This window comes from Bombus flavifrons, chromosome 18 (genome assembly GCF_040668555.2).
Source record: "Bombus flavifrons isolate JBK064 chromosome 18, iyBomFlav1_principal, whole genome shotgun sequence".
Taxonomy (NCBI): domain Eukaryota; kingdom Metazoa; phylum Arthropoda; class Insecta; order Hymenoptera; family Apidae; genus Bombus; species Bombus flavifrons.
Window position 1 is genome coordinate 220874 of NC_138459.1, and position 72089 is coordinate 292962.

General features: G+C 37.6%; 1 long non-coding RNA gene across 1 annotated transcript; it reads left to right on the forward strand.

The window, feature by feature from the left end:
• The first annotated feature begins 2551 nt into the window (after positions 1–2551).
• LOC138188978 (uncharacterized) lies at positions 2552–55369 on the forward strand. Its single transcript, XR_011175777.1, has 3 exons — positions 2552–2605; positions 54994–55083; positions 55184–55369. It is a non-coding gene; the product is annotated as an uncharacterized LOC138188978 (long non-coding RNA).
• Positions 55370–72089: the final 16720 nt, after the last annotated feature.

Below are 72089 nucleotides of genomic sequence, written 5' to 3' on the forward strand. Positions count from 1 at the left end.
AATGGGATTTATTTTATCGTTATAAGTATGTATTATTAATAGGTAGAAGTGTCACAAGTGTAGCTTGTTTTCGTATATATATATATGTGTGTGTGTATAAATATGACAATTTATTTTATAAGTCACTTGCATTGTCAATGGAAGTGAGTGTTACAAATATCATCTACTTTAAAACATGCGTGTATATATATTAGTAAACATGAATAAAAATTATATGTATAGTTATTAATGTTGTTTGTTTACAGGTGGATTTAAGTATTTCCTTTCGTGCACAGCACACAAGTACGTTATATTTCGGTGGTGCGGAGTATCCTTCCTTGAACTAAAAATTCTCTTTCAAGGTGAGTCAGATTATAGTAGACCATCATGCATTGGAGGCATGATGTAGCGGGTTGTACGTCTGCTATGTTTATACCGCACATGGTGCAGCGTGATATTTGTGTTCTTAAAGGTACTCCGCATAGAAAATGGATGGGCGGCTCTTCACACAGGTCCTGGTCGTCCGGATCCAGGCCGTCGAAACAGTCTTGGCAAAAATAGCCGGTATCATAATTGTTAACGGGACATAACAACTGAACACAGAGGCAGGACTCAACCTCCTCTGTCACTTCCAGATCGAATGCGAGCTCGGGTCCGTCTGGATTTTCTATGTCAGAATTGATGAGTTCGCCACTCGTTCTGTACATACATACAAAAACAATTAATATATATATTTTTATTATATTTTTTTTTTATTTATTTTATTTTTATTTTTATATGTTTCGTTCGGATCCGTCCCTTTATATGAATATTGTATCCCTGTATATAATATAATATATATGTAATATGTTATGAATATGTTAGTTATTATTTATTATTTCCCCTTTTTTTTTCTCTCTTTTTTTTTTTTTTTTTTTTTTTTTTTTTTACTCTCCTCTCTTCTTTTTTTTTTATTTAGTACCTAACATAACTATCATGATCCTACATTACATTGTATTGGTTATTATTCGTGTTGAGGTGTGTGTGTGTGGGGTGTGCGCGACGTATTTTTTTTTTTTTTCAACATGGTCGCTCGCGTGTATCTTTGGTATGGTGTTGTTTTAATGTCAACAGTAATGTATTATTGAAATAACTGGTTATGATTTTATTTAGTAGTGTTTTGTAATGTTGTTTTGTGTTTCATGGTATTGTGCGTGTAGATACCGCGTGTTACTTTAATGTAATAACATGGGTTATATTGTTGTCGAATTTCAATGGTCATCGTTTTGGTTATACGTGACTTGCGTTTATATAAGTCTCGTTTAATTTAGTTAGTATTTTGTGTATTGTGTTACCAGTCGCTTTCATGTACTATAACTTTATTCCTTGGTACTAAGTTCAGTCATGACTTGTTAATATTTAGTTAGTCTATCGTGATTAGTTTCTAACCTATTTCTGTGTTTATTAACCTTTCTTATTTCCCTATTAATTTTATTATTGCTTATGTTTGCTATTGTTATTATTTTATGTTTGATATGAATTAGTTCCTTTATTAGTGATTAAGTCGTATTTGTTAGATTAACATTGTTTGTAAAAAAAAAAAAAATTTCTTTTTAGATTTTTGATGCTGCGTTGCTTACCTGGATCATTCTCACATCATCATCAGATTCTTCGGTATTACCTTGGATACTTACTATGGTTGCCTTCAATCATCCTATGTCTGCGATCATAAAGGTACTGTTTAATTTATTAATTCAATATGTGTATGATATATTGTGTGAGCGACCGCTATTGTGTATTACAAAATATGCTTCTACATGTTAGATATAATAGTTAATACAATATACTATCCTTTACTCTGGTTCTATCTATTACTAGCTTCCAATTAATCTATCTTAATTATCTTCCTAACCACTTTCTATACTTATCAACTATTTCATTTCTTCTTATTAATTTGTGAAATTCATGCTTGTGCGCTTCTTGTATGGTGTTTGATTGTTCATGAGGTAAGTTGCACCTTCACTGTTTTAAATATTCGTTGAACTATTACTTTTCATATTCAAACAATAATTGGAGCACTTGTAGTAATCTTTCCCCCCTTTTTTTTTTTTTCAGGTTACCTGTTATCTGTGCCATTCGACGAACAGTGTCACGCTTTCATAGTCTTGCTATGACGTTTAGTAGTGTTGCCTCTTGTATTAAGGCGATCGAAGTTAATCCATTTATTTACTTTCAGCTGGCTGTCGTACATGGTGTTCCGCAAACAGGGATCCATGGCCTATTTTGCACGTAAATCTTTTGTATAGCGATTACTTGTTCGCAAGGTGACTTTCACTTTCACTATTTTAGTTATTCATTGAATTAACACATTTTATATTCAGACAATAATCGGAGCACACTTAATAGTTTTCTTTTTCCCTTTTAGGTTTTCACTATCTGTATTATTCGACGAACAGTGTCACTCTTCCTTCTGATTTGATCACAATATTGTTATAACATTTAGTAATATTGTATTTTGCATTGAAACACTTGAAGTTAATTCATTCATTTATTTCAGCTGGCTGTCGTACATTGTATTCCGCAAACAGGGATCCATAACCTATATTTGCACATACACTTTCTTGTATGATGATTACTTGTTCACAATGTAAACTTCACTTTCGCTGTTTTAATTATTCATTGAATTAACACATTTTATATCCAAACAATAATCGGAGCACACTTAATAATTTTCTTTTTCTTTTTAGGTTTCCACTATCTGTATTATTCGACGAACAGAGTCACACTTGCTTTTGTTTTAACCACAATATAATTATGACATTTAGTAATCTTGTATTTTGCACTGAAACAATTGAAACTAATTTATTCACTTATTTTAGGTAGTTGTCGTACATTACGTTCCACAAATAAAGATTCACAACCTATACTTGCACGTACACCTTTCTTGCATGTTGATTACTTATTCACAAGGTAACTTTCACTTTCACTATTTTAATTATTCATTGAATTCACACATTTTATATTCAAACAATAATCGGAGCACACTTAATAATTTTCTTTTTCTTTTTAGGTTTCCACTATCTGTATTATTCGACGAACAGAGTCACACTTGCTTTTGTTTTAATTATGACATTTAGTAATCTTGTATTTTGCACTGAAACAATTGAAACTAATTTATTCACTTATTTTAGGTAGTTGTCGTACATTACGTTCCACAAATAAAGATTCACAACCTATACTTGCACGTACACCTTTCTTGCATGTTGATTACTTATTCACAAGGTAACTTTCACTTTCACTATTTTAATTATTCATTGAATTCACACATTTTATATTCAAACAATAATCGGAGCACACTTAATAATTTTTCTCTCTCTTTTTTTTTTATATATTTTTTTCTCTCTCTCTTTTTTTTTTTTTTTTTTTTTTTTTTTTTTTTTTTTTTTTTTTTTTTTTTTTAGGTTTCCACTATTTGTATTATTCAACGAGCAGCACTACAATATACAGTATTGTACTATTTTGCCCACTGAAATCGTTTTGTCTATTGTTTACTTCGGTTATGCGCTAGTTTTAACTTGTTTAGGTGCACTGTTCGCGGAATCCCTTTTACTTCAATCTTGACGTTTTGGTTTTGCAAGATTTCTAGCACTTTATGTGGTCCAGTATATTGATCGGAGAATTTTCCTTTACTAGGTTCTTTTAATAGATATACTGAATCCCCTACTTTAAAATTTTGAGGGTTGATTCGTCGGTCGTAGTATTCTTTTGATTTTAGTTTAGATTTTATCAAATTTTCCCTTGCTATTCGTTGTACCGTGTTAATTTTATCGAACAGATCTCCGAGGTATTCTGCGTATGTTGGTTCCATGTTCTCTTCGATTATTACTTCACCTGTAGGCTCTCTGGCTAAATGTCCAAAGACTAATTCGTGCGGAGAGAATTTCGTTCCTTCGTGTACAGAAGTATTATAGGAAAACATAGCTAATTCTACCCATTCGTCCCAGTTTTTGGAATTTTCAATGTATAGCTTGAGATATTCAATCAGTACGTGGTGGGATCTTTCGATCGAACCGTTACTTTGTGGATGATATGCCGTCGTGGTATATTGTTTGATGCGGAATCTCTTTGCTACTTTCTTCATTAGCGAGGATGTGAAGTTTGTTCCTTGATCAGTGAGGATAGCTCTCGGTGATCCGAAACGACAAATAAATTGCTTTACGAATGCATCCGCTACCTCGGCTGAAGAGATTCCTCCTATTGAAATCCCGATAGAGTATTTTGTTAATAAATCTTGGATAGTTAAAATATATTCATTCCCCTTTTGAGTTTTTGGCAATGGACCTACAATATCCATACTAATCTTGTCGAACGCTTTACCTGGTGTGTCTGTAAGTACCATCGGTTGTTTTGCTTTTATTCTTGTGAGTTTCTTCAATTGACATTCCTTACATGTGTTTACGTAATCTTGAATTTCCTTTTTCATGTTTTCCCAATAATAATATTGTCGTATTCTTTGATAAGTTTTTGTTATTCCCTTGTGTCCTGCTACACTTGATTCATGTTTTTCTCGTATTATGTTGTTTCGCGCTTCCACAGGCGGGGTAATTACTTCCCCCGTGCAAATAGTGATGGTTAGGGTTTTTTCCATAAATATTTCTTTTAATTTTCTGATTGTATATCGCCAGGGTATTTCCTCCAAATTTCCTTTGCTAATGCTAAAGGAAGTAAATTGTTTTTCATTTACTACATCTAGTAGAGATCGTAGTGAGTTTAATAAATTTTCTGGTGCTATTGGAATATTCCTATTTTCCTTTATTGGTAGAGATACGATGTATTTCCCGGAATCGCAGTTCAATCTTGCTTTTTCCAACATTAAATCTTCGTAACGAGGCAATTTTCCCATCTCTTTCATTTCTAAGGCTCCTTTATCTATCGGGTTGCCATGTACATCTATGAATATTATTTTATGGTCATTTACTCTTGTAATTGAATCTCGGGTTTCTGAAATTTTTTGTTCCGCAATTATTGTAGGTCTCTGGTCCTTTTCTCGTTGTGGAATTAATTCCGGAATTACAGTAGAGAGCTCTTCTTCGCCTGTCGTATCTGTGTCTTCTTTTTCTCGCTTGGTTATTCCTCTATCTATATTTACATCGACTTCTGCCAGTGCCTGATCAGAATATTTTATGGGGGTTTCTTCTATTGTACGATGTTTTCGGGTATAAACCTTTCCTTGATTTTTCGAATCACTGGCTTGAGGCCAGGCGCGTGGTTTAGCTTCGAATATGGGAGAATCTTCGGTTGACGTATCCAATTTGAATCTTTTTGAGACATGCGTATCCCTTTCTCGTTGTCGAGTTAGTTCTGGAGTTTCGGCGGAATACTCCTCTTCGCTTGTTGTACCCATTCTCCTTTTCCCTCGATCAGTTATTTCTTTATTTACATCGAGCTCGGCTAGTGCTTCGTCAAAATATTTTACGGGCGTTTCTTCCAATGCAAGGTACTTCCGAGCACAAACCTTTTCTCGTTTTGCAGGATCAGTGGGTTGAGGCAAGCCGCGTGGTTTAGTTTCGAATATGGGAGAGTCTTCAGACGATGTATCCTTTTCGAATCTTTTTGAGACAGGATAGCGAATTGGTGAGACTTCCTCTCTCCTTCTGATTGGTAGACAAATTTCCGGAGGATTCCTAGATAATGCGTCAGCGTTTGCATTCGCCCTACCTTCCTTGTACACAATATCGAATTCAAAGTCCGATAATTTCAATTTCCATTTCCAAATTCTCGATGTAGGGTCTTTGATAGAATGCATCCAGACTAAGGGTTTATGATCGGTTACGATAGTAAATTTCCTTCCGTAAAGATACGGTCGGAAATGCATCGCGCTGTAAACGATTGCCAGACACTCCTTTTCTATGGTAGAGTAGTTTTGTTCAGCAGAATTCAATAGTCTTGAGGCATACGCAATCGGTAAATCTTTTCCGATTGGCCCTTGACTTAGTACACCGCTTATAGCATACCCTGATGCGTCTGTAGTAAGGTTAAAAGGTTTAGAAAAATCCGGATATTGTAGAATGGGTTTTGTCATTAGTGCTGCCTTTAAATCTTCGAATGCCTTGTCTTGATTTTCCGTCCATTTAAAGGGAGTGTCTTTCTTCAATAGTTGTGTCAATGGTTTTGCGACCTTGGAGAAATCGGGTATAAATCTTCTGTAGTATCCTGCTAATCCCAAAAATTGTTTGATATTTTTCACTCTTTTGGGTCGCGGAAATTTTGATACGGCTTCGATTTTCTTCGGATCGGGTTTTACTCCATCTTCACTAATTATGTGTCCTAAATAATTCACTTCGTGTCGTAAAAATTCGCACTTATCGGGCTGTAATCGTAATTTAGCTGCCCTCAGTCTTTCCATTAACTTATTAAATTTAATTTCATGTTCTTGAAGGGACCTAGAATAGATCACTATATCATCCAGATAGACGAATAGTTCTATTCCTTGTAGACCGGATAACACTGAGTTCATCAAACGTTGAAATGTCGCTGGGGCATTCTTTAGTCCAAAAGGCATTCTTTTGAATTGATAATGTCCATATGGTGTCGAAAATGCAGTTTTGTGGGCGTCTTCTTGTGACATACGGATCTGGTGAAAGCCCGATGCTAAGTCAAACGTGGAAAAATATTTCGCACTTCCTAATTGATCCAATATTTCTGTAATGTTGGGTAGTGGGAAAGCATCGCCGATCGTTTTATCGTTTAATTTCCTATAATCAATAACTAATCTCCAGCGTTTGTTTCCTTGCGAGTCGGATTTTTTGGGTACTATCCATAACGGGGAATTATATGGAGATATCGACGGTTCCACTACATCCGTATCTAGTAATTCTTGAATTTGTCGATTTATTTCTTCTCGATGTACTGGTGGATATCGATACTGTTTAGTATTAACTGGTATATTATCCGTTGTAATTATTTTATGTTCCAAAACTCCAGTTGCTTCAAGTGCATCTCCTGGAATATGAAATCTATCTTGATTATTACGAATCAACCTTTGAACGTTTTCCTTTTCTTCTTCGTTTAAGTGTTCGAGCCGTAGTAACTCAATTATTTGATCGTATCTACTCTCCTTCGATTTTAAAACTGTATTACACGCCGTCCTAGGAAGCGGGGGGGGGTTTTCAAATTCTTTAATTACCATTGTTGGTGTTGTGAATTCGTAATTCCTCGAGGTAGTATTTATTATCCTTATGTAACATTTTCCTCTATAATTCCTCACAACTGCATTACCAAAATAGATTCCCTTGATTGGCTCGATTCTGGGAATAAATCCTTCTTTCATCTCTGGATTTGCGATATTTACTGAACACGTTACTGAGCTTCGCTTAGGTATAATTATCTTTTCTTTAGTATCAAAGGGAATATAAATATTTCCCCATTTGATATGTTTTCCCTCATAGTCCAAACGAGCCTTACATCCTGCAAAAAATTCGGATCCCAGGATTCCGTCTTGATCGATTAGCAATGAATCATCGACTACATGAAAAATAACCGGATGGCCCGCAACCTGTATTACCGTCTGCCCTAGGGAGACCAGGCTCGTTGCCGTAATTCCTCGCACTTCAATTGATTCTTTATCGTCGATGATGGCTGAATCGCGTAAAGCAGTTTTCTTGATAATATTAATCTCCGATCCAGAGTCTAATAATAAACTCGTCTTAGTTTTTAGTTCTGGGGAAACTATTCGCGCAGTTGGTGTCGTTGGGGAATCGTTAAATTTTATTGAAATAATTCGGAGAGGTCGCCTTCCGAATCCGAATCTAACTCCTGGTGATCCTCCTTCGCCGGTTGCTTGTGCTTCACCTTTTCCTTCTTGACTTGAGATTCTGAATTTTCTGTTTGTGACCTCGTTTGGTTGTGGGATGTCTCTCCCACAGTATTTAATACTTGTTCGTTCGTCCTCTCGGTCGGCTTTGCGTTTGCCCTGTTCCTCATTATAGGTGGTGGAGTCGATCTTGCGGGGGCGGCTACCCTTGTTCTGTTCGTTGCCGTCGGCGCCGGTCTCCTGGTTGCTGCTTGCACTCTTGGGCGATTCGGCGTATCGTTCCTTCGAGGCTCGCCCCATTCTCCCGAAGGACGTGTTTGGTTTCCCGATTGTCTCGAAGCATAGGGTACGATTATTCCGGCATCTACACGGGCTTTAAATTTGTAGCAATCTTTTACTAAATGCCCAGGTTTTTTACAATAGTTACATGTGATAATATTTTGTCTCGGAGCATTTGAGTAATTCTGTGATGGAGGTACTGATCTTCGATCTTGGCGGTTATTCCTGACATTGTTGTTAGTGTTCAAAGGACGTACGTTTTCGCGTTTGTAATTGTTCGGAGGTATCGGTCGTTGGGGTCGCGTTCTATCGTTTATTTGTTTTAATTCGTGTGTTGCTTTGACGGCTTGGCGATACGCGTCTTCTAAAGTGTGGTATCCTGCTAGCTTTACTCGCATATATACCTCGTTCGGGAGTCCCTTAACGAAGGCTTCTCTTGTTTCCCAGTCTATTGTATCTTGGATGTCGGGGGATATAATCCCGTAGTCGCCCCTTTCTCCGTCCATTATTGCTAATCTAAGATTTCTAACGCGATCCATATAATCTAATATGTTTTCTCCGGGTCGTTGAAATATCGTCCCTAATTCTCCTTTATATTCGTTAAGAGATTTCTTTGGGCCGAACAGATCCTTTAATTTATTTGCAAAATCGTTTAGGCTTCTTAATTCCGTATCTTCGATGGCGAGGAACGCGTGTCCACGGAGTTTATTGGTTAATAATTTTACTAATTGTGGTTCTTGATACCTAGGAATCATATTTCGCGCGCGCTCGCAAGCTCTTAAAAAGTGAAATACCGATGGTCGATAGCCGTCGAACACTGGTACCGACTCGATCGCGTCTTTTAGTTTAATCGGTTGGACATATCCGCCTGGCTGTATTGTCTCTTGTTGGGTTCCCGGCGGCGATACGGGTGATTCAGGTTCCCTTTTTGATTTGAGTTCATACACGCCATTTTGTACTTCAGCGAGTTTTGTACTCATGTCGCGAAAATTCGCATCCCATGCTTTAAGTTTTTCCGATAACGTCAAGATTAAGTCTTCGTCTAATGATTCTAGCCCGGTCGCCATTATTTCTTAGGTATATAATTTATTGATAAATGTAACAACTTTAATCCTCTGTGGAGCGTATCCCACCGCTGCCACCAAAAATATAACCCTCTAATGTTACGTTCCTGTTTGTTTGAATTGATTTTAAACCGTTGAATTCGCAAGATTTTTTTTTTTTTTATTGTTTTAATTTTAATTAGTTTTTTGTGTTTGTTTTAATTTATTTTGTTTTGTTTAATTTAATTTAATTTAATTTAGTTCGATTTAGTTGAGTTTCGTCAGGAGGGGAAAATTTACACGATATAATTATATTTAAGATATTGAATCAAGGTTTTCGATTAAAATCTATTTCTAAGTTGAAAGTTTATTGTTACGTACTCGTTTAAAGTCAATTCAAACTTTTGATTTTAATTTAATCTGAAGGGAAAGATTTAAATTTAATTGGCTGTATAAGAAATATTTCTCACACGGTAGTTGCTGCCACCAGAAACAGTCTGAGGACTGTTTCGAATAGAAAAATTTCCTTGTACTTATTTTCGAAATAATTCTATTGATAAATTAATTACTTATGGATAGCGTTGACTAGTGTTAGGCTACTGGTAAAATAATTTCCACGTTTTTCGGCTAACCTGCTATGTGCAGGGATACTCGCACGGGAGAGGATTAAAGTTGGATAAAAATAAGTATTCGATTTGTTCGCACGGAATTTATCTAAACTTCAGTATAGAATTATTTAAAATTATATATATATATATATATATGTGTATGTATATATCTGTATGTAGGAATTATTTGAGAGTTCGGTTCAATTTCGTTGTATAGAATTTATTTAAATTTGAATATGGAATTATTCAAGTTGTTATATATATGTATATATATATATATATATATATATAGCGTTTTAGGGACGGTAAAACAAGAGTGTTCGCGTTAATGGATTGGTTAAGATTTCGAATTTTCTTCGTTTGATGCAAATTTTATCTTTACGTTTCCTTCTCCTCCTCTCTTAATTTCGCCAATGAATCTATCATTGAACTGGACCTTAGTTCATTTGTTAGAGTGATTTTTTTTTTTTTTTTTTTTACCGTTTCGATCTTCTTGCCTTCCGAATTGAGTGTTTACGAGAAAGTGATTTCAATGATCCTCTCTGTGTGGGGTTCGTGTGATTTCGCAAACCTTGCCCAAAGATGGGCAGTATTTTGCCAGCAGTGGGAGGAGGAATGCGAAGATCAATAGATGGTTCGATAGTCGAAACACCGTTATCCACAACCCAACACAGCGAATGATCCTTTGGTTAAGATTCAGAAGGGAATTATTCTATTTTATAATCGTATACAACGATGGCAAGAATGAAGATATCGGTCAATTAGATCTAATTTGATAGTCTTCTCTGCGTAAAACTCGTGTGATTTCGCAAGCCTTGCCCAAAGACGGGCAATGTTTTGCCAACAGTGGGAGGAGGAATGCGAAGATCAATGAGTGTTTCAGTAATTGAAGACACCGTTTTCACAAGCCTACGCAGCGAATGACCCTTCGTTTATTCTCAAAATTGAAACGAAATTGAATGTATTAATTGATGACAAGTAAATCGGATTCGGTTCCTGGATGTGGCGAAGTTACTAGAGAAGAAGAAAATTTTATAAAAATTGAGACTCTTACCTTGTTCCGTCAGGGGCCATCGGCTCGTAATAGTCGTCGGTGAAATTTTTTTTTTTATTTGGTTTAGTTATTCGACTCAGGTATAATTATTATTAGAACTGTAGTTTATTTATTTTTGATTAGAAATACACTCTAAATAAGCTTGCGGCTTATTTATTCGGATAAACGTCGCGGGTATAAATATATTTATTTATGAGGATGTTTTTTTTTTTTTTTTTTTTTTTTTAAATCTCGCCAATGAAATGAACACTTAAAAAGATTTCTAACTTAATTTGTGACTTAAACTGAGCAATTAATAAGAGACCGTCGAGGTGCAATGCGCGAATGACGACAATATATTAAAAATCTTCTATGTTCCTGCGCTTATTTATAATAACATCCCCCACGGGGTGGCGGTCAACTGGTGGTTCGCTTCCGTGGGAATCGGGATGCTGCAGTTTTGGGGTTCCTGAACTCGTACGTGAGAGAATGCAAATTCTGTAATCGTTGATGTCTCCTTTGCTTCGTTATCTTGTCTTTTAACTTCCAGATTCCCATCGCGGGTACGTGAGAGAATGCAAAAATCCGTATTTCGACTTAGTTCCCATCGGTTCTATTTTCTGCTGAGGTAGCGTCTAGGAGGCTTGGAGCCTTCCATGCTGGTCTAGTCTTTTTCTTGAGAATCTTTATGTTAGTACTGTGGGAATAATTTTTGTTCTTCGGCGCGTGGAAGGGCCGGTGGCTAGAGTCTCATTATTATATCGACACTTGCCCCGGCAACACGCGCGATCCGCCACTCTCCCGCAGCAAGGATTTCTTTTGGTTTATCTTGGGTAAGTTTGGTTTTGATGAATATTTCCATGTTATGGTTGCTTTTGGGATTTAATTTGATTTTCGATTTTTGCTATTTTCATAAACGTAGATTTCGGTGATTTGGACTTTGACGTTTGGACGATGGTTGCGGAGGCAATTTTATCAGAGGTTCTTATGCAGGCTTCTCGAGTGCGTATTTTGTCTTGTTTTTAGTCCGCTTAATTTATCCCGTTTTGTTCCATTAAGCTCTATTTGTATTATTCTAGCGGAAGAGGAAGAGGGATAGCGAAGAATCCATGAGTGATTCGGGAGGACCCAGCAAACGTATGAGGTATTGTGACCAAGTACGAGAACCAAAGTTGTTGGAGGAGTTGCGTGACATCAGTGCTGATTCCTTGGAATCGAGTTCTGACAATTCTGCTGTTGTTGACGAAAGCTTCTTTGATGCGGAAACCGTCATACTCGAGTGGGATTTTCCTCTATTTGAAGTTGTTGATACTGACCGTTGCGCGAAGGTGCGTTTTCCTGATGAAATCCCTGAAGTAGTTCTGGAGGCACATCTTCGCCATCATGCTTCTGGAGAAAGGGGAATTTCCCCTGTCGTACGTTATTGGTGTATGTGTAAGTTTAGCGAGCTTTATCCTGGAGCTCCTTGTCCTGATTTCGATTTAGTATAGTTGCTCTGTATTTGTAGTTTCGCCGTTTAACAATTTCGGTTTTCTTTTATTTTGGTTGTATGTTAAATATATATATATATATATACATATATATATATGTTTATATACTTGTTTCATAATTTATTTCTTTTTATGTTTGTTAAGTACGTGTGTATACTTTTATATATTTTATTTTGTATTTCTTTTATAATATATATATATATATATATTTTTTTACATTTGTGTTTGATAGTGTAGTTATATATTTGTATTTCTTTTATAATATATATATATATATATTTTTTTTACATTTGTGTTCGATAATGTAGTTACACATAGGATTTATTCAATTTTGAAAAAATGTTAATTAATCTTAACAATGTGTTTTCACGATTGTTCCTTACGGCTGATTAGGTATTAATTATTACTTATTCTTTCCTTATTACGATCTCCCATTTGTACTAAATATTTATTCTCTTCCTTTTTTTTCTCTTTTTTTTTTTCTTTTCTTTCTTTTTTTTTTTTTTATTGATTGAGAATATAATTTATTTGTAAAGCAAGAAGGTTAATACGCATGTGGATTATCCAAAATGGCCGCCTGTGAATGTCCCTAGCATATAGTGACTTTTGTTAATATCGAATCTATTATTTATTTGTTAATTATTAAAACCCCCTTTTTTATGTTTGACGTGTAGTTGAGGCGAGAATAACATTATTTTGCACTTATTTAATGCGTATAACTATTGCATGTGTTCCGATGCACACGTGTAAGAGCTATGACAATCTAAGATGGCTGTTCGTGAATATCTCCAGTATAGTGACGGGTCTTTGCTTTTATTTAATATTGAAATAATTATTTCTCCGCCTTAATTTTCTTTATTCTAGCGCAGTTAGGATAGTATTGTTTGTGTATTTATAATATATATATATATATATATATACATATATATATACTATATTTATATATTGTGTGTTCATATAATAACATGCGAATAGTATTGTTGTTAAATTTTATAACTCATTAATAGCATTGTTTTATTGTTTTGAGTAGAATGTTCGATAACATAAAGTACACACATATATATAAATATACATATATATTTTTTCTCTCTCTTTTTTTTGTGTAGTTTTCATATAAAATTCTCTGAGGTTATCCGAATGTTAGTTAGTTTAAATAATGTTATGTTGTGTGTTCTACTTCTTTTATGTTCATTTAGATTATTAATAATTTGGCTTAAAATATAGATTTTGTATGTATGCGTGCATGTTTCATGAAATTCTTTACTGAAATGTTGGTTAGTTTTAATTATTTATTTTATGTTTACTAGTTAATTTTGATTTAGTAGAGTAGAACACGCATACACACACATAAGTATATATGTATATATTTCTGATAGTGTGACCTTTCTCTTTTTTTTTGTTAAAAAGAATTCTTTAATTGTGTATTTGAGGTTATATGTCAATTATTTGTTTTTATATATATATATATATCTATATGTTTGTAATGTGACAACGTAGTATTGAAAGTTTACCAGATTATTATGTGTTTGATATGGTTTACATATTTATGCTGTACGCAATTCTCCCAATCGAGGCGGTGTTAATTATTTTTAATCGCTGGATTTGCTAACAAGTAGTTAGTCGGTTAGTTTCAATAGTACTGTATGTTCTATATCTTTTATATTCATTTAGATTATTAATAATTTGGTTTAAAATATAGATTTTGTATGTATGCGTGCATGTTTCATGAAATTCTTTACTGAAATGTTGGCTAGTTTTAATTATTTATTTTATGTTTACTAGTTAATTTTGATTTAGTAGAATAGAACACGCATACACACACATAAGTATATATATATATATTTCTGATAGTGTGACCTTTCTTTTTTTTTTTTTTTTTTTTGTTAAAAAATTCTTTAATTGTGTATTTGAGGTTATATGTCAATTATTTGTTTTTATATATATATATACCTATATGTTTTGTAATGTGACAACGTAGTATTGAAAGTTTACCAGATTATTATGTGTTTGATATGGTTTACATATTTATGCTGTACGCAATTCTCCCAGTCGAGGCGGTGTTAATTATTTTTAATCGCTGGATTTGCTAACAAGTAGTTAGTTGGTTAGTTTCAATAGTACTATGTGTATGTTCTATATCTTTTATATTAGATTATTAATAGCTTGGTTTAAAATCTAGGTTTTATATATATATATATAGACATGCATGTTTCGTAGTATAGTTTTCATATGTAGTTCTTTACTAGAATGAGCACGAGTTTTGATTATGTATTTTATGTTTACCAGATTGTTAATTTGATTTAATAGTATAGAATGCGCACACATATACATATTTCCGTCAATGTGATTTTTATATAAGTTTTTTTTTTTTTTTTTTTTTTAATAGTGTAGTATTGTGTATTTTAGGTTAGGTGTTTATTAGACTGTTAACCATTTGATTTCGTATATGCATATATATTTGAAATTTGATAATTTTGGATTTGTTACATAGTATTGAAAGTTTTATTTCTAATATTTACTAAATTGTTATGTGTTTAACATATATGTATATATTTGTGTATAATACTCCAAGTTGCTGCGATGTTAGTTGTTTTGATCATTTGTTTTGTTAATTAAAAAAAATGTATTCCCGCTGTTTCAATTATTTCCCTTCTGTAGTCATTCTTATTTCTTGATTTACTCGTTTGGTTCGCCACTCGTTTAATTCATTAATTAATTTTTATTTACTGATTTAAATTCTTCTTTTGTATTTCACATATTCCGTCTTCGTTGATTGATTGTAGTATATCTTCTTGTTGCTCCTTTGCGAATTTGTCATATATAATCCTACTTATTCTTGTTTTATTTGATCGGTTCGTATCTAGTCCAGTTTATTAATTGACTTTATTTTATACTGATAGTTATCGGTTAGTTTTTCGAATCGTGGTTTATCCTTTGCCAAGTTATCAAGTTCATAGGATATTGGTAGGTTTATTTGATGTTATATACCTATATTTTATTTATTGGTTGATTTATTGAACCATAGGTTTTTAAATATCGTGTCGGTTATTGGTAGATTTATTTAGTGTTATGTGCATATATTTATTTATTGGTTGATTTTATTCTACATATTTTGTGTTTCGTATATATTCATCCCTATAGTTAGTCTATAGTCGCCCTTATTCGTTAATCTTTTATTTTGTTTTGCAGTAGCGTGTGTTCCTTGGTCTATTCAAATTTTACTCGCGCTGATTTCCGTATAGTAGCTTTGTATTTTCGTTACGGCACGTGCGGAGCGCGGGACGTGACACCAGTTTCATCCCCGAAACAGGCGGAACAGCTCGCAAATCTCGATGATTTCGTCGATTTTGACGAAAACTAACCGTCGTTTCCTTCCCGTTTGAAATATTTCGACGTTTAAGAGCTCGTTTTACTCCATTTGACGTGCAGAATGTAATCCACGCCTGTTTCAGCGTCGAAACAAGCGGAACAGCTCGCAAATGTCGATGATTTCGTCGATTTTGACGAAAACTAACCGTCGTTTCCTTCCCGTTTGAGATATTTCGACGCTTAAACGCTCATTTCACTCCTTTTTACGTGCAGAATGCAATGCACAACCGTTTAGCCGTCGAAACAAGCGGAACAGCTCGCAAATCTCGATGATTTCGTCGATTTTGATGAAAACTGACAGTCATTTCCTTCCCGTTTGAGATATTTCGACGTTTAAACGCTCATTTCACTCCTTTTTACGTGCAGAATGCAATGCACAACCGTTTAACCGTCGAAACAAGCGGAACAGCTCGCAAATCTCGATGGTTTCGTCGATTTTGATGAAAACTGACCGTCATTTCCTTCCCGTTTGAGATATTTCGACGTTTAAACGCTCATTTCACTCCTTTTTACGTGCAGAATGCAATGCACAACCGTTTAGCCGTCGAAACAAGCGGAACAGCTCGCAAATCACGATGATTTCGTCGATTTTGATGAAAACTGACAGTCATTTCCTTCCCGTTTGAGATATTTCGACGTTTAAACGCTCCTTTCACTCCTTTTTACGTGCAGAATGCAATGCACAACCGTATAGCCGTCGAAACAAGCGGAACAGCTCGCAAATCTCGATGATCTCGTCGAATTTGATGAAAACTGACCGTCATTTCCTTCCCGTTTGAGATATTTCGACGTTTAAACGCTCATTTCACTCCTTTTTACGTGCAGAATGCAATACACAACCGCTTAACCGTCGAAACAAGCGGAACAGCTCGCAAATCTCGATGATTTCGTCGATTTTGATGAAAACTGACCGTCATTTCCTTCCCGTTTGAGATATTTCGACGTTTAAACGCTCATTTCACTCGTTTTTACGTGCAGAATGCAATGCACAACCGTTTAAACCGTCGAAACAAGCGGAACAGCTCGCAAATCTCGATGATTTCGTCGATTTTGATGAAAACTGACCGTCCTTTCCTTCCCGTTTGAGATATTTCGACGTTTAAGCACTCTTTTTACTCCTTTTTACGTGCAGAATGCAATGCACAACCGTTTAACCGTCGAAACAAGCGGAACAGCTCGCAAATCTCGATGATTTCGTCGATTTTGATGAAAACTGACCGTCATTTCCTTCCCGCTTGAGTTATTTCGACGTTTAAGCGCTCTTTTTACTCCTTTTTACGCGCAGAATGTAATAAACAACCGTTTAAACCGTCGAAACAAGCGGAACAGCTCGCAAATCTCGATGATTTCGTCGATTTGATGAAAACTGACCGTCGTTTCCTTCCCGTTTGAGATATTTCGACGTTTAAACACTCATTTCACTCCTTTCTACGTGCAGAATGCAATGCACAACCGTTTAACCGTCGAAACAAGCGGAACAGCTCGCAAATCTCGATGATTTCATCGATTTTGATGAAAACTGACCGTCGTTTCCTTCCCGTTTGAGATATTTCGACGTTTAAGCGCTCTTTTTACTCCTTTTTACGTGCAGAATGTAATAAACAACCGTTTAACCGTCGAAACAAGCGGAACAGCTCGCAAATCTCGATGATTTCGTCGATTTTGATGAAAACTGACCGTCGTTTCCTTCCCGTTTGAGATATTTCGACGTTTAAGCGCTCTTTTTACTCCTTTTTACGTGCAGAATGTAATAAACAACCGTTTAAACCGTCGAAACAAGCGGAACAGCTCGCAAATCTCGATGATTTCGTCGATTTTGATGAAAACTGACCGTCGTTTCCTTCCCGTTTGAGATATTTCGACGTTTAAACGCTCATTTCACTCCTTTTTACGTGCAGAATGCAATGCACAACCGTTTAACCGTCGAAACAAGCGGAACAGCTCGCAAATCTCGATGATTTCGACGATTTTGATGAAAACACCGTCGTTTCCTTCCCGTTTGAGATATTTCGACGTTTAAACGCTCATTTCACTACTTTTTACGTGCAGAATGTAATAAACAACCGTTTAACCGTCAAAACAAGCGGGACAGCTCGCAAATCTCGATGATTTCGTCGATTTTGACGAAAACTAACCGGCGTTTCCTTCCCGTTTGAGATATTTCGACGTTTAAGAGCTCGTTTTACTCTATTTAACGTGCAGAATGTAATACAAGCCAGTTTCAGCGTCGAAACAAGCGGGAGAGCTCGCAAATCTCGATGATTTCGTCGATTTTGACGAAAACTAACCGTCGTTTCCTTCCCGTTTGAGATATTTCGACGTTTAAACACTCATTTCACTCCTTTCTACGTGCAGAATGCAATGCACAACCGTTTAACCGTCGAAACAAGCGGAACAGCTCGCAAATCTCGATGATTTCGTCGATTTTGATGAAAACTGACCGTCGTTTCCTTCCCGTTTGAGATATTTCGACGTTTAAGCGCTCTTTTTACTCCTTTTTACGTGCAGAATGTAATAAACAACCGTTTAACCGTCGAAACAAGCGGAACAGCTCGCAAATCTCGATGATTTCGACGATTTTGATGAAAACTGCCGTCGTTTCCTTCCCGTTTGAGATATTTCGACGTTTAAACGCTCATTTCACTCCTTTTTTACGTGCAGAATGCAATGCACAACCGTTTAAACCGTCGAAACAAGCGGAACAGCTCGCAAACCTCGATGATTTCGTCGATTTTGATGAAAACTGACCGTCGTTTCCTTCCCGTTTGAGATATTTCGACGTTTAAACGCTCATTTCACTCGTTTTTACGTGCAGAATGCAATGCACAACCGTTTAACCGTCGAAACAAGCGGAACAGCTCGCAAACCTCGATGATTTCGTCGATTTTGACGAAAACTAACCGGCGTTTCCTTCCCGTTTGAGATATTTCGACGTTTAAGAGCTCGTTTTACTCTATTTAACGTGCAGAATGTAATACAAGCCAGTTTCAGCGTCGAAACAAGAGGGAGAGCTCGCAAATCTCGATGATTTCGTCGATTTTGACGAAAACTAACCGTCGTTTCCTTCCCGTTTGAGATATTTCGACGTTTAAACACTCATTTCACTCCTTTCTACGTGCAGAATGTAATAAACAACCGTTTAACCGTCGAAACAAGCGGAACAGCTCGCAAATCTCGATGATTTCGTCGATTTTGACGAAAACTAACCGGCGTTTCCTTCCCGTTTGAGATATTTCGACGTTTAAGAGCTCGTTTTACTCTATTTAACGTGCAGAATGTAATACAAGCCAGTTTCAGCGTCGAAACAAGCGGGAGAGCTCGCAAATCTCGATGATTTCGTCGATTTTGACGAAAACTAACCGTCGTTTCCTTCCCGTTTGAGATATTTCGACGTTTAAAACACTCATTTCACTCCTTTCTACGTGCAGAATGCAATGCACAACCGTTTAACCGTCGAAACAAGCGGAACAGCTCGCAAATCTCGATGATTTCGTCGATTTTGATGAAAACTGACCGTCGTTTCCTTCCCGTTTGAGATATTTCGACGTTTAAGCGCTCTTTTTACTCCTTTTTACGTGCAGAATGTAATAAACAACCGTTTAACCGTCGAAGCAAGCGGAACAGCTCGCAAATCTCGATGATTTCGTCGATTTTGATGAAAACTGACCGTAATTTCCTTCCCGCTTGAGATATTTCGACGTTTAAGCGCTCTTTTTACTCCTTTTTACGCGCAGAATGTAATAAACAACCGTTTAAACCGTCGAAACAAGCGGAACAGCTCGCAAATCTCGTTGATTTCGTCGATTTTGATGAAAACTGACCGTCGTTTCCTTCCCGTTTGAGATATTTCGACGTTTAAACGCTCATTTCACTCGTTTTTACGTGCAGAATGCAATGCACAACCGTTTAAACCGTCGAAACAAGCGGAACAGCTCGCAAATCTCGTTGATTTCGTCGATTTTGATGAAAACTGACCGTCGTTTCCTTCCCGTTTGAGATATTTCGACGTTTAAACGCTCATTTCACTCGTTTTTACGTGCAGAATGCAATGCACAACCGTTTAACCGTCGAAACAAGCGGAACAGCTCGCAAATCTCGATGATTTCGTCGATTTTGATGAAAACTGACCGTCGTTTCCTTCCCGTTTGAGATATTTCGACGTTTAAGCGCTCTTTTTACTCCTTTTTACGTGCAGAATGTAATAAACAACCGTGTAACCGTCGAAACAAGCGGAACAGCTCGCAAATCTCGATGATTTCGTCGATTTTGATGAAACTGACCGTCATTTCCTTCCCGTTTGAGATATTTCGACGTTTAAACGCTCATTTCACTCGTTTTTACGTGCAGAATGCAATGCACAACCGTTTAACCGTCGAAACAAGCGGAACAGCTCGCAAATTTCGATGATTTCGTCGATTTTGATGAAAACTGACCGTCATTTCCTTCCCGCTTGAGATATTTCGACGTTTAAGCGCTCTTTTTACTCCTTTTTACGCGCAGAATGTAATAAACAACCGTTTAACCGTCGAAACAAGCGGAACAGCTCGCAAATCTCGATGATTTCGTCGATTTTGATGAAAACTGACCGTCGTTTCCTTCCCGTTTGAGATATTTCGACGTTTAAGCGCTCTTTTTACTCCTTTTTACGTGCAGAATGTAATAAACAACCGTTTAACCGTCGAAACAAGCGGAACAGCTCGCAAATCTCGATGATTTCGTCGATTTTGATGAAAACTGACCGTCGTTTCCTTCCCGTTTGAGATATTTCGACGTTTAAACGCTCATTTCACTCGTTTTTACGTGCAGAATGCAATGCACAACCGTTTAACCGTCGAAACAAGCGGAACAGCTCGCAAATCTCGATGATTTCGTCGATTTTGATGAAAACTGACTGTCGTTTCCTTCCCGTTTGAGATATTTCGACGTTTAAGCGCTCTTTTTACTCCTTTTTACGTGCAGAATGTAATAAACAACCGTGTAACCGTCGAAACAAGCGGAACAGCTCGCAAATCTCGATGATTTCGTCGGTTTTGACGAAAACTGACCGTCATTTCCTTCCCGTTTGAGATATTTCGACGTTTAAACGCTCATTTCACTCGTTTTTACGTGCAGAATGCAATGCACAACCGTTTAACCGTCGAAACAAGCGGAACAGCTCGCAAATCTCGATGATTTCGTCGATTTTGATGAAAACTGACCGTCATTTCCTTCCCGTTTGAGATATTTCGACGTTTAAGCGCTCTTTTTACTCCTTTTTACGTGCAGAATGTAATAAACAACCGTGTAACCGTCGAAACAAGCGGAACAGCTCGCAAATCTCGATGATTTCGTCGATTTTGATGAAAACTGACCGTCATTTCCTCCCCGCTTGAGATATTTCGACGTTTAAGCGCTCTTTTTACTCCTTTTTACGTGCAGAATGTAATAAACAACCGTTTAACCGTCGAAACAAGCGGAACAGCTCGCAAATCTCGATGATTTCGTCGATTTTGATGAAAACTGACCGTCATTTCCTTCCCGCTTGAGTTATTTCGACGTTTAAGCGCTCTTTTTACTCCTTTTTACGCGCAGAATGTAATAAACAACCGTTTAACCGTCGAAACAAGCGGAACAGCTCGCAAATCTCGATGATTTCGTCGATTTTGATGAAAACTGACCGTCGTTTCCTTCCCGTTTGAGATATTTCGACGTTTAAACACTCATTTCACTCCTTTCTACGTGCAGAATGCAATGCACAACCGTTTAACCGTCGAAACAAGCGGAACAGCTCGCAAATCTCGATGATTTCATCGATTTTGATGAAAACTGACCGTCGTTTCCTTCCCGTTTGAGATATTTCGACGTTTAAGCGCTCTTTTTACTCCTTTTTACGTGCAGAATGTAATAAACAACCGTTTAACCGTCGAAACAAGCGGAACAGCTCGCAAATCTCGATGATTTCGACGATTTTGATGAAAACTGACCGTCGTTTCCTTCCCGTTTGAGATATTTCGACGTTTAAGCGCTCTTTTTACTCCTTTTTACGTGCAGAATGTAATAAACAACCGTTTAACCGTCGAAACAAGCGGAACAGCTCGCAAATCTCGATGATTTCGTCGATTTTGATGAAAACTGACCGTCGTTTCCTTCCCGTTTGAGATATTTCGACGTTTAAACGCTGATTTCACTCCTTTTTACGTGCAGAATGCAATGCACAACCGTTTAACCGTCGAAACAAGCGGAACAGCTCGCAAATCTCGATGATTTCGACGATTTTGATGAAAACACCGTCGTTTCCTTCCCGTTTGAGATATTTCGACGTTTAAACGCTCATTTCACTACTTTTTACGTGCAGAATGTAATAAACAACCGTTTAACCGTCAAAACAAGCGGGACAGCTCGCAAATCTCGATGATTTCGTCGATTTTGACGAAAACTAACCGGCGTTTCCTTCCCGTTTGAGATATTTCGACGTTTAAGAGCTCGTTTTACTCTATTTAACGTGCAGAATGTAATACAAGCCAGTTTCAGCGTCGAAACAAGCGGGAGAGCTCGCAAATCTCGATGATTTCGTCGATTTTGACGAAAACTAACCGTCGTTTCCTTCCCGTTTGAGATATTTCGACGTTTAAACACTCATTTCACTCCTTTCTACGTGCAGAATGCAATGCACAACCGTTTAACCGTCGAAACAAGCGGAACAGCTCGCAAATCTCGATGATTTCGTCGATTTTGATGAAAACTGACCGTCGTTTCCTTCCCGTTTGAGATATTTCGACGTTTAAGCGCTCTTTTTACTCCTTTTTACGTGCAGAATGTAATAAACAACCGTGTAACCGTCGAAACAAGCGGAACAGCTCGCAAATCTCGATGATTTCGTCGATTTTGATGAAAACTGACCGTCATTTCCTCCCCGCTTGAGATATTTCGACGTTTAAGCGCTCTTTTTACTCCTTTTTACGTGCAGAATGTAATAAACAACCGTGTAACCGTCGAAACAAGCGGAACAGCTCGCAAATCTCGATGATTTCGTCGATTTTGATGAAAACTGACCGTCGTTTCCTTCCCGTTTGAGATATTTCGACGTTTAAACGCTCATTTCACTCGTTTTTACGTGCAGAATGCAATGCACAACCGTTTAACCGTCGAAACAAGCGGAACAGCTCGCAAACCTCGATGATTTCGTCGATTTTGACGAAAACTAACCGGCGTTTCCTTCCCGTTTGAGATATTTCGACGTTTAAGAGCTCGTTTTACTCTATTTAACGTGCAGAATGTAATACAAGCCAGTTTCAGCGTCGAAACAAGAGGGAGAGCTCGCAAATCTCGATGATTTCGTCGATTTTGACGAAAACTAACCGTCGTTTCCTTCCCGTTTGAGATATTTCGACGTTTAAACACTCATTTCACTCCTTTCTACGTGCAGAATGTAATAAACAACCGTTTAACCGTCGAAACAAGCGGAACAGCTCGCAAATCTCGATGATTTCGTCGATTTTGACGAAAACTAACCGGCGTTTCCTTCCCGTTTGAGATATTTCGACGTTTAAGAGCTCGTTTTACTCTATTTAACGTGCAGAATGTAATACAAGCCAGTTTCAGCGTCGAAACAAGCGGGAGAGCTCGCAAATCTCGATGATTTCGTCGATTTTGACGAAAACTAACCGTCGTTTCCTTCCCGTTTGAGATATTTCGACGTTTAAACACTCATTTCACTCCTTTCTACGTGCAGAATGCAATGCACAACCGTTTAACCGTCGAAACAAGCGGAACAGCTCGCAAATCTCGATGATTTCGTCGATTTTGATGAAAACTGACCGTCGTTTCCTTCCCGTTTGAGATATTTCGACGTTTAAGCGCTCTTTTTACTCCTTTTTACGTGCAGAATGTAATAAACAACCGTTTAACCGTCGAAGCAAGCGGAACAGCTCGCAAATCTCGATGATTTCGTCGATTTTGATGAAAACTGACCGTAATTTCCTTCCCGCTTGAGATATTTCGACGTTTAAGCGCTCTTTTTACTCCTTTTTACGCGCAGAATGTAATAAACAACCGTTTAACCGTCGAAACAAGCGGAACAGCTCGCAAATCTCGTTGATTTCGTCGATTTTGATGAAAACTGACCGTCGTTTCCTTCCCGTTTGAGATATTTCGACGTTTAAACGCTCATTTCACTCGTTTTTACGTGCAGAATGCAATGCACAACCGTTTAACCGTCGAAACAAGCGGAACAGCTCGCAAATCTCGTTGATTTCGTCGATTTTGATGAAAACTGACCGTCGTTTCCTTCCCGTTTGAGATATTTCGACGTTTAAACGCTCATTTCACTCGTTTTTACGTGCAGAATGCAATGCACAACCGTTTAACCGTCGAAACAAGCGGAACAGCTCGCAAATCTCGATGATTTCGTCGATTTTGATGAAAACTGACCGTCGTTTCCTTCCCGTTTGAGATATTTCGACGTTTAAGCGCTCTTTTTACTCCTTTTTACGTGCAGAATGTAATAAACAACCGTGTAACCGTCGAAACAAGCGGAACAGCTCGCAAATCTCGATGATTTCGTCGATTTTGATGAAAACTGACCGTCATTTCCTTCCCGTTTGAGATATTTCGACGTTTAAACGCTCATTTCACTCGTTTTTACGTGCAGAATGCAATGCACAACCGTTTAACCGTCGAAACAAGCGGAACAGCTCGCAAATTTCGATGATTTCGTCGATTTTGATGAAAACTGACCGTCATTTCCTTCCCGCTTGAGATATTTCGACGTTTAAGCGCTCTTTTTACTCCTTTTTACGCGCAGAATGTAATAAACAACCGTTTAACCGTCGAAACAAGCGGAACAGCTCGCAAATCTCGATGATTTCGTCGATTTTGATGAAAACTGACCGTCGTTTCCTTCCCGTTTGAGATATTTCGACGTTTAAGCGCTCTTTTTACTCCTTTTTACGTGCAGAATGTAATAAACAACCGTTTAACCGTCGAAACAAGCGGAACAGCTCGCAAATCTCGATGATTTCGTCGATTTTGATGAAAACTGACCGTCGTTTCCTTCCCGTTTGAGATATTTCGACGTTTAAGCGCTCCTTTTACTCCTTTTTACGTGCAGAATATAATAAACAACCGTTTAACCGTCGAAACAAGCGGAACAGCTCGCAAATCTCGATGATTTCGTCGATTTTGATGAAAACTGACCGTCGTTTCCTTCCCGTTTGAGATATTTCGACGTTTAAGCGCTCCTTTTACTCCTTTTTACGTGCAGAATGTAATAAACAACCGTTTAACCGTCGAAACAAGCGGAACAGCTCGCAAATCTCGATGATTTCGTCGATTTTGAGGAAAACTGACCGTCGTTTCCTTCCCGTTTGAGATATTTCGACGTTTAAACGCTCATTTCACTCGTTTTTACGTGCAGAATGCAATGCACAACCGTTTAACCGTCGAAACAAGCGGAACAGCTCGCAAATCTCGATGATTTCGTCGATTTTGATGAAAACTGACTGTCGTTTCCTTCCCGTTTGAGATATTTCGACGTTTAAGCGCTCTTTTTACTCCTTTTTACGTGCAGAATGTAATAAACAACCGTGTAACCGTCGAAACAAGCGGAACAGCTCGCAAATCTCGATGATTTCGTCGGTTTTGATGAAAACTGACCGTCATTTCCTTCCCGTTTGAGATATTTCAACGTTTAAACGCTCATTTCACTCGTTTTTACGTGCAGAATGCAATGCACAACCGTTTAACCGTCGAAACAAGCGGAACAGCTCGCAAATCTCGATGATTTCGTCGATTTTGATGAAAACTGACCGTCATTTCCTTCCCGTTTGAGATATTTCGACGTTTAAGCGCTCTTTTTACTCCTTTTTACGTGCAGAATGTAATAAACAACCGTGTAACCGTCGAAACAAGCGGAACAGCTCGCAAATCTCGATGATTTCGTCGATTTTGATGAAAACTGACCGTCATTTCCTCCCCGCTTGAGATATTTCGACGTTTAAGCGCTCTTTTTACTCCTTTTTACGTGCAGAATGTAATAAACAACCGTGTAACCGTCGAAACAAGCGGAACAGCTCGCAAATCTCGATGATTTCGTCGATTTTGATGAAAACTGACCGTCATTTCCTTCCCGTTTGAGATATTTCGACGTTTAAGCGCTCTTTTTACTCCTTTTTACGTGCAAAATGTAACAAACAACCGTTTAACCGTCAAAACAAGCGGAACAGCTCGCAAATTTCGATGATTTCGTCGATTTTGATGAAAACTGACCGTCGTTTCCTTCCCGTTTGAGATATTTCGACGTTTAAACGCTCATTTCACTCCTTTTTACGTGCAGAATGTAATAAACAACCGTTTAACCGTCGAAACAAGCGGGACAGCTCGCAAATCTCGATGATTTCGTCGATTTTGATGAAAACTGACCGTCATTTCCTTCCCGCTTGAGATATTTCGACGTTTAAGCGCTCTTTTTACTCCTTTTTACGCGCAGAATGTAATAAACAACCGTTTAACCGTCGAAACAAGCGGAACAGCTCGAAAATCTCGATGATTTCGTCGATTTTGATGAAAACTGACCGTCGTTTCCTTCCCGTTTGAGATATTTCGACGTTTAAGCGCTCTTTTTACTCCTTTTTACGTGCAGAATGTAATAAACAACCGTTTAAACGTCGAAACAAGCGGAACAGCTCGCAAATCTCGATGATTTCGTCGATTTTGATGAAAACTGACCGTCGTTTCCTTCCCGTTTGAGATATTTCGACGTTTAAACGCTCATTTCACTCGTTTTTACGTGCAGAATGCAATGCACAACCGTTTAACCGTCGAAACAAGCGGAACAGCTCGCAAATCTCGATGATTTCGTCGATTTTGATGAAAACTGACCGTCGTTTCCTTCCCGTTTGAGATATTTCGACGTTTAAGCGCTCTTTTTACTCCTTTTTACGTGCAGAATGTAATAAACAACCGTGTAACCGTCGAAACAAGCGGAACAGCTCGCAAATCTCGATGATTTCGTCGATTTTGATGAAAACTGACCGTCATTTCCTTCCCGTTTGAGATATTTCGACGTTTAAACGCTCATTTCACTCGTTTTTACGTGCAGAATGCAATGCACAACCGTTTAACCGTCGAAACAAGCGGAACAGCTCGCAAATCTCGATGATTTCGTCGATTTTGATGAAAACTGACCGTCATTTCCTTCCCGTTTGAGATATTTCGACGTTTAAGCACTCTTTTTACTCCTTTTGACGTGCAGAATGCAATGCACAACCGTTTAACCGTCGAAACAAGCGGAACAGCTCGCAAATGTCGATGATTTCGTCGATTTTGATGAAAACTGACCGTCGTTTCCTTCCCGTTTGAGATATTTCGACGTTTAAGCGCTCCTTTTACTCCTTTTTACGTGCAGAATGTAATAAACAACCGTTTAACCGTCGAAACAAGCGGAACAGCTCGCAAATCTCGATGATTTCGTCGATTTTGATGAAAACTGACCGTCGTTTCCTTCCCGTTTGAGATATTTCGACGTTTAAACGCTCATTTCACTCGTTTTTACGTGCAGAATGCAATGCACAACCGTTTAACCGTCGAAACAAGCGGAACAGCTCGCAAATCTCGATGATTTCGTCGATTGTAACGAAAACTGACCGTCGTTTCCTTCCCGTTTGAGATATTTCGACGTTTAAGCGCTCTTTTTACTCCTTTTTACGTGCAGAATGTAATAAACAACCGTTTAAACGTCGAAACAAGCGGAACAGCTCGCAAATCTCGATGATTTCGTCGATTTTGATGAAAACTGACCGTCGTTTCCTTCCCGTTTGAGATATTTCGACGTTTAAACGCTCATTTCACTCGTTTTTACGTGCAGAATGCAATGCACAACCGTTTAACCGTCGAAACAAGCGGAACAGCTCGCAAATCTCGATGATTTCGTCGATTTTGATGAAAACTGACCGTCGTTTCCTTCCCGTTTGAGATATTTCGACGTTTAAGCGCTCTTTTTACTCCTTTTTACGTGCAGAATGTAATAAACAACCGTTTAACCGTCGAAACAAGCGGAACAGCTCGCAAATCTCGATGATTTCGTCGATTTTGATGAAAACTGACCGTCGTTTCCTTCCCGTTTGAGATATTTCGACGTTTAAGCGCTCTTTTTACTCCTTTTTACGTGCAGAATGTAATAAACAACCGTTTAACCGTCGAAACAAGCGGAACAGCTCGCAAATCTCGATGATTTCGTCGATTTTGATGAAAACTGACCGTCGTTTCCTTCCCGTTTGAGATATTTCGACGTTTAAGCGCTCCTTTTACTCCTTTTTACGTGCAGAATATAATAAACAACCGTTTAACCGTCGAAACAAGCGGAACAGCTCGCAAATCTCGATGATTTCGTCGATTTTGATGAAAACTGACCGTCGTTTCCTTCCCGTTTGAGATATTTCGACGTTTAAGCGCTCCTTTTACTCCTTTTTACGTGCAGAATGTAATAAACAACCGTTTAACCGTCGAAACAAGCGGAACAGCTCGCAAATCTCGATGATTTCGTCGATTTTGAGGAAAACTGACCGTCGTTTCCTTCCCGTTTGAGATATTTCGACGTTTAAACGCTCATTTCACTCGTTTTTACGTGCAGAATGCAATGCACAACCGTTTAACCGTCGAAACAAGCGGAACAGCTCGCAAATCTCGATGATTTCGTCGATTTTGATGAAAACTGACTGTCGTTTCCTTCCCGTTTGAGATATTTCGACGTTTAAGCGCTCTTTTTACTCCTTTTTACGTGCAGAATGTAATAAACAACCGTGTAACCGTCGAAACAAGCGGAACAGCTCGCAAATCTCGATGATTTCGTCGGTTTTGATGAAAACTGACCGTCATTTCCTTCCCGTTTGAGATATTTCAACGTTTAAACGCTCATTTCACTCGTTTTTACGTGCAGAATGCAATGCACAACCGTTTAACCGTCGAAACAAGCGGAACAGCTCGCAAATCTCGATGATTTCGTCGATTTTGATGAAAACTGACCGTCATTTCCTTCCCGTTTGAGATATTTCGACGTTTAAGCGCTCTTTTTACTCCTTTTTACGTGCAGAATGTAATAAACAACCGTGTAACCGTCGAAACAAGCGGAACAGCTCGCAAATCTCGATGATTTCGTCGATTTTGATGAAAACTGACCGTCATTTCCTCCCCGCTTGAGATATTTCGACGTTTAAGCGCTCTTTTTACTCCTTTTTACGTGCAGAATGTAATAAACAACCGTGTAACCGTCGAAACAAGCGGAACAGCTCGCAAATCTCGATGATTTCGTCGATTTTGATGAAAACTGACCGTCATTTCCTTCCCGTTTGAGATATTTCGACGTTTAAGCGCTCTTTTTACTCCTTTTTACGTGCAAAATGTAACAAACAACCGTTTAACCGTCAAAACAAGCGGAACAGCTCGCAAATTTCGATGATTTCGTCGATTTTGATGAAAACTGACCGTCGTTTCCTTCCCGTTTGAGATATTTCGACGTTTAAACGCTCATTTCACTCCTTTTTACGTGCAGAATGTAATAAACAACCGTTTAACCGTCGAAACAAGCGGGACAGCTCGCAAATCTCGATGATTTCGTCGATTTTGATGAAAACTGACCGTCATTTCCTTCCCGCTTGAGATATTTCGACGTTTAAGCGCTCTTTTTACTCCTTTTTACGCGCAGAATGTAATAAACAACCGTTTAACCGTCGAAACAAGCGGAACAGCTCGAAAATCTCGATGATTTCGTCGATTTTGATGAAAACTGACCGTCGTTTCCTTCCCGTTTGAGATATTTCGACGTTTAAGCGCTCTTTTTACTCCTTTTTACGTGCAGAATGTAATAAACAACCGTTTAAACGTCGAAACAAGCGGAACAGCTCGCAAATCTCGATGATTTCGTCGATTTTGATGAAAACTGACCGTCGTTTCCTTCCCGTTTGAGATATTTCGACGTTTAAACGCTCATTTCACTCGTTTTTACGTGCAGAATGCAATGCACAACCGTTTAACCGTCGAAACAAGCGGAACAGCTCGCAAATCTCGATGATTTCGTCGATTTTGATGAAAACTGACCGTCGTTTCCTTCCCGTTTGAGATATTTCGACGTTTAAGCGCTCTTTTTACTCCTTTTTACGTGCAGAATGTAATAAACAACCGTGTAACCGTCGAAACAAGCGGAACAGCTCGCAAATCTCGATGATTTCGTCGATTTTGATGAAAACTGACCGTCATTTCCTTCCCGTTTGAGATATTTCGACGTTTAAACGCTCATTTCACTCGTTTTTACGTGCAGAATGCAATGCACAACCGTTTAACCGTCGAAACAAGCGGAACAGCTCGCAAATCTCGATGATTTCGTCGATTTTGATGAAAACTGACCGTCATTTCCTTCCCGTTTGAGATATTTCGACGTTTAAGCACTCTTTTTACTCCTTTTGACGTGCAGAATGCAATGCACAACCGTTTAACCGTCGAAACAAGCGGAACAGCTCGCAAATGTCGATGATTTCGTCGATTTTGATGAAAACTGACCGTCGTTTCCTTCCCGTTTGAGATATTTCGACGTTTAAGCGCTCCTTTTACTCCTTTTTACGTGCAGAATGTAATAAACAACCGTTTAACCGTCGAAACAAGCGGAACAGCTCGCAAATCTCGATGATTTCGTCGATTTTGATGAAAACTGACCGTCGTTTCCTTCCCGTTTGAGATATTTCGACGTTTAAACGCTCATTTCACTCGTTTTTACGTGCAGAATGCAATGCACAACCGTTTAACCGTCGAAACAAGCGGAACAGCTCGCAAATCTCGATGATTTCGTCGATTGTAACGAAAACTGACCGTCGTTTCCTTCCCGTTTGAGATATTTCGACGTTTAAGCGCTCTTTTTACTCCTTTTTACGTGCAGAATGTAATAAACAACCGTTTAAACGTCGAAACAAGCGGAACAGCTCGCAAATCTCGATGATTTCGTCGATTTTGATGAAAACTGACCGTCGTTTCCTTCCCGTTTGAGATATTTCGACGTTTAAACGCTCATTTCACTCGTTTTTACGTGCAGAATGCAATGCACAACCGTTTAACCGTCGAAACAAGCGGAACAGCTCGCAAATCTCGATGATTTCGTCGATTTTGATGAAAACTGACCGTCGTTTCCTTCCCGTTTGAGATATTTCGACGTTTAAGCGCTCTTTTTACTCCTTTTTACGTGCAGAATGTAATAAACAACCGTGTAACCGTCGAAACAAGCGGAACAGCTCGCAAATCTCGATGATTTCGTCGATTTTGATGAAAACTGACCGTCATTTCCTTCCCGTTTGAGATATTTCGACGTTTAAACGCTCATTTCACTCGTTTTTACGTGCAGAATGCAATGCACAACCGTTTAACCGTCGAAACAAGCGGAACAGCTCGCAAATCTCGATGATTTCGTCGATTTTGATGAAAACTGACCGTCATTTCCTTCCCGTTTGAGATATTTCGACGTTTAAGCACTCTTTTTACTCCTTTTTACGTGCAGAATGCAATGCACAACCGTTTAACCGTCGAAACAAGCGGAACAGCTCGCAAATCTCGATGATTTCGTCGATTTTGATGAAAACTGACCGTCATTTCCTTCCCGCTTGAGATATTTCGACGTTTAAGCGCTCTTTTTACTCCTTTTTACGCGCAGAATGTAATAAACAACCGTGTAACCGTCGAAACAAGCGGAACAGCTCGCAAATCTCGATGATTTCGTCGATTTTGATGAAAACTGACCGTCATTTCCTTCCCGTTTGAGATATTTCGACGTTTAAGCTCTCTTTTTACTCCTTTTTACGTGCAAAATGTAACAAACAACCGTTTAACCGTCAAAACAAGCGGAACAGCTCGCAAATTTCGATGATTTCGTCGATTTTGATGAAAACTGACCGTCGTTTCCTTCCCGTTTGAGATATTTCGACGTTTAAACGCTCATTTCACTCCTTTTTACGTGCAGAATGTAATAAACAACCGTTTAACCGTCGAAACAAGCGGGACAGCTCGCAAATCTCGATGATTTCGTCGATTTTGATGAAAACTGACCGTCATTTCCTTCCCGCTTGAGATATTTCGACGTTTAAGCGCTCTTTTTACTCCTTTTTACGTGCAGAATGTAATAAACAACCGTTTAACCGTCGAAACAAGCGGAACAGCTCGCAAATCTCGATGATTTCGTCGATTTTGATGAAAACTGACCGTCGTTTCCTTCCCGTTTGAGATATTTCGACGTTTAAGCGCTCTTTTTACTCCTTTTTACGTGCAGAATGTAATAAACAACCGTTTAACCGTCGAAAGAAGCGGAACAGCTCGCAAATCTCGATGATTTCGTCGATTTTGATGAAAACTGACCGTCGTTTCCTTCCCGTTTGAGATATTTCGACGTTTAAGCGCTCCTTTTACTCCTTTTTACGTGCAGAATGTAATAAACAACCGTTTAACCGTCGAAACAAGCGGAACAGCTCGCAAATCTCGATGATTTCGTCGATTTTGATGAAAACTGACCGTCGTTTCCTTCCCGTTTGAGATATTTCGACGTTTAAGCGCTCTTTTTACACCTTTTTACGTGCAGAATGTAATAAACAACCGTTTAACCGTCGAAACAAGCGGAACAGCTCGCAAATCTCGATGATTTCGTCGATTTTGATGAAAACTGACCGTCATTTCCTTCCCGTTTGAGATATTTCGACTTTTAAGCGCTCTTTTTACTCCTTTTTACGTGCAAAATGTAATAAACAACCGTTTAACCGTCAAAACAAGCGGAACAGCTCGCAAGTTTCGATGATTTCGTCGATTTTGATGAAAACTGACCGTCGTTTCCTTCCCGTTTGAGATATTTCGACGTTTAAGCGCTCTTTTTACTCCTTTTTACGTGCAAAATGTAACAAACAACCGTTTAACCGTCAAAACAAGCGGAACAGCTCGCAAATTTCGATGATTTCGTCGATTTTGATGAAAACTGACCGTCGTTTCCTTCCCGTTTGAGATATTTCGACGTTTAAACGCTCATTTCACTCCTTTTTACGTGCAGAATGTAATAAACAACCGTTTAACCGTCGAAACAAGCGGGACAGCTCGCAAATCTCGATGATTTCGTCGATTTTGATGAAAACTGACCGTCATTTCCTTCCCGCTTGAGATATTTCGACGTTTAAGCGCTCTTTTTACTCCTTTTTACGCGCAGAATGTAATAAACAACCGTTTAACCGTCGAAACAAGCGGAACAGCTCGCAAATCTCGATGATTTCGTCGATTTTGATGAAAACTGACCGTCGTTTCCTTCCCGTTTGAGATATTTCGACGTTTAAGCGCTCCTTTTACTCCTTTTTACGTGCAGAATGTAATAAACAACCGTTTAACCGTCGAAACAAGCGGAACAGCTCGCAAATCTCGATGATTTCGTCGATTTTGATGAAAACTGACCGTCATTTCCTTCCCGTTTGAGATATTTCGACGTTTAAGCGCTCCTTTTACTCCTTTTTACGTGCAGAATGTAATAAACAACCGTTTAACCGTCGAAACAAGCGGAACAGCTCGCAAATCTCGATGATTTCGTCGATTTTGATGAAAACTGACCGTCGTTTCCTTCCCGTTTGAGATATTTCGACGTTTAAACGCTCATTTCACTCGTTTTTACGTGCAGAATGCAATGCACAACCGTTTAACCGTCGAAACAAGCGGAACAGCTCGCAAATCTCGATGATTTCGTCGATTTTGATGAAAACTGACCGTCATTTCCTTCCCGTTTGAGATATTTCGACGTTTAAGCGCTCTTTTTACTCCTTTTTACGCGCAGAATGTAATAAACAACCGTTTAACCGTCGAAACAAGCGGAAGAGCTCGCAAATGTCGATGATTTCGTCGATTTTGATGAAAACTGACCGTCGTTTCCTTCCCGTTTGAGATATTTCGACGTTTAAACGCTCATTTCACTCCTTTTTACGTGCAGAATGTAATAAACAACCGTTTAACCGTCGAAACAAGCGGGACAGCTCGCAAATCTCGATGATTTCGTCGATTTTGATGAAAACTGACCGTCGTTTCCTTCCCGTTTGAGATATTTCGACGTTTAAGCGCTCCTTTTACTCCTTTTTACGTGCAGAATGTAATAAACAACCGTTTAACCGTCGAAACAAGCGGAACAGCTCGCAAATCTCGATGATTTCGTCGATTTTGATGAAAACTGACCGTCGTTTCCTTCCCGTTTGAGATATTTCGACGTTTAAGCGCTCCTTTTACTCCTTTTTACGTGCAGAATGTAATAAACAACCGTTTAACCGTCGAAACAAGCGGAACAGCTCGCAAATCTCGATGATTTCGTCGATTTCGATGAAAACTGACCGTCGTTTCCTTCCCGTTTGAGATATTTCGACGTTTAAGCGCTCCTTTTACTCCTTTTTACGTGCAGAATGTAATAAACAACCGTTTAACCGTCGAAACAAGCGGAACAGCTCGCAAATCTCGATGATTTCGTCGATTTTGATGAAAACTGACCGTCATTTCCTTCCCGTTTGAGATATTTCGACGTTTAAGCGCTCTTTTTACTCCTTTTTACGCGCAGAATGTAATAAACAACCGTTTAACCGTCGAAACAAGCGGAACAGCTCGCAAATCTCGATGATTTCGTCGATTTTGATGAAAACTGACCGTCGTTTCCTTCCCGTTTGAGATATTTCGACGTTTAAGCGCTCCTTTTACTCCTTTTTACGTGCAGAATGTAATAAACAACCGTTTAACCGTCGAAACAAGCGGAACAGCTCGCAAATCTCGATGATTTCGTCGATTTTGATGAAAACTGACCGTCATTTCCTTCCCGTTTGAGATATTTCGACGTTTAAGCGCTCCTTTTACTCCTTTTTACGTGCAGAATGTAATAAACAACCGTTTAACCGTCGAAACAAGCGGAACAGCTCGCAAATGTCGATGATTTCGTCGATTTTGATGAAAACTGACCGTCGTTTCCTTCCCGTTTGAGATATTTCGACGTTTAAGCGCTCCTTTTACTCCTTTTTACGTGCAGAATGTAATAAACAACCGTTTAACCGTCGAAACAAGCGGAACAGCTCGCAAATCTCGATGATTTCGTCGATTTTGATGAAAACTGACCGTCGTTTCCTTCCCGTTTGAGATATTTCGACGTTTAAACGCTCATTTCACTCGTTTTTACGTGCAGAATGCAATGCACAACCGTTTAACCGTCGAAACAAGCGGAACAGCTCGCAAATCTCGATGATTTCGTCGATTTTGATGAAAACTGACCGTCATTTCCTTCCCGTTTGAGATATTTCGACGTTTAATCGCTCTTTTTACTCCTTTTTACGCGCAGAATGTAATAAACAACCGTTTAACCGTCGAAACAAGCGGAAGAGATCGCAAATGTCGATGATTTCGTCGATTTTGATGAAAACTGACCGTCGTTTCCTTCCCGTTTGAGATATTTCGACGTTTAAACGCTCATTTCACTCCTTTTTACGTGCAGAATGTAATAAACAACCGTTTAACCGTCGAAACAAGCGGGACAGCTCGCAAATCTCGATGATTTCGTCGATTTTGATGAAAACTGACCGTCGTTACCTTCCCGTTTGAGATATTTCGACGTTTAAGCGCTCCTTTTACTCCTTTTTACGTGCAGAATGTAATAAACAACCGTTTAACCGTCGAAACAAGCGGAACAGCTCGCAAATCTCGATGATTTCGTCGATTTTGATGAAAACTGACCGTCATTTCCTTCCCGTTTGAGATATTTCGACGTTTAAGCGCTCTTTTTACTCCTTTTTACGTGCAAAATGTAATAAACAACCCTGTAACCGTCGAAAGAAGCGGAACAGCTCGCAAATCTCGATGATTTCGTCGATTTTGATGAAAACTGACCGTCGTTTCCTTCCCGTTTGAGATATTTCGACGTTTAAACGCTCATTTCACTCCTTTTTACGTGCAGAATGCAATGCACAACCGTTTAACCGTCGAGACAAGCGGAACAGCTCGCAAATCTCGATGATTTCGTCGATTTTGATGAAAACTGACCGTCATTTCCTTCCCGCTTGAGATATTTCGACGTTTAAGCGCTCTTTTTACTCCTTTTTACGCGCAGAATGTAATAAACAACCGTTTAACCGTCGAAACAAGCGGAACAGCTCGCAAATGTCGATGATTTCGTCGATTTTGATGAAAACTGACCGTCGTTTCCTTCCCGTTTGAGATATTTCGACGTTTAAGCGCTCTTTTTACACCTTTTTACGTGCAGAATGTAATAAACAACCGTTTAACCGTCGAAACAAGCGGAACAGCTCGCAAATCTCGATGATTTCGTCGATTTTGATGAAAACTGACCGTCATTTCCTTCCCGTTTGAGATATTTCGACGTTTAAGCGCTCTTTTTACTCCTTTTTACGTGCAAAATGTAATAAACAACCGTTTAACCGTCAAAACAAGCGGAACAGCTCGCAAGTTTCGATGATTTCGTCGATTTTGATGAAAACTGACCGTCGTTTCCTTCCCGTTTGAGATATTTCGACGTTTAAGCGCTCCTTTTACTCCTTTTTACGTGCAGAATGTAATAAACTACCGTTTAACCGTCGAAACAAGCGGAACAGCTCGCAAATCTCGATGATTTCGTCGATTTTGATGAAAACTGACCGTCATTTCCTTCCCGTTTGAGATATTTCGACGTTTAAGCGCTCTTTTTACTCCTTTTTACGTGCAAAATGTAATAAACAACCGTTTAACCGTCAAAACAAGCGGAACAGCTCGCAAATTTCGATGATTTCGTCGATTTTGATGAAAACTGACCGTCGTTTCCTTCCCGTTTGAGATATTTCGACGTTTAAACGCTCATTTCACTCCTTTTTACGTGCAGAATGCAATGCACAACCGTTTAACCGTCGAAACAAGCGGAACAGCTCGCAAATCTCGATGATTTCGTCGATTTTGATGAAAACTGACCGTCGTTTCCTTCCCGTTTGAGATATTTCGACGTTTAAACGCTCATTTCACTCGTTTTTACGTGCAGAATGCAATGCACAACCGTTTAACCGTCGAAACAAGCGGAACAGCTCGCAAATCTCGATGATTTCGTCGATTTTGATGAAAACTGACCGTCATTTCCTTCCCGTTTGAGATATTTCGACGTTTAAGCACTCTTTTTACTCCTTTTTACGTGCAGAATGCAATGCACAACCGTTTAACCGTCGAAACAAGCGGAACAGCTCGCAAATCTCGATGATTTCGTCGATTTTGATGAAAACTGACCGTCATTTCCTTCCCGCTTGAGATATTTCGACGTTTAAGCGCTCTTTTTACTCCTTTTTACGCGCAGAATGTAATAAACAACCGTTTAACCGTCGAAACAAGCGGAACAGCTCGCAAATCTCGATGATTTCGTCGATTTTGATGAAAACTGACCGTCATTTCCTTCCCGTTTGAGATATTTCGACGTTTAAGCGCTCTTTTTACTCCTTTTTACGTGCAAAATGTAATAAACAACCGTTTAACCGTCAAAACAAGCGGAACAGCTCGCAAGTTTCGATGATTTCGTCGATTTTGATGAAAACTGACCGTCGTTTCCTTCCCGTTTGAGATATTTCGACGTTTAAACGCTCATTTCACTCCTTTTTACGTGCAGAATGTAATAAACAACCGTTTAACCGTCGAAACAAGCGGGACAGCTCGCAAATCTCGATGATTTCGTCGATTTTGACGAAAACTAACCGGCGTTTCCTTCCCGTTTGAGATATTTCGACGTTTAAGAGCTCGTTTTACTCTATTTAACGTGCAGAATGTAATACAAGCCAGTTTCAGCGTCGAAACAAGCGGAACAGCTCGCAAATCTCGATGATTTCGTCGATTTTGATGAAAACTGACCGTCGTTTCCTTCCCGTTTGAGATATTTCGACGTTTAAGCGCTCTTTTTACTCCTTTTTACGTGCAGAATGCAATGCACAACCGTTTAACCGTCGAAACAAGCGGAACAGCTCGCAAATCTCGATGATTTCGTCGATTTTGATGAAAACTGACCGTCATTTCCTTCCCGCTTGAGATATTTCGACGTTTAAGCGCTCTTTTTACTCCTTTTTACGCGCAGAATGTAATAAACAACCCTGTAACCGTCGAAATAAGCGGAACAGCTCGCAAATCTCGATGATTTCGTCGATTTTGATGAAAACTGACCGTCATTTCCTTCCCGTTTGAGATATTTCGACGTTTAAGCGCTCTTTTTACTCCTTTTTACGTGCAAAATGTAACAAACAACCGTTTAACCGTCAAAACAAGCGGAACAGCTCGCAAATTTCGATGATTTCGTCGATTTTGATGAAAACTGACCGTCGTTTCCTTCCCGTTTGAGATATTTCGACGTTTAAACGCTCATTTCACTCCTTTTTACGTGCAGAATGTAATAAACAACCGTTTAACCGTCGAAACAAGCGGGACAGCTCGCAAATCTCGATGATTTCGTCGATTTTGATGAAAACTGACCGTCATTTCCTTCCCGCTTGAGATATTCCGACGTTTAAGCGCTCTTTTTACTCCTTTTTACGCGCAGAATGTAATAAACAACCGTTTAACCGTCGAAACAAGCGGAACAGCTCGCAAATCTCGACGATTTCGTCGATTTTGATGAAAACTGACCGTCGTTTCCTTCCCGTTTGATATATTTCGACGTTTAAGCGCTCTTTTTACTCCTTTTTACGTGCAGAATGTAATAAACAACCGTTTAACCGTCGAAACAAGCGGAACAGCTCGCAAATCTCGATGATTTCGTCGATTTTGATGAAAACTGACCGTCGTTTCCTTCCCGTTTGAGATATTTCGACGTTTAAGCGCTCTTTTTACTCCTTTTTACGTGCAGAATGTAATAAACAACCGTTTAACCGTCGAAACAAGCGGAACAGCTCGCAAATCTCGATGATTTCGTCGATTTTGATGAAAACTGACCGTCGTTTCCTTCCCGTTTGAGATATTTCGACGTTTAAGCGCTCCTTTTACTCCTTTTTACGTGCAGAATGTAATAAACAACCGTTTAACCGTCGAAACAAGCGGAACAGCTCGCAAATCTCGATGATTTCGTCGATTTTGATGAAAACTGACCGTCGTTTCCTTCCCGTTTGAGATATTTCGACGTTTAAGCGCTCCTTTTACTCCTTTTTACGTGCAGAATGTAATAAACAACCGTTTAACCGTCGAAACAAGCGGAACAGCTCGCAAATCTCGATGATTTCGTCGATTTTGATGAAAACTGACCGTCGTTTCCTTCCCGTTTGAGATATTTCGACGTTTAAGCGCTCTTTTTACTCCTTTTTACGTGCAGAATGTAATAAACAACCGTTTAACCGTCGAAACAAGCGGAACAGCTCGCAAATCTCGATGATTTCGTCGATTTTGATGAAAACTGACCGTCGTTTCCTTCCCGTTTGAGATATTTCGACGTTTAAGCGCTCCTTTTACTCCATTTTACGTGCAGAATGTAATAAACAACCGTTTAACCGTCGAAACAAGCGGAACAGCTCGCAAATCTCGATGATTTCGTCGATTTTGATGAAAACTGACCGTCGTTTCCTTCCCGTTTGAGATATTTCGACGTTTAAGCGCTCCTTTTACTCCTTTTTACGTGCAGAATGTAATAAACAACCGTTTAACCGTCGAAACAAGCGGAACAGCTCGCAAATCTCGATGATTTCGTCGATTTTGATGAAAACTGACCGTCGTTTCCTTCCCGTTTGAGATATTTCGACGTTTAAGCGCTCCTTTTACTCCTTTTTACGTGCAGAATGTAATAAACAACCGTTTAACCGTCGAAACAAGCGGAACAGCTCGCAAATCTCGATGATTTCGTCGATTTTGATGAAAACTGACCGTCGTTTCCTTCCCGTTTGAGATATTTCGACGTTTAAGCGCTCTTTTTACTCCTTTTTACGTGCAGAATGTAATAAACAACCGTTTAACCGTCGAAACAAGCGGAACAGCTCGCAAATCTCGATGATTTCGTCGATTTTGATGAAAACTGACCGTCGTTTCCTTCCCGTTTGAGATATTTCGACGTTTAAACGCTCATTTCACTCGTTTTTATGTGCAGAATGCAATGCACAACCGTTTAACCGTCGAAACAAGCGGAACAGCTCGCAAATCTCGATGATTTCGTCGATTTTGATGAAAACTGACCGTCGTTTCCTTCCCGTTTGAGATATTTCGACGTTTAAGCGCTCTTTTTACTCCTTTTTACGTGCAGAATGTAATAAACAACCGTTTAAACGTCGAAACAAGCGGAACAGCTCGCAAATCTCGATGATTTCGTCGATTTTGATGAAAACTGACCGTCGTTTCCTTCCCGTTTGAGATATTTCGACGTTTAAGCACTCTTTTTACTCCTTTTTACGTGCAGAATGCAATGCACAACCGTTTAACCGTCGAAACAAGCGGAACAGCTCGCAAATCTCGATGATTTCGTCGATTTTGATGAAAACTGACCGTCGTTTCCTTCCCGTTTGAGATATTTCGACGTTTAAGCGCTCTTTTTACTCCTTTTTACGTGCAGAATGTAATAAACAACCGTTTAAACGTCGAAACAAGCGGAACAGCTCGCAAATCTCGATGATTTCGTCGATTTTGATGAAAACTGACCGTCGTTTCCTTCCCGTTTGAGATATTTCGACGTTTAAGCACTCTTTTTACTCCTTTTTACGTACAGAATGCAATGCACAACCGTTTAACCGTCGAAACAAGCGGAACAGCTCGCAAATCTCGATGATTTCGTCGATTTTGATGAAAACTGACCGTCATTTCCTTCCCGCTTGAGATATTTCGACGTTTAAGCGCTCTTTTTACTCCTTTTTACGCGCAGAATGTAATAAACAACCGTTTAACCGTCGAAACAAGCGGAACAGCTCGCAAATCTCGATGATTTCGACGATTTTGATGAAAACTGACCGTCGTTTCCTTCCCGTTTGAGATATTTCGACGTTTAGGCGCTCTTTTTACTCCTTTTTACGTGCAGAATGTAATAAACAACCGTTTAACCGTCGAAACAAGCGGAACAGCTCGCAAATCTCGATGATTTCGTCGATTTTGATGAAAACTGACCGTCCTTTCCTTCCCGTTTGAGATATTTCGACGTTTAAGCGCTCTTTTTACTCCTTTTTACGTGCAAAATGTAATAAACAACCGTTTAACCGTCAAAACAAGCGGAACAGCTCGCAAATTTCGATGATTTCGTCGATCTTGATGAAAACTGACCGTCGTTTCCTTCCCGTTTGAGATATTTCGACGTTTAAGCGCTCTTTTTACACCTTTTTACGTGCAGAATGTAATAAACAACCGTTTAACCGTCGAAACAAGCGGAACAGCTCGCAAATCTCGATGATTTCGTCGATTTTGATGAAAACTGACCGTCATTTCCTTCCCGTTTGAGATATTTCGACGTTTAAGCGCTCTTTTTACTCCTTTTTACGTGCAAAATGTAATAAACAACCGTTTAACCGTCAAAACAAGCGGAACAGCTCGCAAGTTTCGATGATTTCGTCGATTTTGATGAAAACTGACCGTCGTTTCCTTCCCGTTTGAGATATTTCGACTTTTAAGCGCTCTTTTTACTCCTTTTTACGTGCAGAATGTAATAAACAACCGTTTAACCGTCGAAACAAGCGGAACAGCTCGCAAATCTCGATGATTTCGTCGATTTTGATGAAAACTGACCGTCGTTTCCTTCCCGTTTGAGATATTTCGACGTTTAAGCGCTCTTTTTACTCCTTTTTACGTGCAGAATGTAATAAACAACCGTTTAACCGTCGAAACAAGCGGAACAGCTCGCAAATCTCGATGATTTCGTCGATTTTGATGAAAACTGACCGTCGTTTCCTTCCCGTTTGAGATATTTCGACGTTTAAACGCTCATTTCACTCGTTTTTACGTGCAGAATGCAATGCACAACCGTTTAACCGTCGAAACAAGCGGAACAGCTCGCAAATCTCGATGATTTCGTCGATTTTGATGAAAACTGACCGTCGTTTCCTTCCCGTTTGAGATATTTCGACGTTTAAGCGCTCTTTTTACTCCTTTTTACGTGCAGAATGTAATAAACAACCGTTTAAACGTCGAAACAAGCGGAACAGCTCGCAAATCTCGATGATTTCGTCGATTTTGATGAAAACTGACCGTCGTTTCCTTCCCGTTTGAGATATTTCGACGTTTAAGCGCTCCTTTTACTCCTTTTTACGTGCAGAATGTAATAAACAACCGTTTAACCGTCGAAACAAGCGGAACAGCTCGCAAATCTCGATGATTTCGTCGATTTTGATGAAAACTGACCGTCGTTTCCTTCCCGTTTGAGATATTTCGACGTTTAAGCGCTCTTTTTACTCCTTTTTACGTGCAGAATGTAATAAACAACCGTTTAACCGTCGAAACAAGCGGAACAGCTCGCAAATCTCGATGATTTCGTCGATTTTGATGAAAACTGACCGTCGTTTCCTTCCCGTTTGAGATATTTCGACGTTTAAACGCTCATTTCACTCGTTTTTATGTGCAGAATGCAATGCACAACCGTTTAACCGTCGAAACAAGCGGAACAGCTCGCAAATCTCGATGATTTCGTCGATTTTGATGAAAACTGACCGTCGTTTCCTTCCCGTTTGAGATATTTCGACGTTTAAGCGCTCTTTTTACTCCTTTTTACGTGCAGAATGTAATAAACAACCGTTTAAACGTCGAAACAAGCGGAACAGCTCGCAAATCTCGATGATTTCGTCGATTTTGATGAAAACTGACCGTCGTTTCCTTCCCGTTTGAGATATTTCGACGTTTAAGCACTCTTTTTACTCCTTTTTACGTGCAGAATGCAATGCACAACCGTTTAACCGTCGAAACAAGCGGAACAGCTCGCAAATCTCGATGATTTCGTCGATTTTGATGAAAACTGACCGTCGTTTCCTTCCCGTTTGAGATATTTCGACGTTTAAGCGCTCTTTTTACTCCTTTTTACGTGCAGAATGTAATAAACAACCGTTTAAACGTCGAAACAAGCGGAACAGCTCGCAAATCTCGATGATTTCGTCGATTTTGATGAAAACTGACCGTCGTTTCCTTCCCGTTTGAGATATTTCGACGTTTAAGCACTCTTTTTACTCCTTTTTACGTGCAGAATGCAATGCACAACCGTTTAACCGTCGAAACAAGCGGAACAGCTCGCAAATCTCGATGATTTCGTCGATTTTGATGAAAACTGACCGTCATTTCCTTCCCGCTTGAGATATTTCGACGTTTAAGCGCTCTTTTTACTCCTTTTTACGCGCAGAATGTAATAAACAACCGTTTAACCGTCGAAACAAGCGGAACAGCTCGCAAATCTCGATGATTTCGTCGATTTTGATGAAAACTGACCGTCGTTTCCTTCCCGTTTGAGATATTTCGACGTTTAAGCACTCTTTTTACTCCTTTTTACGTGCAGAATGCAATGCACAACCGTTTAACCGTCGAAACAAGCGGAACAGCTCGCAAATCTCGATGATTTCGTCGATTTTGATGAAAACTGACCGTCGTTTCCTTCCCGTTTGAGATATTTCGACGTTTAAGCGCTCTTTTTACTCCTTTTTACGTGCAGAATGTAATAAACAACCGTTTAAACGTCGAAACAAGCGGAACAGCTCGCAAATCTCGATGATTTCGTCGATTTTGATGAAAACTGACCGTCGTTTCCTTCCCGTTTGAGATATTTCGACGTTTAAGCACTCTTTTTACTCCTTTTTACGTGCAGAATGCAATGCACAACCGTTTAACCGTCGAAACAAGCGGAACAGCTCGCAAATCTCGATGATTTCGTCGATTTTGATGAAAACTGACCGTCCTTTCCTTCCCGTTTGAGATATTTCGACGTTTAAGCGCTCTTTTTACTCCTTTTTACGTGCAAAATGTAATAAACAACCGTTTAACCGTCAAAACAAGCGGAACAGCTCGCAAATTTCGATGATTTCGTCGATTTTGATGAAAACTGACCGTCGTTTCCTTCCCGTTTGAGATATTTCGACGTTTAAACGCTCATTTCACTCCTTTTTACGTGCAGAATGTAATAAACAGCCGTTTAACCGTCGAAACAAGCGGGACAGCTCGCAAATCTCGATGATTTCGTCGATTTTGATGAAAACTGACCGTCATTTCCTTCCCGCTTGAGATATTTCGACGTTTAAGCGCTCTTTTTACTCCTTTTTACGCGCAGAATGTAATAAACAACCGTTTAACCGTCGAAACAAGCGGAACAGCTCGCAAATCTCGATGATTTCGTCGATTTTGATGAAAACTGACCGTCATTTCCTTCCCGTTTGAGATATTTCGACGTTTAAACGCTTGTTACGTTCCTGTTTGTTTGAATTGATTTTAAACCGTTGAATTCGCAAGATTTTTTTTTTTTTTATTGTTTTAATTTTAATTAGTTTTTTGTGTTTGTTTTAATTTATTTTGTTTTGTTTAATTTAATTTAATTTAATTTAGTTCGATTTAGTTGAGTTTCGTCAGGAGGGGAAAATTTACACGATATAATTATATTTAAGATATTGAATCAAGGTTTTCGATTAAAATCTATTTCTAAGTTGAAAGTTTATTGTTACGTACTCGTTTAAAGTCAATTCAAACTTTTGATTTTAATTTAATCTGAAGGGAAAGATTTAAATTTAATTGGCTGTATAAGAAATATTTCTCACACGGTAGTTGCTGCCACCAGAAACAGTCTGAGGACTGTTTCGAATAGAAAAATTTCCTTGTACTTATTTTCGAAATAATTCTATTGATAAATTAATTACTTATGGATAGCGTTGACTAGTGTTAGGCTACTGGTAAAATAATTTCCACGTTTTTCGGCTAACCTGCTATGTGCAGGGATACTCGCACGGGAGAGGATTAAAGTTGGATAAAAATAAGTATTCGATTTGTTCGCACGGAATTTATCTAAACTTCAGTATAGAATTATTTAAAATTATATATATATATATATATATGTGTATGTATATATCTGTATGTAGGAATTATTTGAGAGTTCGGTTCAATTTCGTTGTATAGAATTTATTTAAATTTGAATATGGAATTATTCAAGTTGTTATATATATGTATATATATATATATATATATATATAGCGTTTTAGGGACGGTAAAACAAGAGTGTTCGCGTTAATGGATTGGTTAAGATTTCGAATTTTCTTCGTTTGATGCAAATTTTATCTTTACGTTTCCTTCTCCTCCTCTCTTAATTTCGCCAATGAATCTATCATTGAACTGGACCTTAGTTCATTTGTTAGAGTGATTTTTTTTTTTTTTTTTTTTTTTTACCGTTTCGATCTTCTTGCCTTCCGAATTGAGTGTTTACGAGAAAGTGATTTCAATGATCCTCTCTGTGTGGGGTTCGTGTGATTTCGCAAACCTTGCCCAAAGATGGGCAGTATTTTGCCAGCAGTGGGAGGAGGAATGCGAAGATCAATAGATGGTTCGATAGTCGAAACACCGTTATCCACAACCCAACACAGCGAATGATCCTTTGGTTAAGATTCAGAAGGGAATTATTCTATTTTATAATCGTATACAACGATGGCAAGAATGAAGATATCGGTCAATTAGATCTAATTTGATAGTCTTCTCTGCGTAAAACTCGTGTGATTTCGCAAGCCTTGCCCAAAGACGGGCAATGTTTTGCCAACAGTGGGAGGAGGAATGCGAAGATCAATGAGTGTTTCAGTAATTGAAGACACCGTTTTCACAAGCCTACGCAGCGAATGACCCTTCGTTTATTCTCAAAATTGAAACGAAATTGAATGTATTAATTGATGACAAGTAAATCGGATTCGGTTCCTGGATGTGGCGAAGTTACTAGAGAAGAAGAAAATTTTATAAAAATTGAGACTCTTACCTTGTTCCGTCAGGGGCCATCGGCTCGTAATAGTCGTCGGTGAAATTTTTTTTTTTATTTGGTTTAGTTATTCGACTCAGGTATAATTATTATTAGAACTGTAGTTTATTTATTTTTGATTAGAAATACACTCTAAATAAGCTTGCGGCTTATTTATTCGGATAAACGTCGCGGGTATAAATATATTTATTTATGAGGATGTTTTTTTTTTTTTTTTTTTTTTTTTAAATCTCGCCAATGAAATGAACACTTAAAAAGATTTCTAACTTAATTTGTGACTTAAACTGAGCAATTAATAAGAGACCGTCGAGGTGCAATGCGCGAATGACGACAATATATTAAAAATCTTCTATGTTCCTGCGCTTATTTATAATAACATCCCCCACGGGGTGGCGGTCAACTGGTGGTTCGCTTCCGTGGGAATCGGGATGCTGCAGTTTTGGGGTTCCTGAACTCGTACGTGAGAGAATGCAAATTCTGTAATCGTTGATGTCTCCTTTGCTTCGTTATCTTGTCTTTTAACTTCCAGATTCCCATCGCGGGTACGTGAGAGAATGCAAAAATCCGTATTTCGACTTAGTTCCCATCGGTTCTATTTTCTGCTGAGGTAGCGTCTAGGAGGCTTGGAGCCTTCCATGCTGGTCTAGTCTTTTTCTTGAGAATCTTTATGTTAGTACTGTGGGAATAATTTTTGTTCTTCGGCGCGTGGAAGGGCCGGTGGCTAGAGTCTCATTATTATATCGACACTTGCCCCGGCAACACGCGCGATCCGCCACTCTCCCGCAGCAAGGATTTCTTTTGGTTTATCTTGGGTAAGTTTGGTTTTGATGAATATTTCCATGTTATGGTTGCTTTTGGGATTTAATTTGATTTTCGATTTTTGCTATTTTCATAAACGTAGATTTCGGTGATTTGGACTTTGACGTTTGGACGATGGTTGCGGAGGCAATTTTATCAGAGGTTCTTATGCAGGCTTCTCGAGTGCGTATTTTGTCTTGTTTTTAGTCCGCTTAATTTATCCCGTTTTGTTCCATTAAGCTCTATTTGTATTATTCTAGCGGAAGAGGAAGAGGGATAGCGAAGAATCCATGAGTGATTCGGGAGGACCCAGCAAACGTATGAGGTATTGTGACCAAGTACGAGAACCAAAGTTGTTGGAGGAGTTGCGTGACATCAGTGCTGATTCCTTGGAATCGAGTTCTGACAATTCTGCTGTTGTTGACGAAAGCTTCTTTGATGCGGAAACCGTCATACTCGAGTGGGATTTTCCTCTATTTGAAGTTGTTGATACTGACCGTTGCGCGAAGGTGCGTTTTCCTGATGAAATCCCTGAAGTAGTTCTGGAGGCACATCTTCGCCATCATGCTTCTGGAGAAAGGGGAATTTCCCCTGTCGTACGTTATTGGTGTATGTGTAAGTTTAGCGAGCTTTATCCTGGAGCTCCTTGTCCTGATTTCGATTTAGTATAGTTGCTCTGTATTTGTAGTTTCGCCGTTTAACAATTTCGGTTTTCTTTTATTTTGGTTGTATGTTAAATATATATATATATATATACATATATATATATGTTTATATACTTGTTTCATAATTTATTTCTTTTTATGTTTGTTAAGTACGTGTGTATACTTTTATATATTTTATTTTGTATTTCTTTTATAATATATATATATATATATATTTTTTTACATTTGTGTTTGATAGTGTAGTTATATATTTGTATTTCTTTTATAATATATATATATATATATTTTTTTTACATTTGTGTTCGATAATGTAGTTACACATAGGATTTATTCAATTTTGAAAAAATGTTAATTAATCTTAACAATGTGTTTTCACGATTGTTCCTTACGGCTGATTAGGTATTAATTATTACTTATTCTTTCCTTATTACGATCTCCCATTTGTACTAAATATTTATTCTCTTCCTTTTTTTTCTCTTTTTTTTTTTCTTTTCTTTCTTTTTTTTTTTTTTATTGATTGAGAATATAATTTATTTGTAAAGCAAGAAGGTTAATACGCATGTGGATTATCCAAAATGGCCGCCTGTGAATGTCCCTAGCATATAGTGACTTTTGTTAATATCGAATCTATTATTTATTTGTTAATTATTAAAACCCCCTTTTTTATGTTTGACGTGTAGTTGAGGCGAGAATAACATTATTTTGCACTTATTTAATGCGTATAACTATTGCATGTGTTCCGATGCACACGTGTAAGAGCTATGACAATCTAAGATGGCTGTTCGTGAATATCTCCAGTATAGTGACGGGTCTTTGCTTTTATTTAATATTGAAATAATTATTTCTCCGCCTTAATTTTCTTTATTCTAGCGCAGTTAGGATAGTATTGTTTGTGTATTTATAATATATATATATATATATATATACATATATATATACTATATTTATATATTGTGTGTTCATATAATAACATGCGAATAGTATTGTTGTTAAATTTTATAACTCATTAATAGCATTGTTTTATTGTTTTGAGTAGAATGTTCGATAACATAAAGTACACACATATATATAAATATACATATATATTTTTTCTCTCTCTTTTTTTTGTGTAGTTTTCATATAAAATTCTCTGAGGTTATCCGAATGTTAGTTAGTTTAAATAATGTTATGTTGTGTGTTCTACTTCTTTTATGTTCATTTAGATTATTAATAATTTGGCTTAAAATATAGATTTTGTATGTATGCGTGCATGTTTCATGAAATTCTTTACTGAAATGTTGGTTAGTTTTAATTATTTATTTTATGTTTACTAGTTAATTTTGATTTAGTAGAGTAGAACACGCATACACACACATAAGTATATATGTATATATTTCTGATAGTGTGACCTTTCTCTTTTTTTTTGTTAAAAAGAATTCTTTAATTGTGTATTTGAGGTTATATGTCAATTATTTGTTTTTATATATATATATATATCTATATGTTTGTAATGTGACAACGTAGTATTGAAAGTTTACCAGATTATTATGTGTTTGATATGGTTTACATATTTATGCTGTACGCAATTCTCCCAATCGAGGCGGTGTTAATTATTTTTAATCGCTGGATTTGCTAACAAGTAGTTAGTCGGTTAGTTTCAATAGTACTGTATGTTCTATATCTTTTATATTCATTTAGATTATTAATAATTTGGTTTAAAATATAGATTTTGTATGTATGCGTGCATGTTTCATGAAATTCTTTACTGAAATGTTGGCTAGTTTTAATTATTTATTTTATGTTTACTAGTTAATTTTGATTTAGTAGAATAGAACACGCATACACACACATAAGTATATATATATATATTTCTGATAGTGTGACCTTTCTTTTTTTTTTTTTTTTTTTTGTTAAAAAATTCTTTAATTGTGTATTTGAGGTTATATGTCAATTATTTGTTTTTATATATATATATACCTATATGTTTTGTAATGTGACAACGTAGTATTGAAAGTTTACCAGATTATTATGTGTTTGATATGGTTTACATATTTATGCTGTACGCAATTCTCCCAGTCGAGGCGGTGTTAATTATTTTTAATCGCTGGATTTGCTAACAAGTAGTTAGTTGGTTAGTTTCAATAGTACTATGTGTATGTTCTATATCTTTTATATTAGATTATTAATAGCTTGGTTTAAAATCTAGGTTTTATATATATATATATAGACATGCATGTTTCGTAGTATAGTTTTCATATGTAGTTCTTTACTAGAATGAGCACGAGTTTTGATTATGTATTTTATGTTTACCAGATTGTTAATTTGATTTAATAGTATAGAATGCGCACACATATACATATTTCCGTCAATGTGATTTTTATATAAGTTTTTTTTTTTTTTTTTTTTTTAATAGTGTAGTATTGTGTATTTTAGGTTAGGTGTTTATTAGACTGTTAACCATTTGATTTCGTATATGCATATATATTTGAAATTTGATAATTTTGGATTTGTTACATAGTATTGAAAGTTTTATTTCTAATATTTACTAAATTGTTATGTGTTTAACATATATGTATATATTTGTGTATAATACTCCAAGTTGCTGCGATGTTAGTTGTTTTGATCATTTGTTTTGTTAATTAAAAAAAATGTATTCCCGCTGTTTCAATTATTTCCCTTCTGTAGTCATTCTTATTTCTTGATTTACTCGTTTGGTTCGCCACTCGTTTAATTCATTAATTAATTTTTATTTACTGATTTAAATTCTTCTTTTGTATTTCACATATTCCGTCTTCGTTGATTGATTGTAGTATATCTTCTTGTTGCTCCTTTGCGAATTTGTCATATATAATCCTACTTATTCTTGTTTTATTTGATCGGTTCGTATCTAGTCCAGTTTATTAATTGACTTTATTTTATACTGATAGTTATCGGTTAGTTTTTCGAATCGTGGTTTATCCTTTGCCAAGTTATCAAGTTCATAGGATATTGGTAGGTTTATTTGATGTTATATACCTATATTTTATTTATTGGTTGATTTATTGAACCATAGGTTTTTAAATATCGTGTCGGTTATTGGTAGATTTATTTAGTGTTATGTGCATATATTTATTTATTGGTTGATTTTATTCTACATATTTTGTGTTTCGTATATATTCATCCCTATAGTTAGTCTATAGTCGCCCTTATTCGTTAATCTTTTATTTTGTTTTGCAGTAGCGTGTGTTCCTTGGTCTATTCAAATTTTACTCGCGCTGATTTCCGTATAGTAGCTTTGTATTTTCGTTACGGCACGTGCGGAGCGCGGGACGTGACACCCCCGCCCTTGGAGTTCAAATTTCCGGAGGAAATTTGACTGATGGTGTCTTTGAGTTCGCTCAAGGCGAACGTAGATGCTGTTGGTTGTTGGGTGACTGTTGGTGTTATTGATATTCCTTGAGGTTGTGTCGCTGGATCGTCGACATTTCGTCTTCTTTTGAGGTATAATAGCAGGTGTGTGACTGACCCGCATATTGCTCCTAGTAGGGCGATTCCACATCCGTAAGTCTCGCGTAACTGGTATCCGTGTATAGTTATGTCTACTATTGTCTTGATTAGTTTAAATATTACAATTATTCCAAATATTGCTGCACTGATCGTTCCAAATTCCATGAAACCAGACCATAATTTCGATGCGGTATTTTTCGCTATTGTCGTTAATGTGTTTTCGTCCATGACTCCCAGGATGTTTACCGTTCCAGGGACGATTGATTTTCCTGTCGCCCCTCTGGCCAGTGTGTTTAAGACTGCTGTTTTTTCTGCCGGGAACATGACGTGGTCTCGAAGTGTATCCAGGTCCTTTTGGGTGTATATCCCGCTTGTGGCCAATGATGATGGTGCTGAATATTGCCATGTTTGGCGTACGTCTGGGTGGAGTTCTTGTGGTGCGATTGCTTCCATCGGTTTTGGTAGGAATTTGTGCCAAAGTCCGTCGATATTGTATAATGTGGGTAGTATTGCACTACATTCCCTATGGTTTCCATGTTGAGTTAGGATGTGTGTCTTTGGTGTTAAAAATGCGGTACGATTTCCTTGCCAAACCGGTAGCTCCGAATAGCATTCCGTTGTGTGTCGTATTTTTACTTGCACGGGAATGCATTTGACTATATGGACCGCTTCTCCAGCAATCAAGGCCATGTGTCCCGGGGTTTTAGTTACTGTATATGCGAACTCATCGGGTAATAGGATTGCTAAACTTAAAGCGTTTTCTATTAACTTCTTTTCCGTGGTGCATCGTTGTGTCAGTACATCATGGTATAGTGCCGTCATTTGTCTTTTAATATGTTTTTCTACATAAACGAATTTAGAGTTAACGTAGGTGAATATATCCAGATTTTCAACTGCTGTCTTGCTTTTGGATATGAACGTATTCCCTTTTGTTGTTTCCAACAGGAACAATTTTGGGTGTTCTGTCGATAGTAAGGTGTATCCGCACAGGGGTTGTTCTCCGGTTTTAGTCAGTGCAAAGGTTACTTCTTGTGTTGTCAATGCATAAACTGGTTGTGCTGGTTCCCTGTTGGTTCTTATTTCCTGAATCTTTGTAGCAATTCCTTCATATAGCACATCGTATTGATCAAATTTGCATGGTGAGGGCGGTTGTGGTTGCCAATAAGTGTACCCGTCCTCAGCGTCTAGGCAGTTTCCTTCGCTGAAGGTACATACTGTTCCTGATTTCAGTATAATTTTATTTGCTTCAATACGTACTGGCACGACTCCTGATCTTAAACTTATCCTCACTGTGGCTTGTACGACTACCCTTTCCCAGCTCCCGTATGGGTCTACGTACTGTGTTCCCTGGCAGCTGCCGTCGTTTGTTAGCTTGCCGGCTAGGATAAGCGACTGCGTTTCCGTTGCATTATCCTTTAAGCCTACTATGAGGTTTTGTGGTCCGAGTGAAAACGTGCCGTCCTGGTGCATTCTTGCACATTGTTGGGCAGTTGTTTCCTGAAGGTATTCGGCGAATCCATTATGCACTGCCGACGTGTGGGAGTGCATGCCACAGTAATGTATAATTCGAGTTATTTGCACCTTGCATTGCCTTACACTGGTAAATTCGAATTCTGAGAGTTGCAGTAGTTGAATATAAATATCTTGGGTTTCTGTCGTTGCAGGTTGTATGCTGCAGTCCCCGATGGAGTTTAAAGAGATGGTGGTAACGTTGAGGTGGTTGCCATTGCAGTCGTATCCTACCAGGCCATATGTTATTTTGATGAGGGTAAGTACGATGACCAGGTGATTCATCTTCCTATTAACAGTTTATTAAATTGTTTCTTACTCTTGAGTTTTCAGAAATAAGAATAACCTTTTAATATATATATATATATATATATGTGTGTAAAGAAAGGAAATTATATTTATACATTTTCTCTTTTCCCTTTCTTCCTTTTCCCCCTTTTTTCTATAACTTTGTTCTATTTTAGGTTTGATGTACATGCTGTCAGTGAAAATAATTTTATGAAGGCTACGTGAGTTATAATTATATACATATATGCGTACGTTTTGATGAGTAATATAAATGGGATTTATTTTATCGTTATAAGTATGTATTATTAATAGGTAGAAGTGTCACAAGTGTAGCTTGTTTTCGTATATATATATATGTGTGTGTGTATAAATATGACAATTTATTTTATAAGTCACTTGCATTGTCAATGGAAGTGAGTGTTACAAATATCATCTACTTTAAAACATGCGTGTATATATATTAGTAAACATGAATAAAAATTATATGTATAGTTATTAATGTTGTTTGTTTACAGGTGGATTTAAGTATTTCCTTTCGTGCACAGCACACAAGTACGTTATATTTCGGTGGTGCGGAGTATCCTTCCTTGAACTAAAAATTCTCTTTCAAGGTGAGTCAGATTATAGTAGACCATCATGCATTGGAGGCATGATGTAGCGGGTTGTACGTCTGCTATGTTTATACCGCACATGGTGCAGCGTGATATTTGTGTTCTTAAAGGTACTCCGCATAGAAAATGGATGGGCGGCTCTTCACACAGGTCCTGGTCGTCCGGATCCAGGCCGTCGAAACAGTCTTGGCAAAAATAGCCGGTATCATAATTGTTAACGGGACATAACAACTGAACACAGAGGCAGGACTCAACCTCCTCTGTCACTTCCAGATCGAATGCGAGCTCGGGTCCGTCTGGATTTTCTATGTCAGAATTGATGAGTTCGCCACTCGTTCTGTACATACATACAAAAACAATTAATATATATATTTTTATTATATTTTTTTTTTATTTATTTTATTTTTATTTTTATATGTTTCGTTCGGATCCGTCCCTTTATATGAATATTGTATCCCTGTATATAATATAATATATATGTAATATGTTATGAATATGTTAGTTATTATTTATTATTTCCCCTTTTTTTTTCTCTCTTTTTTTTTTTTTTTTTTTTTTTTTTTTTTTTACTCTCCTCTCTTCTTTTTTTTTTATTTAGTACCTAACATAACTATCATGATCCTACATTACATTGTATTGGTTATTATTCGTGTTGAGGTGTGTGTGTGTGGGGTGTGCGCGACGTATTTTTTTTTTTTTCAACATGGTCGCTCGCGTGTATCTTTGGTATGGTGTTGTTTTAATGTCAACAGTAATGTATTATTGAAATAACTGGTTATGATTTTATTTAGTAGTGTTTTGTAATGTTGTTTTGTGTTTCATGGTATTGTGCGTGTAGATACCGCGTGTTACTTTAATGTAATAACATGGGTTATATTGTTGTCGAATTTCAATGGTCATCGTTTTGGTTATACGTGACTTGCGTTTATATAAGTCTCGTTTAATTTAGTTAGTATTTTGTGTATTGTGTTACCAGTCGCTTTCATGTACTATAACTTTATTCCTTGGTACTAAGTTCAGTCATGACTTGTTAATATTTAGTTAGTCTATCGTGATTAGTTTCTAACCTATTTCTGTGTTTATTAACCTTTCTTATTTCCCTATTAATTTTATTATTGCTTATGTTTGCTATTGTTATTATTTTATGTTTGATATGAATTAGTTCCTTTATTAGTGATTAAGTCGTATTTGTTAGATTAACATTGTTTGTAAAAAAAAAAAAAATTTCTTTTTAGATTTTTGATGCTGCGTTGCTTACCTGGATCATTCTCACATCATCATCAGATTCTTCGGTATTACCTTGGATACTTACTATGGTTGCCTTCAATCATCCTATGTCTGCGATCATAAAGGTACTGTTTAATTTATTAATTCAATATGTGTATGATATATTGTGTGAGCGACCGCTATTGTGTATTACAAAATATGCTTCTACATGTTAGATATAATAGTTAATACAATATACTATCCTTTACTCTGGTTCTATCTATTACTAGCTTCCAATTAATCTATCTTAATTATCTTCCTAACCACTTTCTATACTTATCAACTATTTCATTTCTTCTTATTAATTTGTGAAATTCATGCTTGTGCGCTTCTTGTATGGTGTTTGATTGTTCATGAGGTAAGTTGCACCTTCACTGTTTTAAATATTCGTTGAACTATTACTTTTCATATTCAAACAATAATTGGAGCACTTGTAGTAATCTTTCCCCCCTTTTTTTTTTTTCAGGTTACCTGTTATCTGTGCCATTCGACGAACAGTGTCACGCTTTCATAGTCTTGCTATGACGTTTAGTAGTGTTGCCTCTTGTATTAAGGCGATCGAAGTTAATCCATTTATTTACTTTCAGCTGGCTGTCGTACATGGTGTTCCGCAAACAGGGATCCATGGCCTATTTTGCACGTAAATCTTTTGTATAGCGATTACTTGTTCGCAAGGTGACTTTCACTTTCACTATTTTAGTTATTCATTGAATTAACACATTTTATATTCAGACAATAATCGGAGCACACTTAATAGTTTTCTTTTTCCCTTTTAGGTTTTCACTATCTGTATTATTCGACGAACAGTGTCACTCTTCCTTCTGATTTGATCACAATATTGTTATAACATTTAGTAATATTGTATTTTGCATTGAAACACTTGAAGTTAATTCATTCATTTATTTCAGCTGGCTGTCGTACATTGTATTCCGCAAACAGGGATCCATAACCTATATTTGCACATACACTTTCTTGTATGATGATTACTTGTTCACAATGTAAACTTCACTTTCGCTGTTTTAATTATTCATTGAATTAACACATTTTATATCCAAACAATAATCGGAGCACACTTAATAATTTTCTTTTTCTTTTTAGGTTTCCACTATCTGTATTATTCGACGAACAGAGTCACACTTGCTTTTGTTTTAACCACAATATAATTATGACATTTAGTAATCTTGTATTTTGCACTGAAACAATTGAAACTAATTTATTCACTTATTTTAGGTAGTTGTCGTACATTACGTTCCACAAATAAAGATTCACAACCTATACTTGCACGTACACCTTTCTTGCATGTTGATTACTTATTCACAAGGTAACTTTCACTTTCACTATTTTAATTATTCATTGAATTCACACATTTTATATTCAAACAATAATCGGAGCACACTTAATAATTTTCTTTTTCTTTTTAGGTTTCCACTATCTGTATTATTCGACGAACAGAGTCACACTTGCTTTTGTTTTAATTATGACATTTAGTAATCTTGTATTTTGCACTGAAACAATTGAAACTAATTTATTCACTTATTTTAGGTAGTTGTCGTACATTACGTTCCACAAATAAAGATTCACAACCTATACTTGCACGTACACCTTTCTTGCATGTTGATTACTTATTCACAAGGTAACTTTCACTTTCACTATTTTAATTATTCATTGAATTCACACATTTTATATTCAAACAATAATCGGAGCACACTTAATAATTTTTCTCTCTCTTTTTTTTTTATATATTTTTTTCTCTCTCTCTTTTTTTTTTTTCTTTTTTTTTTTTTTTTTTTTTTTTTTTTTTTTTTTTTTTTTTTAGGTTTCCACTATTTGTATTATTCAACGAGCAGCACTACAATATACAGTATTGTACTATTTTGCCCACTGAAATCGTTTTGTCTATTGTTTACTTCGGTTATGCGCTAGTTTTAACTTGTTTAGGTGCACTGTTCGCGGAATCCCTTTTACTTCAATCTTGACGTTTTGGTTTTGCAAGATTTCTAGCACTTTATGTGGTCCAGTATATTGATCGGAGAATTTTCCTTTACTAGGTTCTTTTAATAGATATACTGAATCCCCTACTTTAAAATTTTGAGGGTTGATTCGTCGGTCGTAGTATTCTTTTGATTTTAGTTTAGATTTTATCAAATTTTCCCTTGCTATTCGTTGTACCGTGTTAATTTTATCGAACAGATCTCCGAGGTATTCTGCGTATGTTGGTTCCATGTTCTCTTCGATTATTACTTCACCTGTAGGCTCTCTGGCTAAATGTCCAAAGACTAATTCGTGCGGAGAGAATTTCGTTCCTTCGTGTACAGAAGTATTATAGGAAAACATAGCTAATTCTACCCATTCGTCCCAGTTTTTGGAATTTTCAATGTATAGCTTGAGATATTCAATCAGTACGTGGTGGGATCTTTCGATCGAACCGTTACTTTGTGGATGATATGCCGTCGTGGTATATTGTTTGATGCGGAATCTCTTTGCTACTTTCTTCATTAGCGAGGATGTGAAGTTTGTTCCTTGATCAGTGAGGATAGCTCTCGGTGATCCGAAACGACAAATAAATTGCTTTACGAATGCATCCGCTACCTCGGCTGAAGAGATTCCTCCTATTGAAATCCCGATAGAGTATTTTGTTAATAAATCTTGGATAGTTAAAATATATTCATTCCCCTTTTGAGTTTTTGGCAATGGACCTACAATATCCATACTAATCTTGTCGAACGCTTTACCTGGTGTGTCTGTAAGTACCATCGGTTGTTTTGCTTTTATTCTTGTGAGTTTCTTCAATTGACATTCCTTACATGTGTTTACGTAATCTTGAATTTCCTTTTTCATGTTTTCCCAATAATAATATTGTCGTATTCTTTGATAAGTTTTTGTTATTCCCTTGTGTCCTGCTACACTTGATTCATGTTTTTCTCGTATTATGTTGTTTCGCGCTTCCACAGGCGGGGTAATTACTTCCCCCGTGCAAATAGTGATGGTTAGGGTTTTTTCCATAAATATTTCTTTTAATTTTCTGATTGTATATCGCCAGGGTATTTCCTCCAAATTTCCTTTGCTAATGCTAAAGGAAGTAAATTGTTTTTCATTTACTACATCTAGTAGAGATCGTAGTGAGTTTAATAAATTTTCTGGTGCTATTGGAATATTCCTATTTTCCTTTATTGGTAGAGATACGATGTATTTCCCGGAATCGCAGTTCAATCTTGCTTTTTCCAACATTAAATCTTCGTAACGAGGCAATTTTCCCATCTCTTTCATTTCTAAGGCTCCTTTATCTATCGGGTTGCCATGTACATCTATGAATATTATTTTATGGTCATTTACTCTTGTAATTGAATCTCGGGTTTCTGAAATTTTTTGTTCCGCAATTATTGTAGGTCTCTGGTCCTTTTCTCGTTGTGGAATTAATTCCGGAATTACAGTAGAGAGCTCTTCTTCGCCTGTCGTATCTGTGTCTTCTTTTTCTCGCTTGGTTATTCCTCTATCTATATTTACATCGACTTCTGCCAGTGCCTGATCAGAATATTTTATGGGGGTTTCTTCTATTGTACGATGTTTTCGGGTATAAACCTTTCCTTGATTTTTCGAATCACTGGCTTGAGGCCAGGCGCGTGGTTTAGCTTCGAATATGGGAGAATCTTCGGTTGACGTATCCAATTTGAATCTTTTTGAGACATGCGTATCCCTTTCTCGTTGTCGAGTTAGTTCTGGAGTTTCGGCGGAATACTCCTCTTCGCTTGTTGTACCCATTCTCCTTTTCCCTCGATCAGTTATTTCTTTATTTACATCGAGCTCGGCTAGTGCTTCGTCAAAATATTTTACGGGCGTTTCTTCCAATGCAAGGTACTTCCGAGCACAAACCTTTTCTCGTTTTGCAGGATCAGTGGGTTGAGGCAAGCCGCGTGGTTTAGTTTCGAATATGGGAGAGTCTTCAGACGATGTATCCTTTTCGAATCTTTTTGAGACAGGATAGCGAATTGGTGAGACTTCCTCTCTCCTTCTGATTGGTAGACAAATTTCCGGAGGATTCCTAGATAATGCGTCAGCGTTTGCATTCGCCCTACCTTCCTTGTACACAATATCGAATTCAAAGTCCGATAATTTCAATTTCCATTTCCAAATTCTCGATGTAGGGTCTTTGATAGAATGCATCCAGACTAAGGGTTTATGATCGGTTACGATAGTAAATTTCCTTCCGTAAAGATACGGTCGGAAATGCATCGCGCTGTAAACGATTGCCAGACACTCCTTTTCTATGGTAGAGTAGTTTTGTTCAGCAGAATTCAATAGTCTTGAGGCATACGCAATCGGTAAATCTTTTCCGATTGGCCCTTGACTTAGTACACCGCTTATAGCATACCCTGATGCGTCTGTAGTAAGGTTAAAAGGTTTAGAAAAATCCGGATATTGTAGAATGGGTTTTGTCATTAGTGCTGCCTTTAAATCTTCGAATGCCTTGTCTTGATTTTCCGTCCATTTAAAGGGAGTGTCTTTCTTCAATAGTTGTGTCAATGGTTTTGCGACCTTGGAGAAATCGGGTATAAATCTTCTGTAGTATCCTGCTAATCCCAAAAATTGTTTGATATTTTTCACTCTTTTGGGTCGCGGAAATTTTGATACGGCTTCGATTTTCTTCGGATCGGGTTTTACTCCATCTTCACTAATTATATGTCCTAAATAATTCACTTCGTGTCGTAAAAATTCGCACTTATCGGGCTGTAATCGTAATTTAGCTGCCCTCAGTCTTTCCATTAACTTATTAAATTTAATTTCATGTTCTTGAAGGGACCTAGAATAGATCACTATATCATCCAGATAGACGAATAGTTCTATTCCTTGTAGACCGGATAACACTGAGTTCATCAAACGTTGAAATGTCGCTGGGGCATTCTTTAGTCCAAAAGGCATTCTTTTGAATTGATAATGTCCATATGGTGTCGAAAATGCAGTTTTGTGGGCGTCTTCTTGTGACATACGGATCTGGTGAAAGCCCGATGCTAAGTCAAACGTGGAAAAATATTTCGCACTTCCTAATTGATCCAATATTTCTGTAATGTTGGGTAGTGGGAAAGCATCGCCGATCGTTTTATCGTTTAATTTCCTATAATCAATAACTAATCTCCAGCGTTTGTTTCCTTGCGAGTCGGATTTTTTGGGTACTATCCATAACGGGGAATTATATGGAGATATCGACGGTTCCACTACATCCGTATCTAGTAATTCTTGAATTTGTCGATTTATTTCTTCTCGATGTACTGGTGGATATCGATACTGTTTAGTATTAACTGGTATATTATCCGTTGTAATTATTTTATGTTCCAAAACTCCAGTTGCTTCAAGTGCATCTCCTGGAATATGAAATCTATCTTGATTATTACGAATCAACCTTTGAACGTTTTCCTTTTCTTCTTCGTTTAAGTGTTCGAGCCGTAGTAACTCAATTATTTGATCGTATCTACTCTCCTTCGATTTTAAAACTGTATTACACGCCGTCCTAGGAAGCGGGGGGGGGTTTTCAAATTCTTTAATTACCATTGTTGGTGTTGTGAATTCGTAATTCCTCGAGGTAGTATTTATTATCCTTATGTAACATTTTCCTCTATAATTCCTCACAACTGCATTACCAAAATAGATTCCCTTGATTGGCTCGATTCTGGGAATAAATCCTTCTTTCATCTCTGGATTTGCGATATTTACTGAACACGTTACTGAGCTTCGCTTAGGTATAATTATCTTTTCTTTAGTATCAAAGGGAATATAAATATTTCCCCATTTGATATGTTTTCCCTCATAGTCCAAACGAGCCTTACATCCTGCAAAAAATTCGGATCCCAGGATTCCGTCTTGATCGATTAGCAATGAATCATCGACTACATGAAAAATAACCGGATGGCCCGCAACCTGTATTACCGTCTGCCCTAGGGAGACCAGGCTCGTTGCCGTAATTCCTCGCACTTCAATTGATTCTTTATCGTCGATGATGGCTGAATCGCGTAAAGCAGTTTTCTTGATAATATTAATCTCCGATCCAGAGTCTAATAATAAACTCGTCTTAGTTTTTAGTTCTGGGGAAACTATTCGCGCAGTTGGTGTCGTTGGGGAATCGTTAAATTTTATTGAAATAATTCGGAGAGGTCGCCTTCCGAATCCGAATCTAACTCCTGGTGATCCTCCTTCGCCGGTTGCTTGTGCTTCACCTTTTCTTTCTTGACTTGAGATTCTGAATTTTCTGTTTGTGACCTCGTTTGGTTGTGGGATGTCTCTCCCACAGTATTTAATACTTGTTCGTTCGTCCTCTCGGTCGGCTTTGCGTTTGCCCTGTTCCTCATTATAGGTGGTGGAGTCGATCTTGCGGGGGCGGCTACCCTTGTTCTGTTCGTTGCCGTCGGCGCCGGTCTCCTGGTTGCTGCTTGCACTCTTGGGCGATTCGGCGTATCGTTCCTTCGAGGCTCGCCCCATTCTCCCGAAGGACGTGTTTGGTTTCCCGATTGTCTCGAAGCATAGGGTACGATTATTCCGGCATCTACACGGGCTTTAAATTTGTAGCAATCTTTTACTAAATGCCCAGGTTTTTTACAATAGTTACATGTGATAATATTTTGTCTCGGAGCATTTGAGTAATTCTGTGATGGAGGTACTGATCTTCGATCTTGGCGGTTATTCCTGACATTGTTGTTAGTGTTCAAAGGACGTACGTTTTCGCGTTTGTAATTGTTCGGAGGTATCGGTCGTTGGGGTCGCGTTCTATCGTTTATTTGTTTTAATTCGTGTGTTGCTTTGACGGCTTGGCGATACGCGTCTTCTAAAGTGTGGTATCCTGCTAGCTTTACTCGCATATATACCTCGTTCGGGAGTCCCTTAACGAAGGCTTCTCTTGTTTCCCAGTCTATTGTATCTTGGATGTCGGGGGATATAATCCCGTAGTCGCCCCTTTCTCCGTCCATTATTGCTAATCTAAGATTTCTAACGCGATCCATATAATCTAATATGTTTTCTCCGGGTCGTTGAAATATCGTCCCTAATTCTCCTTTATATTCGTTAAGAGATTTCTTTGGGCCGAACAGATCCTTTAATTTATTTGCAAAATCGTTTAGGCTTCTTAATTCCGTATCTTCGATGGCGAGGAACGCGTGTCCACGGAGTTTATTGGTTAATAATTTTACTAATTGTGGTTCTTGATACCTAGGAATCATATTTCGCGCGCGCTCGCAAGCTCTTAAAAAGTGAAATACCGATGGTCGATAGCCGTCGAACACTGGTACCGACTCGATCGCGTCTTTTAGTTTAATCGGTTGGACATATCCGCCTGGCTGTATTGTCTCTTGTTGGGTTCCCGGCGGCGATACGGGTGATTCAGGTTCCCTTTTTGATTTGAGTTCATACACGCCATTTTGTACTTCAGCGAGTTTTGTACTCATGTCGCGAAAATTCGCATCCCATGCTTTAAGTTTTTCCGATAACGTCAAGATTAAGTCTTCGTCTAATGATTCTAGCCCGGTCGCCATTATTTCTTAGGTATATAATTTATTGATAAATGTAACAACTTTAATCCTCTGTGGAGCGTATCCCACCGCTGCCACCAAAAATATAACCCTCTAATGTTACGTTCCTGTTTGTTTGAATTGATTTTAAACCGTTGAATTCGCAAGATTTTTTTTTTTTATTGTTTTAATTTTAATTAGTTTTTTGTGTTTGTTTTAATTTATTTTGTTTTGTTTAATTTAATTTAATTTAATTTAGTTCGATTTAGTTGAGTTTCGTCAGGAGGGGAAAATTTACACGATATAATTATATTTAAGATATTGAATCAAGGTTTTCGATTAAAATCTATTTCTAAGTTGAAAGTTTATTGTTACGTACTCGTTTAAAGTCAATTCAAACTTTTGATTTTAATTTAATCTGAAGGGAAAGATTTAAATTTAATTGGCTGTATAAGAAATATTTCTCACACGGTAGTTGCTGCCACCAGAAACAGTCTGAGGACTGTTTCGAATAGAAAAATTTCCTTGTACTTATTTTCGAAATAATTCTATTGATAAATTAATTACTTATGGATAGCGTTGACTAGTGTTAGGCTACTGATAAAATAATTTCCACGTTTTTCGGCTAACCTGCTATGTGCAGGGATACTCGCACGGGAGAGGATTAAAGTTGGATAAAAATAAGTATTCGATTTGTTCGCACGGAATTTATCTAAACTTCAGTATAGAATTATTTAAAATTATATATATATATATATATATGTGTATGTATATATCTGTATGTAGGAATTATTTGAGAGTTCGGTTCAATTTCGTTGTATAGAATTTATTTAAATTTGAATATGGAATTATTCAAGTTGTTATATATATGTATATATATATATATATATATATATAGCGTTTTAGGGACGGTAAAACAAGAGTGTTCGCGTTAATGGATTGGTTAAGATTTCGAATTTTCTTCGTTTGATGCAAATTTTATCTTTACGTTTCCTTCTCCTCCTCTCTTAATTTCGCCAATGAATCTATCATTGAACTGGACCTTAGTTCATTTGTTAGAGTGATTTTTTTTTTTTTTTTTTTTTTTTTACCGTTTCGATCTTCTTGCCTTCCGAATTGAGTGTTTACGAGAAAGTGATTTCAATGATCCTCTCTGTGTGGGGTTCGTGTGATTTCGCAAACCTTGCCCAAAGATGGGCAGTATTTTGCCAGCAGTGGGAGGAGGAATGCGAAGATCAATAGATGGTTCGATAGTCGAAACACCGTTATCCACAACCCAACACAGCGAATGATCCTTTGGTTAAGATTCAGAAGGGAATTATTCTATTTTATAATCGTATACAACGATGGCAAGAATGAAGATATCGGTCAATTAGATCTAATTTGATAGTCTTCTCTGCGTAAAACTCGTGTGATTTCGCAAGCCTTGCCCAAAGACGGGCAATGTTTTGCCAACAGTGGGAGGAGGAATGCGAAGATCAATGAGTGTTTCAGTAATTGAAGACACCGTTTTCACAAGCCTACGCAGCGAATGACCCTTCGTTTATTCTCAAAATTGAAACGAAATTGAATGTATTAATTGATGACAAGTAAATCGGATTCGGTTCCTGGATGTGGCGAAGTTACTAGAGAAGAAGAAAATTTTATAAAAATTGAGACTCTTACCTTGTTCCGTCAGGGGCCATCGGCTCGTAATAGTCGTCGGTGAAATTTTTTTTTTTTTATTTGGTTTAGTTATTCGACTCAGGTATAATTATTATTAGAACTGTAGTTTATTTATTTTTGATTAGAAATACACTCTAAATAAGCTTGCGGCTTATTTATTCGGATAAACGTCGCGGGTATAAATATATTTATTTATGAGGATGTTTTTTTTTTTTTTTTTTTTTTTAAATCTCGCCAATGAAATGAACACTTAAAAAGATTTCTAACTTAATTTGTGACTTAAACTGAGCAATTAATAAGAGACCGTCGAGGTGCAATGCGCGAATGACGACAATATATTAAAAATCTTCTATGTTCCTGCGCTTATTTATAATAACATCCCCCACGGGGTGGCGGTCAACTGGTGGTTCGCTTCCGTGGGAATCGGGATGCTGCAGTTTTGGGGTTCCTGAACTCGTACGTGAGAGAATGCAAATTCTGTAATCGTTGATGTCTCCTTTGCTTCGTTATCTTGTCTTTTAACTTCCAGATTCCCATCGCGGGTACGTGAGAGAATGCAAAAATCCGTATTTCGACTTAGTTCCCATCGGTTCTATTTTCTGCTGAGGTAGCGTCTAGGAGGCTTGGAGCCTTCCATGCTGGTCTAGTCTTTTTCTTGAGAATCTTTATGTTAGTACTGTGGGAATAATTTTTGTTCTTCGGCGCGTGGAAGGGCCGGTGGCTAGAGTCTCATTATTATATCGACACTTGCCCCGGCAACACGCGCGATCCGCCACTCTCCCGCAGCAAGGATTTCTTTTGGTTTATCTTGGGTAAGTTTGGTTTTGATGAATATTTCCATGTTATGGTTGCTTTTGGGATTTAATTTGATTTTCGATTTTTGCTATTTTCATAAACGTAGATTTCGGTGATTTGGACTTTGACGTTTGGACGATGGTTGCGGAGGCAATTTTATCAGAGGTTCTTATGCAGGCTTCTCGAGTGCGTATTTTGTCTTGTTTTTAGTCCGCTTAATTTATCCCGTTTTGTTCCATTAAGCTCTATTTGTATTATTCTAGCGGAAGAGGAAGAGGGATAGCGAAGAATCCATGAGTGATTCGGGAGGACCCAGCAAACGTATGAGGTATTGTGACCAAGTACGAGAACCAAAGTTGTTGGAGGAGTTGCGTGACATCAGTGCTGATTCCTTGGAATCGAGTTCTGACAATTCTGCTGTTGTTGACGAAAGCTTCTTTGATGCGGAAACCGTCATACTCGAGTGGGATTTTCCTCTATTTGAAGTTGTTGATACTGACCGTTGCGCGAAGGTGCGTTTTCCTGATGAAATCCCTGAAGTAGTTCTGGAGGCACATCTTCGCCATCATGCTTCTGGAGAAAGGGGAATTTCCCCTGTCGTACGTTATTGGTGTATGTGTAAGTTTAGCGAGCTTTATCCTGGAGCTCCTTGTCCTGATTTCGATTTAGTATAGTTGCTCTGTATTTGTAGTTTCGCCGTTTAACAATTTCGGTTTTCTTTTATTTTGGTTGTATGTTAAATATATATATATATATATATACATATATATATATGTTTATATACTTATTTCATAATTTATTTCTTTTTATGTTTGTTAAGTACGTGTGTATACTTTTATATATTTTATTTTGTATTTCTTTTATAATATATATATATATATATATTTTTTTACATTTGTGTTTGATAGTGTAGTTATATATTTTATTTTGTATTTCTTTTATAATATATATATATATATATTTTTTTTTTTTTTTTTTTTTTTTTACATTTGTGTTTGATAGTGTAGTTATATATTTGTATTTCTTTTATAATATATATATATATATATTTTTTTTACATTTGTGTTCGATAATGTAGTTACACATAGGATTTATTCAATTTTGAAAAAATGTTAATTAATCTTAACAATGTGTTTTCACGATTGTTCCTTACGGCTGATTAGGTATTAATTATTACTTATTCTTTCCTTATTACGATCTCCCATTTGTACTAAATATTTATTCTCTTCCTTTTTTTTCTCTTTTTTTTTTTCTTTTCTTTCTTTTTTTTTTTTTTATTGATTGAGAATATAATTTATTTGTAAAGCAAGAAGGTTAATACGCATGTGGATTATCCAAAATGGCCGCCTGTGAATGTCCCTAGCATATAGTGACTTTTGTTAATATCGAATCTATTATTTATTTGTTAATTATTAAAACCCCCTTTTTTATGTTTGACGTGTAGTTGAGGCGAGAATAACATTATTTTGCACTTATTTAATGCGTATAACTATTGCATGTGTTCCGATGCACACGTGTAAGAGCTATGACAATCTAAGATGGCTGTTCGTGAATATCTCCAGTATAGTGACGGGTCTTTGCTTTTATTTAATATTGAAATAATTATTTCTCCGCCTTAATTTTCTTTATTCTAGCGCAGTTAGGATAGTATTGTTTGTGTATTTATAATATATATATATATATATATATACATTTATATATTGTGTGTTCATATAATAACATGCGAATAGTATTGTTGTTAAATTTTATAACTCATTAATAGCATTGTTTTATTGTTTTGAGTAGAATGTTCGATAACATAAAGTACACACATATATATAAATATACATATATATTTTTTCTCTCTCTTTTTTTTGTGTAGTTTTCATATAAAATTCTCTGAGGTTATCCGAATGTTAGTTAGTTTAAATAATGTTATGTTGTGTGTTCTACTTCTTTTATGTTCATTTAGATTATTAATAATTTGGCTTAAAATATAGATTTTGTATGTATGCGTGCATGTTTCATGAAATTCTTTACTGAAATGTTGGTTAGTTTTAATTATTTATTTTATGTTTACTAGTTAATTTTGATTTAGTAGAATAGAACACGCATACACACACATAAGTATATATATATATATTTCTGATAGTGTGACCTTTCTTTTTTTTTTTTTTTTTTTTGTTAAAAAATTCTTTAATTGTGTATTTGAGGTTATATGTCAATTATTTGTTTTTATATATATATATACCTATATGTTTTGTAATGTGACAACGTAGTATTGAAAGTTTACCAGATTATTATGTGTTTGATATGGTTTACATATTTATGCTGTACGCAATTCTCCCAGTCGAGGCGGTGTTAATTATTTTTAATCGCTGGATTTGCTAACAAGTAGTTAGTTGGTTAGTTTCAATAGTACTATGTGTATGTTCTATATCTTTTATATTAGATTATTAATAGCTTGGTTTAAAATCTAGGTTTTATATATATATATATAGACATGCATGTTTCGTAGTATAGTTTTCATATGTAGTTCTTTACTAGAATGAGCACGAGTTTTGATTATGTATTTTATGTTTACCAGATTGTTAATTTGATTTAATAGTATAGAATGCGCACACATATACATATTTCCGTCAATGTGATTTTTATATAAGTTTTTTTTTTTTTTTTTTTTTTAATAGTGTAGTATTGTGTATTTTAGGTTAGGTGTTTATTAGACTGTTAACCATTTGATTTCGTATATGCATATATATTTGAAATTTGATAATTTTGGATTTGTTACATAGTATTGAAAGTTTTATTTCTAATATTTACTAAATTGTTATGTGTTTAACATATATGTATATATTTGTGTATAATACTCCAAGTTGCTGCGATGTTAGTTGTTTTGATCATTTGTTTTGTTAATTAAAAAAAATGTATTCCCGCTGTTTCAATTATTTCCCTTCTGTAGTCATTCTTATTTCTTGATTTACTCGTTTGGTTCGCCACTCGTTTAATTCATTAATTAATTTTTATTTACTGATTTAAATTCTTCTTTTGTATTTCACATATTCCGTCTTCGTTGATTGATTGCAGTATATCTTCTTGTTGCTCCTTTGCGAATTTGTCATATATAATCCTACTTATTCTTGTTTTATTTGATCGGTTCGTATCTAGTCCAGTTTATTAATTGACTTTATTTTATACTGATAGTTATCGGTTAGTTTTTCGAATCGTGGTTTATCCTTTGCCAAGTTATCAAGTTCATAGGATATTGGTAGGTTTATTTGATGTTATATACCTATATTTTATTTATTGGTTGATTTATTGAACCATAGGTTTTTAAATATCGTGTCGGTTATTGGTAGATTTATTTAGTGTTATGTGCATATATTTATTTATTGGTTGATTTTATTCTACATATTTTGTGTTTCGTATATATTCATCCCTATAGTTAGTCTATAGTCGCCCTTATTCGTTAATCTTTTATTTTGTTTTGCAGTAGCGTGTGTTCCTTGGTCTATTCAAATTTTACTCGCGCTGATTTCCGTATAGTAGCTTTGTATTTTCGTTACGGCACGTGCGGAGCGCGGGACGTGACACGAGATTTACGAGCTGTTCCGCTTGTTTCGACGGTTAAACGGTTGTTTATTACATTCTGCACGTAGAAAGGAGTAAAAAGAGCGCTTAAACGTCGAAATATCTCAAACGGGAAGGAAATGACGGTCAGTTTTCATCAAAATCGACGAAATCATCGAGATTTGCGAGCTGTTCCGCTTGTTTCGACGGTTAAACGGTTATTTATTACATTCTGCACGTAAAAAGGAGTAAAAAGAGCGCTTAAACGTCGAAATATCTCAAACGGGAAGGAAATGACGGTCAGTTTTCATCAAAATCGACGAAATCATCGAGATTTGCGAGCTGTTCCGCTTGTTTCGACGGTTAAACGGTTGTGCATTGCATTCTGCACGTAAAAAGGAGTGAAATGAGCGTTTAAACGTCGAAATATCTCAAACGGGAAGGAAATGACGGTCCGTTTTCATCAAAATCGACGAAATCATCGAGATTTGCGAGCTGTTCCGCTTGTTTCGACGGTTAAACGGTTATTTATTACATTCTGCACGTAAAAAGGAGTAAAAAGAGCGCTTAAACGTCGAAATATCTCAAACGGGAAGGAAATGACGGTCAGTTTTCATCAAAATCGACGAAATCATCGAGATTTGCGAGCTGTTCCACTTGTTTCGACGGTTAAACAGTTGTTTATTACATTCTGCACGTAGAAAGGAGTAAAAAGAGCGCTTAAACGTCGAAATATTTCAGACGGGAAGGAAATGACGGACAGTTTTCATCAAAATCGACGAAATCATCGAGATTTGCGAGCTGTTCCGCTTGTTTCGACGGTTAAACTGTTGTGCATTGCATTGTGCACGTAAAAAGTAGTAAAAAGAGCGCTTAAACGTCGAAATATCTCAAACGGGAAGGAAATGACGGTCAGTTTTCATCAAAATCGACGAAATCATCGAGATTTGCGAGCTGTTCCGCTTGTTTCGACGGTTAAACGGTTGTTTATTACATTCTGCACGTAAAAAGGAGTAAAATGAGCGCTTAAACGTCGAAATATCTCAAACGGGAAGGAAATGACGGTCAGTTTTCATCAAAATCGACGAAATCATCGAGATTTGCGAGCTGTTCCGCTTGTTTCGACGGTTAAACGGTTATTTATTACATTCTGCACGTAAAAAGGAGTAAAAAGAGCGCTTAAACGTCGAAATATCTCAAACGGGAAGGAAATGACGGTCAGTTTTCATCAAAATCGACGAAATCATCGAGATTTGCGAGCTGTTCCGCTTGTTTCGACGGTTAAACGGTTGTGCATTGCATTCTGCACGTAAAAAGGAGTGAAATGAGCGTTTAAACGTCGAAATATCTCAAACGGGAAGGAAATGACGGTCCGTTTTCATCAAAATCGACGAAATCATCGAGATTTGCGAGCTGTTCCGCTTGTTTCGACGGTTAAACGGTTATTTATTACATTCTGCACGTAAAAAGGAGTAAAAAGAGCGCTTAAACGTCGAAATATCTCAAACGGGAAGGAAATGACGGTCAGTTTTCATCAAAATCGACGAAATCATCGAGATTTGCGAGCTGTTCCGCTTGTTTCGACGGTTAAACTGTTGTGCATTGCATTCTGCACGTAAAAAGGAGTAAAAAGAGCGCTTAAACGTCGAAATATCTCAAACGGGAAGGAAATGACGGTCAGTTTTCATCAAAATCGACGAAATCATCGAGATTTGCGAGCTGTTCCGCTTGGTTCGACGGTTAAACGGTTGTGCATTGCATTCTGCACGTAAAAAGGAGTGAAATGAGCGTTTAAACGTCGAAATATCTCAAACGGGAAGGAAATGACGGTCCGTTTTCATCAAAATCGACGAAATCATCGAGATTTGTGAGCTGTTCCGCTTGTTTCGACGGTTAAACGGTTGTTTATTACATTCTGCACGTAGAAAGGAGTAAAAAGAGCGCTTAAACGTCGAAATATCTCAAACGGGAAGGAAATGACGGTCAGTTTTCATCAAAATCGACGAAATCATCGAGATTTGCGAGCTGTTCCGCTTGTTTCGACGGTTAAACGGTTGTGCATTGCATTCTGCACGTAAAAAGGAGTGAAATGAGCGTTTAAACGTCGAAATATCTCAAACGGGAAGGAAATGACGGTCAGTTTTCATCAAAATCGACGAAATCATCGAGATTTGCGAGCTGTTCCGCTTGTTTCGACGGTTAAACGGTTGTGCATTGCATTCTGCACGTAAAAAGGAGTGAAATGAGTGTTTAAACGTCGAAATATCTCAAACGGGAAGGAAATGACGGTCAGTTTCCATCAAAATCGACGAAATCATCGAGATTTGCGAGCTGTTCCGCTTGTTTCGACGGTTAAACGGTTGTGCATTGCATTCTGCACGTAAAAAGGAGTGAAATGAGCGTTTAAACGTCGAAATATCTCAAACGGGAAGGAAATGACGGTCAGTTTTCATCAAAATCGACGAAATCATCGAGATTTGCGAGCTGTTCCGCTTGTTTCGACGGTTAAACGGTCGTGCATTGCATTCTGCACGTAAAAAGGAGTAAAAAGAGCGCTTAAACGTCGAAATATTTCAAGCGGGAAGGAAATGACGGTCAGTTTTCATCAAAATCGACGAAATCATCGAGATTTGCGAGCTGTTCCGCTTGTTTCGACGGTTAAACGGTTGTTTATTACATTCTGCACGTAAAAAGGAGTAAAATGAGCGCTTAAACGTCGAAATATCTCAAACGGGAAGGAAATGACGGTCAGTTTTCATCAAAATCGACGAAATCATCGAGATTTGCGAGCTGTTCCGCTTGTTTCGACGGTTAAACGGTTGTTTATTACATTCTGCACGTAAAAAGGAGTAAAATGAGCGCTTAAACGTCGAAATATCTCAAACGGGAAGGAAATGACGGTCAGTTTTCATCAAAATCGACGTAATCATCGAGATTTGCGAGCTGTTCCGCTTGTTTCGACGGTTAAACAGTTGTTTATTACATTCTGCACGTAGAAAGGAGTAAAAAGAGCGCTTAAACGTCGAAATATTTCAAGCGGGAAGGAAATGACGGTCAGTTTTCATCAAAATCGACGAAATCATCGAGATTTTCGAGCTGTTCCGCTTGTTTCGACGGTTAAACGGTTGTTTATTACATTCTGCACGTAAAAAGGAGTAAAATGAGCGCTTAAACGTCGAAATATCTCAAACGGGAAGGAAATGACGGTCAGTTTTCATCAAAATCGATGAAATCATCGAGATTTGCGAGCTGTTCCGCTTGTTTCGACGGTTAAACGGTCGTGCATTGCATTCTGCACGTAAAAAGGAGTAAAAAGAGCGCTTAAACGTCGAAATATCTCAAACGGGAAGGAAAGGACGGTCAGTTTTCATCAAAATCGACGAAATCATCGAGATTTGCGAGCTGTTCCGCTTGTTTCGACGGTTAAACTGTTGTGCATTGCATTCTGCACGTAAAAAGGAGTAAAAAGAGCGCTTAAACGTCGAAATATCTCAAACGGGAAGGAAATGACGGTCAGTTTTCATCAAAATCGACGAAATCATCGAGATTTGCGAGCTGTTCCGCTTGTTTCGACGGTTAAACGGTTGTTTATTACATTCTGCACGTAGAAAGGAGTAAAAAGAGCGCTTAAACGTCGAAATATCTCAAACGGGAAGGAAATGACGGTCAGTTTTCATCAAAATCGACGAAATCATCGAGATTTGCGAGCTGTTCCGCTTGTTTCGACGGTTAAACGGTTGTTTATTACATTCTGCACGTAAAAAGGAGTAAAATGAGCGCTTAAACGTCGAAATATCTCAAGCGGGAAGGAAAGGACGGTCAGTTTTCATCAAAATCGACGAAATCATCGAGATTTGCGAGCTGTTCCGCTTGTTTCGACGGTTAAACGGTTGTTTATTACATTCTGCACGTAAAAAGGAGTAAAAAAGAGCGCTTAAACGTCGAAATATCTCAAACGGGAAGGAAATGACGGTCAGTTTTCATCAAAATCGACGAAATCATCGAGATTTGCGGGCTGTTCCGCTTGTTTCGACGGTTAAACGGTTGTGCATTGCATTCTGCACGTAAAAAGGAGTAAAAAGAGCGCTTAAACGTCGAAATATTTCAAACGGGAAGGAAATGACGGTCAGTTTTCATCAAAATCGACGAAATCATCGAGATTTACGAGCTGTTCCGCTTGTTTCGACGGTTAAACGGTTGTTTATTACATTCTGCACGTAGAAAGGAGTAAAAAGAGCGCTTAAACGTCGAAATATCTCAAACGGGAAGGAAATGACGGTCAGTTTTCATCAAAATCGACGAAATCATCGAGATTTGCGAGCTGTTCCGCTTGTTTCGACGGTTAAAACGGTTATTTATTACATTCTGCACGTAAAAAGGAGTAAAAAGAGCGCTTAAACGTCGAAATATCTCAAACGGGAAGGAAATGACGGTCAGTTTTCATCAAAATCGACGAAATCATCGAGATTTGCGAGCTGTTCCGCTTGTTTCGACGGTTAAACGGTTGT